The sequence below is a fragment of the Hordeum vulgare genome, chromosome 5H (assembly GCF_904849725.1).
Source record: "Hordeum vulgare subsp. vulgare chromosome 5H, MorexV3_pseudomolecules_assembly, whole genome shotgun sequence".
NCBI classification, from domain to species: Eukaryota; Viridiplantae; Streptophyta; class Magnoliopsida; order Poales; family Poaceae; genus Hordeum; species Hordeum vulgare.
The window spans coordinates 565052588-565124676 of NC_058522.1; the positions used below are offsets into that span (position 1 = coordinate 565052588).

The window sequence follows — 72089 nt, forward strand, 5'->3', positions numbered from 1 at the left end:
GTCTATCACACCCGATCATCACGTGGTGTCTCGAAACGACGAACTGTAGCAACGGTGCACAGTCGGGGAGAACACAATTTCGTCTTGAAATTTTAGTGAGAGATCACCTCATAATGCTACCGTCGTTCTAAGCAAAATAAGGTGCATAAAAGGATTAACATCACATGCAATTCATAAGTGACATGATATGGCCATCATCACGTGCTCCTTGATCTCCATCACCAAAGCACCGGCACGATCTTCTTGTCACCGGCGCCACACCATGATCTCCATCAACGTGTCGCCATCGGGGTTGTCGTGCTACTCATGCTATTACTACTAAAGCTACATCCTAGCAAAATAGTAAACGCATCTGCAAGCACAAACGTTAGTATAAAGACAACCCTATGGCTCCTGCCGGTTGCCGTACCATCGACGTGCAAGTCGATATTATCTATTACAACATTGTCATCTCATACATCCAATATATCACATCACATCGTTGGCCATATCACATCACAAGCATACCCTGCAAAAACAAGTTAGACGTCCTCTAATTGTTGTTGCATGTTTTACGTGGTGACCATGGGTATCTAGTAGGATCGCAACTTACTTACGCAAACACCACAACGGAGATATATGAGTTGCTATTTAACCTCATCCAAGGACCTCCTCGGTCAAATCCGATTCAACTAAAGTTGGAGAAACTGACACTTCCAGTCATCTTTGAGCAACGGGGTTACTCGTAGCGATGAAACCAGTCTCTCGTAAGCGTACGAGTAATGTCGGTCCAAGCCGCTTCAATCCAACAATACCGCGGAATCAAGAAAAGACTAAGGAGGGCAGCAAAACGCACATCACCGCCCACAAAAACTTTTGTGTTCTACTCGAGAAGACATCTACGCATGAACCTAGCTCATGATGCCACTGTTGGGGAACGTCGCATGGGAAACAAAAAATTTCCTACGCGCACGAAGACCTATCATGGTGATGTCCATCTACGACAGGGGATGTGTGATCTACGTACCCTTGTAGACCGTACAGCAGAAGCGTTAGTGAACGCGGTTGATGTAGTGGAACATCCTCACGTCCCTCGATCCGCCCCGCGAACCGTTCCCGCGATCAGTCCCACGATCTAGTGCCGAACGGACGGCACCTCCGCATTCAGCACACGTACAGCTCGATGATGATCTCGGCCTTCTTGATCCAGCAAGAGAGACGGAGAGGTAGAAGAGTTCTCCGGCAGCGTGACGGTGCTCCGGAGGTTGGTGATGATCTTGTCTCAGCAGGGCTCCGCCCGAGCTCCGCAGAAACGCGATCTAGAGGAAAAACCGTGGAGGTATGTGGTCGGGCTGCCGTGGAAAAATCACCTCAAATCAGCCCTAAAACCTCCGTATATATAGGTGGGAGAGGGGGAGCCTTGCCTTGGGGCTCAAAGAGCCCCAAGGGAGTCGGCCGAGCCAAGGGGGGAAGGTCTCCCCCCCCCCCAAACCGAGTCCTACTTGGTTTGGTGGGTGGAGTCCTTCTTTCCTTTCCCACCTCCTCCTTTTTTTCTCTTTGATTTTCTTCCTATGGCGCATAGGGCCTTCTTGGGCTGTCCCACCAGCCCACTAAGGGTTGGTGTGCCACCCCCGAGGCCTATGGGCTTCCCCGGGGTGGGTTGCCCCCCCCCCCCCCCCCGGTGAACACCCGGAACCCATTCGTCATTCCCGGTACATTCCCGGTAACTCCGAAAACCTTCCGGTAATCAAATGAGGTCATCCTATATATCAATATTCGTTTCCGGACCATTCCGGAAACCCTCGTGACGTCTGTGATCTCATCCGGGACTCCGAACAACATTCGGTAACCAACCATATAACTCAAATACGCATAAAACAACGTCGAACCTTAAGTGTGCAGACCTTGCGGGTTCGAGAACTATGTAGACATGACCCGAGAGACTCCTCGGTCAATATCCAATAGCGGGACCTGGATGCCCATATTGGATCCTACATATTCTACGAAGATCTTATCGTTTGAACCTGAGTGCCAAGGATTCATATAATCTCGTATGTCATTCCCTTTGTCCTTTGGTATGTTACTTGCCCGAGATTCGATCGTCAGTATCCGCATACCTATTTCAATATCGTTTACCGGCAAGTCTCTTTACTCGTTCCGTAATACAAGATCCCGCAACTTACACTAAGTTACATTGCTTGCAAGGCTTGTGTGTGATGTTGTATTACCGAGTGGGCCCCGAGATACCTCTCCGTCACACGGAGTGACAAATCCCAGTCTTGATCCATACTAACTCAACGAACACCTTCGGAGATACCTGTAGAGCATCTTTATAGTCACCCAGTTACGTTGCGACGTTTGATACACACAAAGTATTCCTCCGGTGTTAGTGAGTTATATGATCTCATGGTCATAGGAACAAATACTTGACACGCAGAAAAAATTAGTAGCAACAAAATGACACGATCAACATGCTACGTCTATTAGTTTGGGTCTAGTCCATCACGTGATTCTCCTAATGACGTGATCAAGTTATCAAGCAACAACACCTTGTTCATAATCAGAAGACACTGACTATCTTTGATCAACTGGCTAGCCAACTAGAGGCTTGCTAGGGACAGTGTTTTGTCTATGTATCCACACATGTAAATGAGTCTTCATTCAATACAATTATAGCATGGATAATAAACGATTATCTTGATACAGGAATTATAATAATAACTATATTTATTATTGCCTCTAGGGCATAATTCCAACACCAAATCCACTATCTCAAGTCCGATCATCACGTGAGTCGAGAATAGTTTCAGTGGTAAGCATCTCTATGCTAATCATATCAACTATACGATTCATGCTCAACCTTTCGGTCTCATGTGTTCCGAGGCCATGTCTGCACATGCTAGGCTCGTCAAGCTTAACCCGAGTGTTCCGCGTGTGCAACTGTTTTGCACCCATTGTATGTGAACGTTGAGTCTATCACACCCGATCATCACGTGGTGTCTCGAAACGAAGAACTGTCGCAACGGTGCACAGTCGGGGAGAACACAATTTCGTCTTGAAATTTTAGTGAGAGATCACCTCATAATTCTACCGTCGTTCTAAGCAAGATAAGGTGCATAAAGGATTAACATCACATGCAATTCATAAGTGACATGATATGGCCATCATCATGCGCTTCTTGATCTCCATCACCAAAGCACCGGCACGATCTTCTTGTCACCGGCGTCACACCATGATCTTCATCATCATGATCTCCATCAACGTGTCGCCATCGGGGTTGTCGTGCTACTCATGCTATTACTACTAAAGCTACGTCCTAGCAATATAGTAAACGCATTTGCAAGCACAAACGTTAGTTTAAAGACAACCCTATGGCTCCTGCTGGTTGTCGTACCATCGACGTGCAAGTCGATATTAACTATTACAACATGATCATCTCATACATCCAATATATCACATCACATCGTTGGCCATATCACATCACAAGCATACCCTGCAAAAACAAGTTAGACGTCCTCTAATTGTTGTTGCATGTTTTACGTGGTGACCATGGGTATCTAGTAGGATCGCATCTTACTTACGCACACACCACAACGGAGATATATGAATTGCTATTTAACCTCATCCAAGGACCTCCTCGGTCAAATCCGATTCAACTAAAGTTGGAGAAACCGACACTCGCCGGTCATCTTTGAGCAACGGAGTTACTCGTAGCGATGAAACCAGTCTCTCGTAAGCGTACGAGTAATGTCGGTCCGAGCCGCTTCGATCCAACAATACCGCGGAATCAAGAAAAGACTAAGGAGGGCAGAAAAACGCACATCACCGCCCACAAAAACTTTTGTGTTCTACTCGAGAAGACATCTACGCATGAACCTAGCTCATGATGCCACTGTTGGGGAACGTAGCATGGGAAACTAAAAATTTCCTACGCGCACGAAGACCTATCATGGTGATGTCCATCTACGAGAGGGGATTTCCGATCCACGTACCCTTGTAGATCGCACAGCAGAAGCGTTAAGAAACGCGGTTGATGTAGTGGAACGTCCTCACGTCCCTCGATCTGCCCGGCGAACCATCCCACGAACCGTCCCGCGATCCGTCCCACGATCTAGTGCCGAACGGACAGCACCTCCACGTTCAGCACACATACAGCTCGACAATGATCTCGGCCTTCTTGATCCAGCAAGAGAGACGGAGAGGTAGATGAGTTCTCTGGCAGCGTGACGGCGCTCCGGAGGTTGGTGATGATCTAATCTCGGCAGGGCTTCGCCCGAGCTCCGCGGAGAAGCGATCTAGAGGTAAAACCGTGGAGTTATGTGGTCGGGCTGCCTTGAAAAAGTTGTCTCAAATCAGTCCTAAAACCCCACTATATATAGGAGGAGGGAGGGGAGGTTTGCCTTGAGGTTCAAGGAGCCCCAAGGGCTGCGCCACCAAGGGAGGAGGAGTCCTCCTCCAATCCTAGTCCAACTAGGATTGGAAAGTGGAGTCCTTCTCTCCTTTCCCACCTCCTTTTTTTTCTTTCTCTTTGATTTTCTATCCTTGGCGCATAGGACCTTCTTGGGCTGTCCCACCAGCCCACCAAGGGCTGGTGCGCCACCCCCAAGGCCTATGGGCTTCCCCGGGGTGGGTTTCCCCCCCCCCCTCCCCCGGTGAACACCCGGAACCCATTCGTCATTCCCGGTACATTCCCGGTAACTCCGAAAACCTTCCGGTAATCAAATGAGGTCATCCTATATATCAATCTTCGTTTCCGGACTATTTCGGAAACCCTCGTGACGTCCGTGATCTCATCCGGGACTCCGAACAACATTCGGTAACCACCCATATAACTCAAACATTCCGTAATCAAGAGTCGAAACTTGGGTAAACCCCATGTATGTGATCCCTTTTGGTACTTCCAGTCATGCGCACAACCCTATCGGGACTGCTCGTAGTTTTCCGTATCGCGAGCCTCATCTTGTCATTAGGTGGCAACTCAATGTTGACCATGTTCTTGCTTGAACATTATATCCTTCCTATGTACTCCCTCCGTTCCTTTATATAAGGTGTATTCATTTTTTCAAAAGTCAAAAGAGTGCAAGTTTGACTGATTTTTTTAGAAAAATATATCAATATGACCACGAAATTTATATCACTTGATCCATCATGAAACGTAGTTTCACATTCAAATGGTTGACTTGCACAGAGATCAATACAGCTTATATAGTCGAACGAAGGGAGTAGCTCAACACTCTGGAACACTTGTCCCACATGAAACTTAGGACACAGAAGATCCTCATCCCTAAATGCTTTTAAGTTCATCTTAACTCTATCTTCATCAGACTCTGCCGAGCTAATTAAACCCCGTATTTTTGCCATTGGACTTTCCAATCAAATTGGTTGTAAGACTCATAAGGATCCACATTATGAAGATCTGTGTGTAGCTCATCATCTTTGAATCATCTACATGTTCTTCTTCATTTTCTCTTCTTCATCGTCAAAGAACTTCTTGACATACAAATCATCATCTCTTTTTGAGATGGCATAGTCACATCTACAATTTATGTGTTGTATTCAATGTCACTATAATGATCTCATGATTTTATTGCATCCCCACAGTCATTCACATCCCTAATCTCATCACCATACTTAGCACTGTTAGCAACATTGAAAGGATCGATATGGTTGACTAGAGGGGGGGATGAATAGGCAACTACCAATTTTTAGCTTTTCTTAACAAGTTAGGGTTAGCAACATAAAGGTTCTCTAAATTAACAACTAGGTGAGCAACCTATATGATGCTACCTACTATGACAACTAATGCAAGCAAGAAATACTCTACAACAATAACATACACAAACTAAAGGTAAGAGATAACCTCAAGTGGAACCTGTGAAGACGAGGATGTGTTACCAAAGTTTCTTCCCTTTGACAGGAAGTACGTCTCCGTTGGAACGGTGTGGAGGCACAATGCTCCCCAATAAGCCACTAGGGCCACCGTATTCTCCTCACGCCCTCACACAATGCGAGGTGCCGTGATTCCACTATTGGTGCCCTTGAAGGCGGCGACCGAACCTTTACAAACAAGGTTGGGGCTATCTCCACACAAAGCTTGGAGGCTCCCAACAAGACCACGGAGCTTCACCACAGTGGAATGTGGCTCCGAGGTGACTTCAACCGTCTAGGGTGCTCAAACACCCAAGAGTAACAAGATTCGCAAGGGATTAGTGGGGGGAATCAATTTTCTCTTGGTGGAAGTGTACATCTTGGCCTTCTCAACCAATCCCTAGGAAATCAACAAGTTTGATTGGCAAGGGAGAGAGATCGGGCACAAATGAGCTTAGGAGCAACAATGGAGTCTTAGGAGGTCAAAAGGTGGAGTTATTGAAGTAGAAGAACCCTTTATATAGTGGGGGAACAAATCCAACCGTTACCCCCACTAACAACACGCTCAACACGGTACTACCGCTTGGAGGAAGTGGTACTACCGCTGCCCCTAGCCGTACTACCGCTTGGTGGGGAGCGGTACTACCGCACGCCCCAGCTGAAAAGGATCGAGATGGACCTAGAGGGGGGTGAATAGGTACAGTTCCAAATTTTAATAATTACTTAGCAATTTTAGGCAAAGGTGCGGAATATGAGCGTAGGCCTAATAATTGCTATGACAAGGAGTAAGCTATTTAGAGTGAAGTAAGGCAACCGGTAAACAATAATCAAATACAAGTACGTAATAAGGATTAACACAAGTAGAGAGTTAGGGTTAGGAATAACCGAAACTCCAAGAGAGACGAGGATGTATCCCGATGTTCACTTCCTTGGAGGGAAGCTACGTCACCGTTAGAGGGGCGGGTGTTACCACGAAGGCATACCAACGCCACGAAGGCTCACCCTATTCTCCCTTTGAGATAACTCCACGAAGGCGTTTCTCAACCACTAGTGGTAAGCCTTGAGGTGGCTTCCAAACCTTCACAAACTTTCCGGGGGAAATCACAATGGTTTGATTCCTCTCCGAAGACTCCTACCGCCTAGGAGTCTCCAACCTCCAAGAGTAACAAGATCACGGGGATTGCTCAAAACTTGCTCAAATCACAAATCACTTTGGTGGAGAGGAGGAGAAGGAGACGATCTATCTTTTGATTGGAACAACACTCAAAGGGACTCACAAATGCTCTTGGAATCTAAGATTCGGTGTAGACAAGAGTGAGTGAGAAGAAAGGTGTTCTTGTATGTGTTCTAGCTGTGTTGGACACCCTCTCACGAAGTGGGAGGGGGTATATATAGTGGGGAGTGTAAAACAACCGTTGGGGACACTTTAAGTCACACACGGGTCGGACATCCGGCAGTTCACGGATGTCCGGGCGTCCACAAGGAGTCGGACGTCCGACAGGGGTCGGTCGTCCGAGGGCTGTAGATATGTCTGGAATCACTGTGGAGTTGAACAGGGACCGGACGTCCGGAGAAGGCCGGAAGTCCGAGTTATTCGACTCAAACTTCTCTGGTGCAAGATTCCGGATTTCCGAAGGGGACGGACGTCCGGTCCTCGGACGTCCGGAGGGAGCCGGAAGTCCGAGTTATATGGCTCAAGTTCTTCTGGTGCAGAGCTCCGGATTTCCGAAGCTGGTCGGTCGACCGGCCCTCGGACGTCCGGAGGGAGCCGGAAGTCCGAGTTATATGGCTCTGATCTCTCTGGTATACGATTCCGGATTTCCGAAGCAGGTCGGACGTCCGACCCTCGGACGTCCGGAGGAGGCCGGATGTCCGAGGCATTAGTTCTGTTTTGAGATAAGAGCAGAGTAGTGAAGATGTGGTATGAGCAGAAAAGTAGAGATGTAGTATGAGCAAATTCATCGCAAAACCTGTGATCCCCTCTTAATAGTGTGGGATCCCTATACTCAAGAATAGTAAACTTAAAGGATAGTCTACATCATCTTTTCTCAATCCCGAGCCTTCTTGACATATAAGTCCCGATCTTCTCAGACCACCTTGGCACATAATTCTCAATCTACTAAAGTACTTGCCATCCTGAGATACACTCAACAAACAGGATTAGTTTCCTATGTATGTATTTTCATTAACACCAAAAGTCGATTAGGGGCATGACATGCACTTTCACCAGCGGTACTACCGCTAGACCTGGAGCGGTACTACCGCTTGGTAGGCATATAGCCACGATAGTAAAAGTACTACCACCGGGGCTACCACCACTGTAAAAGTACTCGCAAAAATTCCGACGAAGTGCAACCGCTCAGAGAGAGAGGTACTACCGTCCTTAGCGGTACTACCCCTCAACTCGAGCGGTACTACCGCTGGACCTTTTTGCTGAGGCGGGGAGAGAACATGCAGGAGCTCCATTGCTACAAATAAAAGGTGGTGGAAAGAAAACGTGCGCGTGTGTGAGTTGATTCCACCCAAACCTTTCCGACGCGGACCCCCTCTTAATAATACGGCTTTCCTACGACTCAAAACCACCAAAGAGAACCGTAGAAATCACCGTGCTTCAAAACCCCGAGGGGCAATGAATCATCTTGTGCCTTGCCATGTATTATCTGAAATGCTCAATGCACATGATTAGTCCGCAAAGGTGTTGTCATCAATCACCAAAACCACTTAGGACGAAATATGCCCTAACAAACATACATATAATCCCTTTCATGCCTTTCTTCTGTAGTACTGTAGTTGCACACATGAACTCTGCTTTCTCTACTATAGGTCTGACACTTTGATAGATTTGAACTGTGCTTCGACTCCTCCAAGCTTGGAATAGCTAATGACATGAGGTAAATGTACTTCTTCAATACAACATCCAGAGTACATTATCTGCATCAATTAAACATCATAAACAAAAATCCCCAAATTTGCACCATCCCCTAACCGACCAGTCCAAACCCTATCACAACATCAAGATTTTTTCATGCTAAAAGCTCAAAATGAATAGATCATAGAAATGTTGTACTAAAGGACCACAACATCACATGATTTGGAGCTCAATATCCCTATATTTAAACCCTTCCAAAACCCAGTCCAAACCCAAGCGCAGAACCCTGATTTTTGACATGCTACATGCTCGAAATCAATTGAATGTGGCAATGTGACACCAAATATGGATGACATCAACATGACTTCAAGCAGAAAAGGGTGGATCATTGGGCACTTACCATATCTGGGCGACGGTTCGTTCTCCGGGCGACGAACAAGGGCCATCGGTTACTAGTGTCGTTTTCAACCCACCTGCCCTCCGACCAACATGTGTTCCCCGAGCCTTCCTCCATACGAAACATCTTGTCGCCAATCAGCAAGGCCATATGTGGTTCACCAAGTCCGCCATGGCCTCCCTTCCTAACCCCTTGCCTCCTCGCCTCAACCGTGATGGAGATGAGAGAGAGAGAGAGAGAAGCTAGGAAGATCTATAAAGAACTGTACACCGAGGCCGACTGAACTTTTATGCCCCCCCCCCACACACACACACACATTCACTTTTGTCACGTTGTCGGTCAAGCGGTCAAACTCTATGGCAAGTAGGCGGAATAAGGAGCCAAACCGTACACGGTGACCTTCTGTGTTCATCGATTTAACATTCGTGGCCATAACCCATGTATTCATAAGCTCAGTGATCGATGTCAATTCTGTGGACGAGCCGGTCCAGTGCACCCGTACTTGTGGTGCTACCAGTTCACCGACTACCATATAATCTTTTAAGATATCTGAAAAAAAGTCTAGCACGTCAACGCAACATCAATGTATGATGTCACAAAATGTTGTATAAAAACTTGAAATGTTGTTTGAGATACAAATTCGACATTAGTGTGATAATGGGTCAAATCTAAAGCACAAGCTATGTTATGTACTATTCAGTGTTAAATTTGTCATCTTTGTTTTTCGAGTTATGTTTTGAATTTTGGCTTCAAATTTTGTGACAACCTACATTCATGTTGTGTGAGTGTGCTAGTTTATTTTCAGATTTTTTTTGAACATTTGAAAGCACAATGAGAGTTCGGTGCACCGGGTAGCACTACAAGCTCCGGCGCACCAAATATTTTCCCGAGTCCGGTGACCTTAGGTGAACTTCACTCCCAACTAGTGCAATGGAGGCACACTTTCAATCTCCGCTTTTTGATGATCGATGACAAAACCATCAAGTTTAACACGAGATAATTATGAAAAATTGTATCAAAAAGAGACGGTTGACGTAAAAATTGAGCTCCTCCTATATGTGTGCATTGTCTAAGATTTGCTTTCGAAATGCAAATGCACATACCATTACAAGTGTGGGAACATCCAAGTATATAACAACATCAGTAAGTGCACTATGTGAGAACGTATATAAGAATGGCTATCAGTAGAGAATACACAAACACTTGTTCCCACCCTTCAGGTTTCCACTCGAAGTCCAGGTCATCGTCCGAGTCCTGATAGTGATATGCTTCCATCTGTTCAATGATAACCGCTACAAAATGAGAACCGATGCGGTGTCAGCAAAATGAACATTTTTCGATCAGTGGCACTTGTTTGTGTCTGAATAAGCATCTTATCTACCGGCAGATTCAAAGAAGGAAAACTGCAATGTGATCTCAAATCTGCAAGTATTTTCTTGGCAGAAAACTGCAAGGTGATCGCAAATCCCATCTCACTGGCTTGAAGAAAATATATGTAGCTTGTTGGATCAGAAGAGAAGAGAAGAGATGTCAGTACTCAGTACCGAGCCAATCGAACTCCTCTTCTTCCTCGGCGTGCTTGGGCCGGCTCTCGGAGTTCATCAGCGTGTTGTAGGCGTGCTTGATCCTCACAAACTTCTGATGAGCATTCGCCTACAATGAAGCGGAAACTCTGTCAGCAAAGTCTCCATTGGATCGAGTGGCAGCACTGAAGGTACTTCCATGGCCGAATCCTGCTGCTTGGATGGGAAAGAAGAGGGAGGACCTCCTTGTTGACGTCCGGGTGGTACTTGAGCGCCAGGCGCCGGTACGCGCGCTTGATCTCGGCCGGCGACGCCGACGGCGTCACGCCGAGCACCTCGTACGGTGACTCCCTCCTCCGCTCGCCTCCGCCGCCGGCGCCCGCGCGGACCCTCACGCTCGCCCGCCGCGTCCACCGGAGGGAGCTGGAGCCGGAGCGGAGGAGAGGAGGCGCCGGACTCGGATTAAGCCGGCGCGAGGGAGGGAGGAAGAGACGCGGGGCGGCGACGGCGGCGACCTGCGCCGACATCGCCATTGCGTATGGGGTTCGGGGCTCGAGGTGAGCGCGTCCTCCGCCGTTCAGATCGACCGGCGCAGAGGATCCAACGGCTGCGCTACAAGGTGATCGTTGCGCCCAAACCTTCCGTGGCTACACTTTTTACTGCAAACTGTAACATGCCGCGGTTCAGCGATTATGAAATTTAGCTGCCCGTCTTCCTCTAAAACTCATAATTGGACAAGAACTCAAACTTATTTGAGCACACAAGATCCTATTTCAAATATATGCAAGACTCTCATGTGAGTTATCATCATCAACATCTTAATAATTCTTGGTGATTTATCATCAAATCTCTGGATTATTTCCACCATTGACAAGGAAAACAATCTCTTCAGGGAGTTGGGTTATGGTAAAAAAAAAACAGTGAGAATCTTGTACTGGAAACTATGTTCCGCTCACGTTGAGCAAAATGGCAAGATCCAGTTAAAAATTTCGGAAGAAGTTAGTCTTTTGGTTGAACTTTCCAAAAAGAGTCCGTCTTGTCAAAAATCACCCGCAAACACAATGACACCACAACGGCCCGTCTCAACAACTTGCGCAAAACGATCAAGGGATATATTTTTAATACTACTACAGTGAGTTTTTCCACCATTTTGGCAGTTTTTAGGGATAGAAATCAATATAGGTGCTAGAGTTACCCTTACAGAAGTTACATAAGCTCATACCACCCTAGTCTTGACACCAACAGCTACCAGTTAGTACCACCAGTCTAACAAACTAAAGAGCAGCAGCTGAACTCATCATCTATACATCATATCAAACACATCAGCAGAAACGAGAGCGATGCCATCTTTCACCGATCCGAAATCCCAGTCCCTTGGTAGAAAGAATGGCAAAGCCACCACAGCGCAGAGCAGCAGCGCTTTTGATTCAGGTCGATCATGCTGGCAAAAAGAACTGAATGGTCACAGGTAAGCTGGTGCAGCTGCGGCGGCATGTACCAATGGCACAGCCTGAGAGGTCGCTGGGGCGCCCGGGAAGGAGTCGATCGCTGGCGCTGCTCCATAAGCACTGGGTTGTGGGGTAGTTCCTCCGGTTGCACCCTCGCTGCCTGGAGCATACCCGTAGTGCCTGACAAGTTGCAGGTTCGTCGCAGCCGCTTCATGTGGTACACCATAGGCAGCTCTGAAACACAAGAACGTGCAAGGCAAAGGCACGATCCAATCAACTATTTGTGCATGTAGCCAAAAAGAAAAGAAAAAACATGAATAAATGGTGACTTCTCACACGCAGAGTATGTATCTATATCCACATTCTCCTTGCAAGTAATTTCCTTTTAGAACTATCTAGACTAGCTGAACAATGCGGTTTCGAGACATCAACAGGCCGACATTGACCGATGTATAGTATTTGCTTTGCAAAAAAAAAAATGCATAGGAAAGAGGAAAGTACTAGGACCAATTGTGGCTACCATACATACCTCCCAGAAGTAGTTTCCTGGTAATGAGCTTTCACAGCATCAAATCGGTATGGATCATTCTGATTAGCAGCATAGTAGGGATCAGAGGAAGGCACGTAGTGTTGGGCTTGCGCATAGCCATATTGCAAAGGAGGCGCTTGGGCGTAGTGGTAGGTGGCAGGAGGTGGACCATATGCTTGATAACCTGCTTGATACGGATACGCAGTTGTGGTCGCATAGTAAGCAGGTACGGTGTATTGAGCAGTCAGAGGAAGGTGAGAATCTGGGCGTGGGTAAGGGTTATTTGGCACCAGAGGGGCAGCTTGAGGAGGAGCATAAGTGCTTGGTGGATACACATAAGAAGCTGGCTGTGTTGGGTATGAAGCTGAAGGAGGTAGAAAAGCAGCAGATTGGGTGGGATGCCTGTTGTCAACATAATGCGGGGGTGGTGCCTCTGACACTGGCGATAAAGCAATTGGACGAAACAATGCTCTCAGTTTCTCAACCTACAACAGGAATCCAACAGCAATGAAAATGCAATGCAGGTAAATGTGACATAGTCACAACTAAGCACTGATAAAATTAAGACAGAATAGAAAGATGGAGGATGAAGGTGCTATTCCTGCCTATTCCAACAAACCGGTACACTGACATGTAAGATCGATCTATACCAGTATTTCCACCCAAAAAAACTCAAGAGAAGAAGTAATAGAAGAAGAAAAAAACATGTTGCCGTTTTTTTTACGCGTCAACAGCGGCCTTATGCCTACCTGAACTTTATTACCAACCGAAGAGCCAATACACTTGTTCAGAATTACATAGGGGGGGAGGTGGGACTGAAGGGGAAGATTACAATTAAGGTACAAGAAACTTGTTCCCATTACACCCACTTTCCTCATCTCTCTACCGTATTTCTATTTTCCAAGGACAGTTTAACTACAAAACAGCTTAAATACAATCAGAAACCTATGGGTGCTGTCATACTAGAGAATATCCTAGTTCTACAAAATAAATGACTGAGATGCAATGTAAACGCATTAAAATGATAAGTTCCGTTCTCAAAGTTAAACCATAGTGAATAAAGATTAAATAGCCATCCCTCTAAATCTCGACTTGCTTCTACATGTGCCTACACCACAACAGCAAGTACTGAAGTAAGGGTGGAAACTACTGTTCAAAGTTCAAACTAGGCAAAGCAATATGTGAACTGACTAATTTGATACTTTGATCTATACAAAAGATCATACATAAGTGAGAATGAGTGTTCATCTGGCAGCCTGCCTGAAGATAGAACCTCTTTTCTTTGTACAGGAGTTACATATATACAAGACAGATTCAGCACAGTTCGTTTCACCTCTCTTCAAGTACAAAACATCAATAAACACTGGTTCCCACTTACCTGCGTAAAGGTAAGTTCAGGCCAAAATTTCCCACGGGAATAATTCTCGCTTATGGCACTTCTTACGCTACTCTCTGGGATAGGCATGAAATCACCATCAATCACAAATTTGACCTGCACATATAAGAAGAACACTGAACACTCAGTTTACGAATAATAATAATGTATAGTTAATCTATGAGGTTGATTGCTGGATGTCACTGGACACTAAAGAGCAAAATATGAACCAAGATGAACCGAAATTTCAGAAAATTAAAATTGTCAGGACTCCTTTGGTAGATAAGGTACTTAAAAAAGTTGTATCATTCATAGCAGTGGAAATGAGTTCTCACCAAGCTAACTGGCTTTTGCTACAGAAGGAAATCAAACAGAAAACTAAAATAATACTCTCTCCGTCCCAAAATTCTTGTCTTAAGTTGTTTAGAAATGGATGTATCAAAATACTAAAATGTGATTAGATACATTCATATCTAGACACATCTAAGACAAGAATTTTGGGACTGAGGGAGTAATAATTATACATATCAAAGAAAGTACGGCAAAGTTCATCTCCATAGCCAGTAGTAAATTGCAAAATCAGTTTAATTAAGAGGGACGGACAGTGGGCGACCCAAAATGCTTGTATGGCTGGAGCATGGAACACTACTGTTCTAACCAATGTATTTCAGGTTCAGGTTCTCCCTATATGTTACAAGCATCAGTCCTTGAGTTGACTCCCAACTTTTCATCAATCATCATATGTAAACTTGTGATGTCTTGTCTCTTAATTACTTGGTGAAAACTGAAAACTCTTCTCTTTCTTTGATGTCTTGTCTCTTAATTACACTTGTATCGGCACAGTAGGAAAGCCACCATTTATCTTGTTGCAAACCATAAAACTGCGGCTGACAAAGGTAAAAGGTTGGACCTGGTGATTTGCCACTGAAATGTGGCGCCAGGGCCCACATTTCAGTGACACATGGAGCGGCAAATCATCAAGCTCCATTCTTTCTTTGTGGTGGTACTTAAAAGATTGACACACGCACAATCACAATCACACATGATTCCAGACCTGGAACGCGAGGGGGTGAGGGGCGGTACCTGGGCAGGGTAGCGGCCCTGGAAGGCGGCGGGCTCGAGGGCGAGGCCGCCGTCGGAGTCGGCGCGGTAGGGCCCGTAGAGGTACTTGGCGTGGAAGTCGTAGAGGAAGAGCGCGGCGCCGCGCCTGATCCGGGAGACGGCGTCCAGCCTCCCCCGCGGAAGGCCCAGCACCCTGTACCTGAAGCACTCGGGCCTGGTCTCGCCGCTGCAGATGAAGATGTACCCCGCCGGCAGCGGCGGGGCGTCGTCTTCCGGGGGGTCCGACGCCGGCTGAGGCCCCGGGCTCTTGCGCGCCGGAGGGGGGGAGGCGTCCGTCGCCATGGACGCCGAGGCGGAGCGGGGGAGAGCGGCCTAGGGCTTTCCCCCTGCGCAGAGTTTTTCTTTGGTGGAGTTCGGGAGAGCAGGAGTGGACTAGTGGAGTGGGAGTGGTCGACGGCGAATCAAATAAGTGCTTAACGAGCACGGCCCGGGCTAAAAGTGTGCCTGCCCGGCACGGCCCGTGCTAAAAATGTGCCTGGCACGGGCTTGGTTGGCCCGGCCCGTTTGGCCACGTACGTGCTTGACTAGGTTGCAGTGTGTTACTCGAGAGAAATCATCCGGCTGCCCACCCATCGGATCAACACATCTAGGATCGACAAACGTCATGATAGCGGACCAGCTTCAACACAACAGGGTGCCAGCTCTATCGCAGGCGTTGCGCGACCATAGCCCTCCAACGTAGTGTCGACGACATTCGGTGAAGATTCAATGCAACACCAACGACATCGGGTGAAGCTACATTGCAACTCCGGCGACCCCTGCGGCGCTCCATTGCAGCGCTCATGAAGCTTCAACGGTCCCACGACACTTCATTGAAACTCCGGCAAGCTTTGTTGCAACACGCTTTAAATCAACCCTGATGGTGCTTCGTTGCAGCTCCGACGAGTCAGCTCTGCTTCACTGGCTGATGCAGCCCGTCGGCTAGCCTGGAACACCACACCTTTGGCACCCCTTTGCGCTGCTTCATTGCGACGCCGATGAGCCCCTCTCTACTTCACCTGCAGCAGGCAGGTCCGGTCGGGCTGCCGATGAGCCCCTCTCTACTTCACCTGCAGCAGGCAGCTCCGGTCGGGCTGCCGATGAGCCCCTCTCTACTTCACGTGCACCAGGCAGCTCCGGTCGGGCTGCCGATGAGCCCCTCTCTACTTCACGTGCAGCAGGCAGCTCCGGTCGGGCTGCCGATGAGCCCCTCTCTACTTCACGTGCAGCAGGCAGCTCCGGTCGGGCTGCCGATGAGCCCCTCTCTACTTCACGTGCAGCAGGCAGCTCCGGTCGGGCTGCCGATGAGCCCCTCTCTAGTTCACCTGCAGCAGGCAGCTCCGGTCGGGCTGCCGATGAGCCCCTCTCTACTTCACGTGCAGCAGGCAGCTCCGGTCGGGCTGCCGATGAGCCCCTCTCTACTTCACGTGCAGCAGGCAGCTCCGGTCGGGCTGCCGATGAGCCCCTCTCTAGTTCACCTGCAGCAGGCAGCTCCGGTCGGGCTGCCGATGAGCCCCTCTCTACTTCACCTGCAGCAGGCAGCTCCGGTCGGGCTGCCGATGAGCCCCTCTCTACTTCACCTGCAGCAGGCAGCTCCGGTCGGGCTGCCGATGAGCCCCTCTCTACTTCACCTGCAGCAGGCAGCTCCGGTCGGGCTGCCGATGAGCCCCTCTCTACTTCACCTGCAGCAGGCAGCTCCGGTCGGGCTGCCGATGAGCCCCTCTCTACTTCACCTGCAGCAGGCAGCTCCGGTCGGGCTCCCGATGAGCCCCTCTCTACTTCACCTGCAGCAGGCAGCTCCGGTCGGGCTCCCGATGAGCCCCTCTCTACTTCACCTGCAGCAGGCAGCTCCGGTCGGGCTCCCGATGAGCCCCTCTCTACTTCACCTGCAGCAGGCAGCTCCGGTCGGGCTCCCGATGAGCCCCTCTCTACTTCACCTGCAGCAGGCAGCTCCGGTCGGGCTGCCGATGAGCCCCTCTCTACTTCACCTGCAGCAGGCAGCTCCGGTCGGGCTGCCGATGAGCCCCTCTCTACTTCACGTGCAGCAGGCAGCTCCGGTCGGGCTGCCGATGAGCCCCTCTCTAGTTCACCTGCAGCAGGCAGCTCCGGTCGGGCTGCCGATGAGCCCCTCTCTACTTCACCTGCAGCAGGCAGCTCCGGTCGGGCTGCCGATGAGCCCCTCTCTACTTCACCTGCAGCAGGCAGCTCCGGTCGGGCTGCCGATGAGCCCCTCTCTACTTCACCTGCAGCAGGCAGCTCCGGTCGGGCTCCCGATGATTTTAGTCTCTTTACTACTTGGATCCAAGCATGGTTGAGGCTAGCAAGTTTTAGTCTCATTACTTTTAGTTATGGGACTAAAACGTATCCAAGCACTCTCTCGGTCCTCAGTATTGAACCCACTGTTCTCCATACTACTCTAGCAACAAGGCAAAGAAACATCAGGTGTTGGGCAGACTTTAGCTGATCACAAAATGAATACTAGGTTGGATCCCCCTGTCAGTGCCTTTTTTTAAGTTGTCTCTAGTTAGAATGACCTCTTGGCACAATTGCCTACAATAAAGATCATATTGCCGGAATTTTTACAAGCTGGTGGCCGGCCAGCGGCACGACTGGGCTGGCAGCGGCGTGCGGATGGCGTCGAGGCGAGCGACTGGTGGCGCGGGCGCCTGCCACCACCACCATGCCGATTAAGGGATAGACTTTTCCTTAATATTTCCCTTAGGAATCTGAATTTAAATAAAGATACCTGATGAAATATGGACCATGTTACACGTCCTATCGAATTCCTGGACAAGGCAGGGACTAAAATGAGAACTACACAGTTGCCCTGTTTGAGAACAGGCCAGGGATCAAAATTACTGCATTTTTCTCAAAAGGGCAGGGACTAGAAAGAAAACTAAGCAAGGGCACTTCGCTCTGTTTGAGAACATGCCAGGGATCCAAATTTAATTTAAAGGGATTGGCAGGGGCCGCGCGAACGCGTACCCCCTCTATCACAAATTATGACGTCCACTCTCCCACTTGGGGAGATGGTAGGCCAGCGCACCCACCAAGTGCAATGTGGGCCACTGATCTAGGCCACGGGCCTTCTTGATCGCCCGTCGACCCCGTCCAGGTAAGTATGTAAGAACGGAGCACCACGCCCTCCTTATATAGCCAGCTCGGCCGCCCGACGCCGCTCGCTAGGCAAGGTGGGACTAAAACCTGCAAAACGCAGCAGCACGCCAGCACCAGCGGCGGACGGACGTGAGGGGCGCTACGCTATTGATCGGGAGTATTCTGCAAAATGGGCTGGCGTTTGCTCGATCTGGGCCGTAACAGCAGCTTTATTTTGTGCTCGCTCAAATTCTTCTTGTTGTAAAAAAAAGGTCCAGTACTACTACTCAAACTACACTCCAAAGAAAAAGAAAAAATGGTAATACTACTCATACAACATGGAAGTCATTTCCTTCCCGCGAACAAGAAACAGAATCAGAGCAACTCATGCATGTATTGATTGGTAATCCCATTCTAATGATTTTATACAGAAACTGAAGGTACCGGGCTAGGTAAAAATAAAAAATGATGTAGTGGCATGCATGGTATTCTACCACTTAAGTCCATATATTCACAAGAAATATAGACATGTCAGCACAAATGGGCGGTGCACAATTTCTAAAATTGGGGTAGAGGATATGATGACGCGCTTTTGCTCAAGTGATAATGGGCGGCTGGCCTTTGGCGAGCTCGCAGTCTAGAGAACTTCATGGTGGATGTTGTCCAAGTTGATTGGTCCGGACCAACAACATGAGTACCTTCTCCGCTTGCATGTCAGCCGCTAATATTGTGTTGAGATTTGCAAGTATTGGTCTACGGGGATACCTGCTAATACAGCTGGCGGGCAAGGCGGTAAAAAACCACAGTTGGCTCCTATTAATCGATGTTATATGCCCATCATTGCTCTGGCGACAAATTTACTATAAGGCGCAACAAAAAAATTCTACAATGAAAATTCCACCTCGACCACTCGCGACCTCATCATGGGCTATGAATAGCGCAAGGTATGTTAAACTAAATGTCGATGTTACTTCTAATATTGACCAGGGTGAGTGGTCGTGCATTGCACTGGAGCCACATATATTTTGGGGGCACGATCAAAATTAATCATGCGAACAAATATGGCTAAAACAACACAAATGCTATTTTGCCATGTGGATCATTAAAAACTTTTGAGGATGGAAGTATTGTTTTCACGCAAACTCAAGTTACCAAAATATTATTTTTAGAGAGATAGGGACCATACTTATCAAAGGTCAAGCTCGGGCTAATATGTTGATAATCTACTTAAGATGCTACTCGAACAACTCACCATCGATGCTCACTATAAATGAGAAATATAATTGCAAGTTATGGAGTTGCAATCTAAAACTCTTGTAACACATGGCATGCACGTTAATGATCGTTCATGCTCATTTTCACCTGCTTATAAAATTGTAGTACATCTAAAACTAAATGTCGATGTTACTTCTAATATTGACTAGGGTGAGTGGTCGTGCATTGCACTGGAGCCACATATATTTTGGGGGCACGATCAAAATTAATCATGCGAACAAATATGGCTAAAACAAGACGAATGCTATTTTAACATGTGGATCACTAAAAACTTTTGAGGATGGAAGTGTTGTTTTCAGGCAAACTCAAGTTACCAAAAGATTTTTTTTAAAGAGATAGGGACCATACTTATGAAGGTCAAACTCATGCTAATATGTTGATAATGTTGGGGAACGTCGCATGGGAAACAAAAAATTTCCTACGCGCACGAAGACCTATCATGGTGATGTCCATCTACGAGAGGAGATGAGTGATCTACGTACCCTTATAGATCGCACAGCAGAAGCGTTAGAGAACGCGGTTGATGTAGTGGAACGTCCTCACGTCCCTCGATCCGCCCCGCGAACAATCCCGCGATCAGTCCCACGATCTAGTACCGAACGGACGGCACCTCCGCGTTCAGCACACGTACAGCTCGACGATGATCTCGGCCTTCTTGATCCAGCAAGAGAGACGGAGAGGTAGAAGAGTTCTCCGGCAGCGTGACGGCGCTCCGGAGGTTGGTGATGATCTCGTCTCAGCAGGGCTCCGCCCGAGCTCCGCAGAAACGCGATCTAGAGGAAAAACTATGGAGGTATGTGGTCGGGCAGCCGTGAGAAAGTCGTCTCAAATCTGCCCTAAAAGCCCCATATATATAGGAGGAGGGAGGGGGACCTTGCCTTGGGGTCCAAGGGATCCCCAAGGGGTCGGCCGAGCCAGGGGGGAGGACTCTCCCCCCCCCCCAAACCGAGTCCTACTTGGTTTGGTGGGAGGAAGTCCTTCCCCCTTCCCACTTCTTCCCTTTTTTTTCTTTCCTTTGATTTTTCCTTTCTTGGCGCATAGGGGATTGGTGGGCTGTCCCACCAGCCCACTAAGGGCTGGTGTGACCCCCCCAAATGCCTATGGGCTTCCCCGGAGTGGGTTGCCCCCCTCCGGTGAACTCCCGGAACCCATTCGTCATTCCCGGTACATTTCCGGTAACTCCGAAAACCTTCCGGTAATCAAATGAGGTCATCCTATATATCAATCTTCGTTTCCGGACCATTCCGGAAACCCTCGTGACGTCCGTGATCTCATCCGGGACTCCGAACAACATTCGGTAACCAACCATATAACTCAAATACGCATAAAACAACGTCGAACCTTAAGTGTGCAGACCCTGCGGGTTCGAGAACTATGTAGACATGACCCGAGAGACTCCTCGGTCAATATCCAACAGCGGGACCTGGATGCCCATATTGGATCCTACATATTCTACGAAGATCTTATCGTTTGAACCTCAGTGCCAAGGATTCGTATAATCCCGTATGTCATTCCCTTTGTTCTTCGGTATGTTACTTGCCCGAGATTCGATCGTCAGTATCCGCATACCTATTTCAACCTCGTTTACCGGCAAGTCTCTTTACTCGTTCCGTAATACAAGATCCCGTAACTTACACTAAGTTACATTGCTTGCAAGGCTTGTGTGTGATGTTGTATTACCGAGTGGGCCCTGAGACACCTCTCCGTCACACGGAGTGACAAATCCCAGTCTTGATCCATACTAACTCAACTAACACCTTCGGAGATACCTGTAGAGCATCTTTATAGTCACCCAGTTACGTTGCGACGTTTAATACACACAAAGCATTCCTCCGGTGTCAGTGAGTTATATGATCTCATGGTCATAGGAATAAATACTTGACACGCAGAAAACAGTAGCAACAAAATGACACGATCAACATGCTACGTCTATTAGTTTGGGTCTAGTCCATCACGTGATTCTCCCAATGACGTGATCCAGTTATCAAGCAACAACACCTTGTTCATAATCAGAAGACACTGACTATCATCGATCAACTGGCTAGCCAACTAGAGGCATGCTAGGGACAGTGTTTTGTCTATGTATCCACACAAGTATTGTGTTTCCAATCAATACAATTATAGCATGGATAATAAACGATTATCATGAACTAAGAAATATAATAATAACTAATTTATTATTGCCTCTAGGGCATATTTCCAACAGTCTCCCACTTGCACTAGAGTCAATAATCTAGTTCACATCACCATGTGATTCCAACGAATCCAACACCCATATAGTTATGGGGTCTGATCACGTCTTGCTCGTGAGAGAGGTTTTAGTCAACGGTTCTGAAACTTTCAGATCCGTGCGTTCTTTACAAATATTTATGTCATCTTATAGATGCTGCTACTACGTGCTATTCGGAAATGCTCCAAATATCTACTCTACTATACGAATCCGTTTCACTACTCATAGTTATCCGGATTAGTGTCAAAGCTTGCATTGACGTAACCCTTTACGACAAACTCTTTAACCACCTCCATAATCGAGAAAAATTCCTTAGTCCATTAGTTACTAAGGATAAATTTCGACCGCTGCTAGTGATTCAATCATGGATCACTCTCTGTACCTCTCAACAGACTTTGAGTCAAGGCACACATCAGGTGCGGTACACAGCATGGCATACTTTAGATTCTACGGCTAAGGCATAGAAGACGACCTTCGTCTATTCTCTTTATTCTGCCGTGGTCGGGTTTTGAGTCTTACTCAAATTCACACCTTACAATGCAACCAAGAACTCCTTCTTTACTGATCTATTTTGAACTCCTTCAAAAACTTGTCAAGGCATGCATCTTGTTGAAACTTCTATTAAGCGCTTTTGATCTATCTCCATAGATCTTTGATGCTCAACGTTCAAGTAGCGTAATCCAGGTACTCCTTTAAAAACTTCTTTCAAACAACCTTGTATGCTTTACAGAAATTCTACATTACTTCTGATCCACAATATGTCAACCACATATACCTATCAGAAATTCTATAGTGCTCCCACTCACTTCTTTGGAAATACAAGTTTCTCATAAACCTTGTACAAACCCAAAATCTTTGATCATCTCATCAAAGTATATATATTCCAACTCCGAGATGCTTGCACCAGTCCATTGAAGGATCGCTGGAACTTGCATACTTGCTAGTATCTTTAGGATCGACAAAACCTCCTGGTTGTATCACATACAATGTTTGCTCAAGGAAACCGTCGAGGAAACAATGTTTTGACATCCTACGTGCAATATTTCATAAATAATGCATCAACAACTAACATAATTCTAACAGACCTTTAGCATCGCTACGAGTGAGAAAGTCTCATCATAGTCAACCATTTGATCTTGTCGAAAACATCTTTGCGACAAGTCGAGCTTTTCTTAATAGTGACTTATCACCATCATCGTCTGTTTTCCTTTAAAGATCCATCTTTAATCAATAGTCCTATGACCATCAAGTAATTCTTCCAAAGTCTACACTTCGTTTTCATCCATGGATCCTCTCTCGGATTTCATGGCTTCCAGCCATTTGTCGGAATCTGGGCCCACCATCGCTTTCTCCATAACTCGTAGGTTCACTGTTGCTCAACAACATGACCTCCAAGACAGGGTTACCGTACTACTCTGCAGCAGTACGCGACCTTGTCGACCTACGAGGTTTGTAGTAACTTGATTCGAAGCTCAATGATCACCATCATCAGCTTCCACTTCAATTGGTGTAGGCGCCACAGGAACAACTTCTTGCGCCCTGCTACACACTGGTTGAAGTGATGGTTCAATAACCTTATCAAGTTCTACTACCCTCCCACTCAATTCTTTCGAGAGAAACCTTTCCTCGAGAAAGGATCCGTTTCTAGAAACAAACACTTTGCTTTCGGATCTGAGATAGGAGATGTACCCAACTGTTTTGGATACCCTATGAAGAAGCATTTATCCGCTTTGGGTTCGAGCTTATCAGACTGAAACTTTTTCACATAAGTGTCGAAACCCCAAACTTTCAAGAAACGACAGTTTAGATTTCTCTAAACCTCATTCTATACTGTGTCATCTCAACGGAAATACGCGGTGCCCTATTTAAAGTGAGTGTTGTTGTCTCTAATGCATAACCCATAAACGATAGTGGTAATTCGATAAGAGACATCATAGTATGCACCATTCCAAATAGTGCATGGCTATGATGTTCAGACACATCATCACACTATGATGTTCCAGGTGGCATGAACTGCGAAACAATTTCCACATTGTCTTAACTGCGTACCAAAACTCGTAACTCAAATATTCATTTCTATGATCATATCGTAGACAATTTATCCTCTTGTTACGACGAACTTCACTCCGAAACAGAATTGAACTTTTCAATATTTCAGACTTTGTGATTCATTAAGTAAATACTCTAGTATCTACTCAAATCATCATTGAAGTAAGAACACAATGATATCCACTGCGTGCCTCAGCACCTATTGGACTGCATACATCAAAATGTATCACTTCCAACAAGTTACTATCTTGTTTCATCTCAATGAAAACAAGGCCTTGCTCATGTGGTATGATTTGCATGTCACTAGTGATTCGAAATCAGGTGAGTACAAAGATCCATCAGCATGGAGCCTCTTCATGCAATTTATACTAACATGACTTAAGCGGCAGTGCCACAAGTAAGTGGTACTATCATCATTAACTCGTATCTTTTGGCACCAATATTATGAACATGTGTAACACTACGATCGAGATTCAATAAACCATTGAAGGTGAATATTCAAGAAAATAGAGTAACCATTATTCTCTTTAAATGAATAATTGTATTGCAATAAACACGATCCAATCATGTTCATGCTTAACGCAAGCACCAAATAACAATTAGTTAAGTTTAACACCAATCCCGATGGTAGAGGGAGCGTGCGACGTCTGATCATATCAACCTTGGAAACATTTCCAACACGTATCGTCACCTCGCCTTTAGCTAGTCTCCGTTTATGCCGTAGCTTTCATTTCGTGTTACTAATCACTTAGCAACCGAACCGGTATCCAATACCCTCATGCTACTAGGAGTACTAGTAAAGTACACATCAACATCATGTATATAAAATATACTTCTTTCGACTTTTGCCAGCTTTCTTATCTACCAAGTATCTAGAGTTGCTCCGCCTTAGTGACTGTTCTCCTCATTACAGAAGCACTTAGTCTCGGGTTTGGGTTTAATCTTGGGTCTCTTCATTAGTGCAGCAACTGTTTTGCCGTTTCACGAAGTATCCCTTCTAGCCCTTGCCTTTCTTGAAACTTAGTGGTTTTACAAACCATCAACTATTGATGCTCCTTCTTGATTTCTACTTTCGCAGTGTCAAACATCGCGAATCGCTCAAGGATCATTGTATCTATCCTTGATATGTTATAGTTCATCACGAAGCTCTCACAGCTTGGTGGCAGTGACTTTGGAGAACCATCACCATCTCATCTGGAAGATTAACTCCCACTTGATTCAAGTGATTGTCGTACTCAGACAATCTGAGCACACGCTCAACGATTGAGCTTTTCTCCTTTACTTTGTGGACAAAGAATCTTGTTGGAGGTCTCGTACCTCTTAACAAGGGCACAAGCATGAAATCGCAATTTCATCTCTTTGGAACATCACTTATGTTTCATGACGTTTCAAAACGTTTTCGGCGCCTTGCTTCTAAGCCATTAAGTATTTTGCACTGAACTATCGTGTAGTCATCAGAAAAGTGTATGTCTGACGTTCATAGCATCCACAGACGACGCTCGAGGTGCAGCATACCGAGTGGTGCATTAAGGACATAAGCCTTCTGTGCAGCAACGAGGACAATCCTCAGTTTTACAGACCCAGTCTGCAAAGTTTTGCTACTATCAATTTTCAACTAAATTTTCTCTAGGAACATATAAAAACAGTAGAGCTATAGCGCAAGCTACATCGTAATTCGCAAAGATCATTAGACTATGTTCATGACAATTAGTTCAATTAATCATATTACTTAAGAACTCCCACTCAAAAAGTACATCTCTCTAGTCATTTGAGTGGTACATGATCCAAATCCACTATCTCAAGTCCGATCATCACGTGAGTCAAGAATAGTTTCAGTGGTAAGCATCTCTATGCTAATCATATCAACTATACGATTCATGCTCGACCTTTCGGTCTCATGTGTTCCGAGGCCATGTCTGCACATGCTAGGCTCGTCAAGCTTAACCCGAGTGTTCCGCGTGCGCAACTGTTTTGCACCCGTTGTATGTGAACGTTGAGTCTATCACACCCGATCATCACGTGGTGTCTCGAAACGACGAACTGTAGCAACGGTGCACAGTCGGGGAGAACACAATTTCGTCTTGAAATTTTAGTGAGAGATCACCTCATAATGCTACCGTCGTTCTAAGCAAAATAAGGTGCATAAAAGGATTAACATCACATGCAATTCATAAGTGACATGATATGGCCATCATCTCGTGCTTCTTGATCTCCATCGCCAAAGCACCGGCACGATCTTCTTGTCACCGGCGCCACACCATGATCATCCATCAACGTGTTGCCATCGGGGTTGTCGTGCTACTTATGCTATTACTACTAAAGCTACATCCTAGCAAAATAGTAAACGCATCTGCAAGCACATATGTTAGTATAAAGACAACCCTATGGCTCCTGCCGGTTGCCGTACCATCGACGTGCAAGTCGATATTTCTATTACAACATGATCATCTCATACATCCAATATATCACATCACATCATTGGCCATATCACATCACAATCATACCCTGCAAAAACAAGTTAGACGTCCTCTAATTTTGTTGTTGCATGTTTTACGTGGTGACCAAGGGTATCTAGTAGGATCGCATCTTACTTACGCAAACACCACAACGGAGATATATGAGTTGCTATTTAACCTCATCCAAGGACCTCCTCGGTCAAATCCGATTCAACTAAAGTTGGAGAAACCGTCACTTGCCAGTCATCTTTGAGCAAAGGGGGTTACTCGTAACGATGAAACCAGTCTCTCGTAAGCGTACGAGTAATGTCGGTCCAAGCCGCTTCGATCCAACAATACCGCGGAATCAAGAAAAGACTAAGAGGGCAGCAAAACGCACATCACCGCCCACAAAACCTTTTGTGTTCTACTCGAGAAGACATCTACGCATGAACCTAGCTCATGATGCCACTGTTGGGGAACGTCGCATGGGAAACAAAAATTTTCCTACGCGCACGAAGACCTATCATGGTGATGTCCATCTACGAGAGGGGATGAGTGATCTACGTACCCTTGTAGATCGCACAGCAGAAGCGTTAGAGAACGCGGTTGATGTAGTGGAACGTCCTCACGTCCCTCGATCCGCCCCGCGAACAATCCCGCGATCAGTCCCACGATCTAGTACCGAACGGACGGCACCTCGGCGTTCAGCACACGTACAACTCGACGATGATCTCGGCCTTCTTGATCCAGCAAGAGAGACGGAGAGGTAGAAGAGTTCTCCGGCAGCGTGACGGCGCTCCGGAGGTTGGTGATGATCTCGTCTCAGCAGGGCTCCGCCCGAGCTCCGCAGAAACGCGATCTAGAGGAAAAACTATGGAGGTATGTGGTCGGGCAGCCGTGAGAAAGTCGTCTCAAATCTGCCCTAAAAGCCCCATATATATAGGAGGAGGGAGGGGGACCTTGCCTTGGGGTCCAAGGGATCCCCAAGGGGTCGGCCGAGCCAGGGGGGAGGACTCTCCCCCCCCAAACCGAGTCCTACTTGGTTTGGTGGGAGGGAGTCCTTCCCCCTTCCCACTTCTTCCCTTTTTTTTTTCTTTCCTTTGATTTTTCCTTTCTTGGCGCATAGGGGATTGGTGGGCTGTCCCACCAGCCCACTAAGGGCTGGTGTGACCCCCCCAAATGCCTATGGGCTTCCCCGGAGTGGGTTGCCCCCCTCCGGTGAACTCCCGGAACCCATTCGTCATTCCCGGTACATTCCCGGTAACTCCGAAAACCTTCCGGTAATCAAATGAGGTCATCCTATATATCAATCTTTGTTTCCGGACCATTCCGGAAACCCTCGTGACGTCCGTGATCTCATCCGGGACTCCGAACAACATTCGGTAACCAACCATATAACTCAAATACGCATAAAACAACGTCGAACCTTAAGTGTGCAGACCCTGCGGGTTCGAGAACTATGTAGACATGACCCGAGAGACTCCTCGGTCAATATCCAACAGCGGGACCTGGATGCCCATATTGGATCCTACATATTCTACGAAGATCTTATCGTTTGAACCTCAGTGCCAAGGATTCGTATAATCCCGTATGTCATTCCCTTTGTTCTTCGGTATGTTACTTGCCCGAGATTCGATCGTCAGTATCCGCATACCTATTTCAACCTCGTTTACCGGCAAGTCTCTTTACTCGTTCCGTAATACAAGATCCCGTAACTTACACTAAGTTACATTGCTTGCAAGGCTTGTGTGTGATGTTGTATTACCGAGTGGGCCCTGAGATACCTCTCCGTCACACGGAGTGACAAATCCCAGTCTTGATCCATACTAACTCAACTAACACCTTCGGAGATACCTGTAGAGCATCTTTATAGTCACCCAGTTACGTTGCGACGTTTGATACACACAAAGCATTCCTCCGGTGTCAGTGAGTTATATGATCTCATGGTCATAGGAATAAATACTTGACACGCAGAAAACAGTAGCAACAAAATGACACGATCAACATGCTACGTCTATTAGTTTGGGTCTAGTCCATCACGTGATTCTCCCAATGACGTGATCCAGTTATCAAGCAACAACACCTTGTTCATAATCAGAAGACACTGACTATCATCGATCAACTGGCTAGCCAACTAGAGGCATGCTAGGGACAGTGTTTTGTCTATGTATCCACACAAGTATTGTGTTTCCAATCAATACAATTATAGCATGGATAATAAACGATTATCATGAACTAAGAAATATAATAATAACTAATTTATTATTGCCTCTAGGGCATATTTCCAACAGATAATCTACTTAAGATGCTACTCGAACAACTCACCATCGATGCTCACTATAAATGAGAAATATAATTGCAAGTTATGGAGTTGCAATCTAAAACTCTTGTAACACATGGCATGCACGTTAATGATCGTTCATGCTCATTTTCACCTGCTTATAAAATTGTAGTACATCTAAAACTATGATCTCTCGATGAGACTATTGGTTTTAAAGTTAAGCAGAAGAAACAGCTTAGAGCACAATAGATCTATAGTTAGCAATCATTAATCTCGCTATGATAAAGTCATTGCAAATCCCCCCCCCCCCCCTGTATGTACATGTAATGTCCCGTAGGTTAGAGAGAATGGGGATTATTATTTTTATTGATCATTGTATTCATCATCAAAAGCTGAGGATAAATTTCAATCTTTCATTTGAATTAAGAAGTTTGTTTCAGGTCTAAATTTGGGCATGACCTTTGCACATTTTAAGTATTTGGATCACAATTCAAATAATATAGAACATAATGACCAAAGTCCATAAAGTACAATTCAAATAAATGAATTGGAACCAAATCACACGAATTCATATAGATTTATAATTAATAAATAATTTTAGATTACAAATACATCATACAAGAGTTGAGACAAAAATGAATAAAGGAAAAATTATTGATAATAAATATTATTACAAAGTGAGATTACAAACTATGATATGAATGAGAAACAATTCACTTTATTGAGATTAATACAAATTACAAGTATTCAGGAATCATATCCTTGAAATAGAAGTAAGAAGAAAGTAAATAAATCTAAACTAAATAAATCAATAATATGTAATAATGTTGCTACCCTTATCATAATATGTTGTTGTCAAGTTCATCATGATATGCTACTGTTGCATACTGAAATGACCCTATTTTACATGTTTTTTCAAGAGTTGATATTGTTGTTCAATTCATCACAATGTGTTGCTGTTACATACAGTTTTGAGCCTAGTTTTTCAATGTTTTTTTTAACAGTTCATGTTGTTGTCAAATTCATTACAATAAGCTGATGTTACATATAATTGTCAAGTTCATTATAATTATTTATTATTAAATTATAATATATCATGTGTCAGATATATGATATGATGATCAGATTTTATTTTCAATGTGTACAAAAAATTGTATTGTTCATACATCTCATAATGCCCAATTCAACACTTTATACATCGAAACAAGATTTGGCATTGCTCCTTCCCTTGAATTCCAAGTACTCAATACATGAACATCCAAACAACAAGTGTGGCATTGAATCTGAATACCAATATCTTGGAATATTGGGCATTGGAGCCAATGCAATACCCAGGTCTTGAATGTCTACATCCAAACATAGCGGTAGTTGTTCGTGATGGTTCTTGGCAGCTTAATTATGTGCGTTTGTTGGTTCTTTTCTTTATAACTACTCCCTTCAAGTGAAACCATGATATGAATTATGAAACGGAGGAAGTGGCTCAAAATGATTCATTTCGGGACCATATATACACCTTGCTTGGAGCGCGTATTCCCATTTTTCGATGTCGTGAGATATATGTACTCCCTTTGTATGAAAATACTTGTCATAAGAATGAATTCAATTTCAGATACGTCTTTTTTTATTCATTCGTGCGACAAGTAAGATAGGAGGGAATTGCTCAACTGGTTGATGCAAAGTAAAGTAACGTGTGATAGGGGACGCATATCCTCTGGAAATGCGGATCACTAGGTTTGACATGGGCTCTGTGCAGTGCAACATACACCCTAGAGCGCGACGTGGACGTCGATGACGGACCGGCGTCCAGGTTCATCCTCCGGTGGTGTGTGGCGCCAGATGCAAGATCCATATTTGTATTTAGTCCGGCCACCAATAATTAAGAAAACAATTAGCAACAGCTCTCGAGATGCAGAGGACGAGACTCGGAGTCGCTCAAACAAACCCAAGTCCAGATTGTTTATACTCCACTTTACACAAGGAGACATACGTGTTACAGAGTCAAGTCAACAGGACAAGCCGCGCCTAATTAACAAAAAAAAAAGTGGCTGGCTGGCATCTCTGGCCGTGATGCCATCAAGATTCGTCCGTCGCCGGTGGCGGTAGGTGGGGTGGGAGGTTGGTCAGCAGTCAGCTGGCCGGTCAGTGGGCGGCGATGGCGCTGCAGCGCCGCTGGCAGAAGTTGGGGACGCGGTCCATGCACTGGTACACGGGCGGGTGCACGGCGAGGGCGGACTTGACGCAGTCCCGGCACGCCGGGTGGCACCCGCCGGGCGCCGCGTCCATGCACCGGCACTGCGGCGAGTCCGACTTGGTGCAGCCCCCGCAGCTGTCGCAGCACGGCCACGCGCTCCCCCTCGCCTTCGCCGCCGCCGCCGACGTCGATTGCTCTCCCTCTCCTCCGTGCCCTGCAAACCCACAGATAATTTCATTCCCAATCAGTCACAAGCTTATCAACTCGAGCTGCCGCAGTACTGTTCGGTCATGGAAGGAAGCGAAAGGAAGGTCTTGCTTGATTCTGCATGCGTACCTCTGTTTTGGACATGAGAGTGGTGGCCGTGGTGGTGGTGGTGCCTGCTGCCGGATTCGGCGAGGGGAGCAAGAGCTGCGAGGACGACGGCGAGGACGCCGAAGATCAGCAGCAGTTGCAGCGCCGAGCTGCTTCTTCTTCTTCCCATCTCTGTCTCTCTCGCTCTTAATTAGTAGATGTCTTTCCTCTCTTGCAAGAAGTTGGCCGGTGTGGGAGACAACTTGCTCTGGTTGCTGGGTTTCTCCGGCGATGGCCTCTATCTTCTTTCTATCTGTACGCGGCAAACAGAAGCCTCGGGTCATCTTATAGAGAAGGGGCCCGGACAGCGAGAAGCAAAGCTGCGTGCGGCTGCCCACTGAGACGCCGGCAACGGGCAGAGGATTGGATAAACTTTGATGGGAGCGTCGTGCTGGTGATAGGATTGCAGGTTTATCACTACACTAGTGTTCTCCTTTTTGCATGGCAGTCCGTGCGTTTTCATAAAATTACAAATAAGTAAGTACATAAATTGTTACTCCCTTCATCTATATATAGGGCCTAATAAATTTTCCGAGACTGTGTTTGGTTATTGATAAGATTAATATTATATGAGATGTATAATATAAAAATTATATCATTGGAAGCTCTTTTCACATACGAATTTGACGGTATGCTTTGTGTAACCTGCATGATATATATTATTTGCTTTAACATGTCGTTAACGTTAGCCTCGAAAAATGTATTAGGCCATATATATATGGATAGAGAGAGTATGAATAAAATATTTCCTCCGCTCCAAAATAAGTGACTAAAAAATGACTCTACTTTGTATTAAATTAAAACTGAATCATTTTTGAGTCACTTATTTTAGGACGGAGGGAGTACATTCTTTGGTTTCAGGGCAATTTTTTTTGTTATTATAGGTCACTATTCACACTATTTTCACTGTTTTTTAAAGAAGTCAACATATTTTTTCTTCTTTTGTGGAACTTTTTTACAAGTACAATGAAGGTCAAGTTTATTTCAAAAATATTTTCATTATTTGTTGACTTTTTATTTAATTACTAATTTATTTCTCCATTTAGGATGTACTATATACAACCATAGACCAGCTGTTCGTGTCCTAGCTGGGGCTTCTTTTTTTAGCATGGAGCCAAGACTCCAAGTAAAGCCCACCGATGATCCATGAACTTGCCAAGGATGTGAACACTCTTAAATATGAAAAAATGGGCGAAAAATCGATCACGGACTTGGTAGATTGTGCATGCGAGATCGTTTTGTCACAATGTGTGCTAACTTGCATACGAAGCAAGTAGTTTTCTTATGAAATACCCAGAGAAGTATATTTATTTCAGTTTCTTCTCTTGTAAAGTACGAGTGCATGTGCCCAACAATGCTTCATTGTAGCCAAATGAAGTGTGTGTTCTAGATCTTCAACATATGTGTTATAGATGTTGGCGATGGCGAAGCGGTACCTGACGGTGCTCCCCTCCATCCGTCCCATCTTCGTGTTAACATACTCCGTCTTCGTGACCTCGATAACCATGATTATGCATGTCGTGCTCCACCGCAAAGTCTAGCACCACGTGGTAGTCGTACACAGAAAATAACGTTGTGTGGATAGACTTCAGTATTGCTCACCATTTTCAGGTTTAGACGAGGACCATTGGTTAATTATTTGATTGGTTTGATTTGATGTTCTGTAATTTGGTATGTTGAATGTAGTGTGATTCAGAATTTGGATAGTCTCGTCTGGAATGGAACGGGAAACCACGCAAACATGTTGCACATAGAAATAGTCAATCATAAAGATGTTGAAAACGCAGAAGTAATAGCACTCGAACGCGAAATCACCTTTTAAAGACCGTAACATATGGTTCTTCTTTTCTTTTTGCGATGAAGATGTGGTTTCACTTTGATGCTGGATGAAACATTTTTCTTTAATTTTAAAAAACAACACTGGAACCTCGGCTTGTGCATCAATTGATACACACAACCATTTTGTTGTTGGAGGATGACACGTACAACACGTAAATAATAAATAAAAACACAATGTTTGTCTCTGTTAGCATCACTTTTCTTCCCGCGAAAAAGAAAAGAAAAGTTAACATCACTTTTTAACAGTAAAAGAAAAAATAATCTCCGATAAGCTTTTCATATGGTATAATTTTCAGGGCAGTTTTTTCTTTTACAGAGATTCCACAGGCGAGTTTGTTGACATTATTTTCCAAAGGCGTGCTTGGATAACACGAGGTGGTATCAGCAAAACCGTCCCCCCCAAAGAGAAAGAGATAACGAGCGAGTTGGAGACTTGGAGCTGTCGCGTCCATTCCCATGGTGAAATGAGTCACCACGAGATAAGATCGACAATCCCACCACCACATGGCCCACGTGGAATCGCTGTAGCGTGACTCACCAGGATCCTCTGTGCCGTCTTCACACCCATGGGCATGGCCTTGTAGCCGAGGTATTTAAAGTACTCCCTCCGTTTCAAAAAATTTGTCTTAGACTTATTTAGAAATAGATGTATTAAAATACTAAAACATGACTAAGTACATTCGTATTTAGACAAATCTAAGACATAAAATTTAGGACGAAAGTAGTAGCAGCGTCGGGGCTACTCGACCGGGCGGCACGGAAGATCCACGGATGGTGGGCGGCGAAATGGGACCGCGGCGACGCGGGGGTGTTGAAAGACGAAAGGGACGTGGACGTATTCCGGCGACTGGTACTACGCCTCGTTTCGTTCGTGGCTTATCTCTCGACCTTTTCTTGCTTTTCTGGGAGAAGAATAAACCGGCTACTTGACCTGCTAGCCTGCCACTGCCACTGCCACTGCCACGGGCAGGTAAAAATATCAAGCATGTCCGGGAGGATATTCGTGGCACGATACGACGGTACGGGTATTATCATACTGTGGGCCGTGAGTGACCATGCGCCGGCGCACACACATCGACACGTGCGTGACTGGGTGGCTACGTGTCCGCAATGTCCAGACGCGGCCGGATGTTTCAGTGTCACGTGTGGCCCGTAGTCGCATTGTTGATTTGTTCCCGTTTGTAGGTAGCTTTGGTTTTAGCTAAGGGTTGCTTGCTCTCTTCGGCTTCAGGTTATTTATGGCGGGAAGTACTCCCTCCGTTCCAACATATAAGACCTTTTAAGATTTCATTAAAAGATTACATACGAAACAAAATGAGTGAATCTATATTTTAAAATATGTTTATGTGCATCCGTATGTAGTTCATAGTGCAATCTCTAAAAGGTCTTATATTTATGAACGGAGGGAGTATCATATAGTAATATCATGCATATGATACTATGACATGATATTATTTTTATAATATATAGTATAATAAATCGGTATCATAGATGGTCTTATTTATTAACATGCAAGACACATACGAGTAGCATTTAACATGATACGAAATCTACCTATATTACTCTAACCCTCTCTTTTTTCTTTAATTATGTGTCACGGCATCATATTTGCTAGTCTCAAGATTATAATACTAACTATGATACCGTCACTATGGCCAGCCTCAAAGGTTTTGGTCAAGTTGTTTTTTCATACTTTCTTCTGTCATTATTTATCGTAGAAATTATGTATCTAGCCATACTTTAGGTATATATACATTTATTTTTATTTATTTTTTATACGCCAAGTAATTTTAGACTAAGGAAGTATGAAACTTGAATCGACCACGTGTTACGCCGCATTGCTTTTCACCATGGAGTCCTGTTTGTTTTATTTCTTGTTTTTTTCCGGGATAAAGGGAGTTTTATTTCAACGAACAGAGTTACAATCGAAAAGCTACAAGTCCTCAATACAAGGTGGAACTAAACCCATCCACACAGGCGTAGCACGTTCAGAGCGGCTGTATTTAGCCAACCGATCGACAACTCTATTTTGAGAGCGATTAATTTTCAGTGGATAAAAATGCCTATCACCATGGAGAGCCTTGATCTCAAGCACCAGATGACCATAGGATGATCGGACAAGCGCATCATTGGTAAGACTGGAGAGGCTTTGGAGGAATCTGATTGCAGCACCATTGGAGAAGCGAAGTGTTGAATGGCAAATGCCATACCCAGCATGATCGCACGCAGTTCGGCCTCCAGCGGATCGTTGCAATGGAAGAGATAGCGATAGGCCGCCAACATCACTTCCCCCTTCTTGTTTCTGATGATCATGCTCGCAACCGCCGTTCCATCATCTTACGGGAAGGAGCCATCGGCAGACAACTCAAGCAGCCCAGCCGACGGGGCCGGCCATGGAACAGAAGCAGGAGGCAGAGATCGGATTGTTTCCGCAGCAGCCGATGAGGGCATCTTCCCTTTCACGATTTCCTCCGTAGAGAATCACCCATCCAGGACAACCGACTTGTAGTAGATGTCGAGGTATTCCACCGTGGCCAGGGTGGGTGCAGTCTCCTTCCCATGAGCCATATCATTCCGAGTTTGCCAGATACGCCAGAGAGGAGGATCATCATGTCCCGGACCGGCGCAGAGCACTTAGAGAGCAGGGTGACTAGCCACTCAGTCCCATCACAAATGAGAAGATCGTCGCGAGGGAGTGGCCATCGACGCCGCATGTTCACCCATAAGATCCTGGTGTGAGTGCAAACAATCAAGGCATGGAACGGGTCCTCCTCTGCGATACCACAAAGCGAACAAGACGATCTGTTTGATAAGTGTGTAAGTTTTTGCACTGCTGTGTTCCTAGAGTACCTGTGGCATACCGTCAGGGTTCATGCTTGACGCACCAACAACAAGAGCATCATTCTGATTATGTGTGGCAAGTCTGTAAGCACTTCGCACACAGAACCAACCAGACTCCTAAAGGCTCCATGAGATGAAATCATTCCTCAGGCGCGGAGAGGCACGAATCTTCAGAATGTGCTCCACATCCATGGGCCAGAAGAACTCACTCAGACGGTCAGCCCTCCACGCACCATTGTCATCTAAGAAATCGGAGACCCTGTTGAACCGGCAACTGCCTTTAGTAGTAATTGGTCTGTAGGATGAAGGCCGAGGGATCCAAGGATCCCACCAAGTACGAATATCATGGCCATTGCCCACGCGCCAGATGACCCCCTTCCAGACCTCAGAGCCATTGCTGGTGAAGACAGTGTCGAGCAGCTGCCCCAAGGGATAATACCTTGCCTTCAGGAGACGTGCACAAAGACTGCCAGGCATGTCGAGGAGCCGTCAGGCCTGTTTGGCTAACAAGACCTGGTTAAGAGATCTCATGTCCCTAAACCGCATGCCGCCCATGGGTTTGGGGAGTCTCGGTTTATCCCAGACAGATTTAATGAGAACTTCCTTATTACCCGAGGACATGTATTTCTCACTCCAGTCCACAAGCACCTTGCTCAATCGTTCCTGTAACGATTCAAACTTCCCCTTGTGCATTCTGCCTTCAGGAGCCGACAGACCCAAATACTTGGGTTCGAACACCTCCTCTGTAATATCCAAAATGCTCTTAACCTCCCGAACCACGGTGGAGCGGCAGTTGTGTGAGAAGAGGATGGAACACTTCCCCTTATGCAAAAACACGTTTTATTTATTCTTTTTCTTTCATGAGAGGCATAAGTTTGCTTTTTGTGTAGACACGGATTTCTTTTGTGCCTCTTAGGGAAGAAAAGTATATATCCATGAGAGGCATATACTTGCTTCTCGCGGAGGCACGGATTTTCTTTCGTGGGAGGCACGATCATGCTTCTCTAAAAAGGAAAAAAACTTTTATTTTCTTTTTCCTTCCACTCAAGGCACATATTTACGAGAAAGGAAGAACTCCCAAGTCACGACAAGTGATGCACATGCTGTGCATCCCTTGTCGCAACCGGGGACGATGGGAGTGACCTTTGCGGATAGTACTCTTAACTAGTGATTTCGAAGTGTTAGCCTAGTTAACATTTCATATGACCCTCAAAAAAGAAAAAAGAGGTAATATTACCAGTGGTGTTTAAACTTGCCATTGATATTCAATTTAATGCTTGAACTTCAAATATACGTCTAACTAGTTCAGAAACTTGGCACGAGTGTGCAAATATAGTTATAATCCCATCGATAGACATAGAATGTGCTGAAATTAAATCATATATTTATTAGTATGCCCACATGGCATGTGACCGACTTCCATATGGCTTGCTTTATATACGTCTCTATGACCAATGGGTGTGGCATTTGTCGTAATCTGGGATGATGTGACCTTTGCGAAGAGTGCTCCTTAATAACTGAACTCAAAGTGTTGGCCTAACTAACATTTCATATGACCCTTAAAAAATAAGTAATATGACCGGTGGTGCTTAAACTTTTTGTTGATGTTCACTTTAGTATCTGAATTTAAAAAATACATCGAACTGATTCAAACACTTGTCATGAGTGTACAAATCTAACGATAATCCAATCCATAGATGTATAATATACTGATATGGCATCGTATCATGATTAACATGTACACGTGGCATGGGACCGACTTCCAACTTATGGCTTACTTTGTATACGTCTCTATGATCACTCGGTCTCACGTGTCAGAACAAGGAAAACAAACGATAAAACAGACGAGACTGGTACTTGATCTTGCAAAGAGTATGCCCCCTACACCAATGATGTATCCATGTGTACCAAGGATAATGTACCTATTGTAAATAAGCAAGTCTCGGTGGTTTCAATGAAATGCAGTCGCGAGCCAATGTTGCACATAGTTTCTTTTTCCTTTTTTGAAAATTTGTAAGAAATACGTAAATTATAATGATAGTACTAAAATAAAGTTCAAACGTATGTGTGTTATAAATATTACACGTACAAAAAGTTAACTTATTTAGATAAATGATATAATTTTTTAAAAATGTATTGACGTATTATTTTCTAACTTATAAATAAAATAGTATTCATGATTAAAAAAACGTCTGTATAATTTAGAATATTATAAATATTTTTAAATTATAATTCATACGTAGTATTTTAATTATACAAACATAATTATAGCACATTTTAAAATTTTATATTTTTTGTTTAAGTATTTTTTACTACCTCATTTTTAAATATAAGTCTTTTTAGAGGTTTCACTAGGGAACTATATATGAATGTATATAGACATACTTTAGAGTATAGATTAACTCATTGTGCTGCGTATGTAATCACTTAGTGAATTTTTTTAAAGTACTTATATTTAGAAACAGAGGGAGTATAATTTGTAATATTTATAATTATACAGAATTTAAAATACATTTTTATAAATATTTAAATATGACTATATTTAAATTACATAGAAATTATGAATATATGCCACGAGTAAAATTTATCACAAATGAATATTAATAAAAATGTGTGTATTAATAATTTTTTATAATTCATTTAAATATGAGCCACAAAGTATTTTTTTTACATTTACTAAAATGTGAATAATTATCTATTTACTAATTTGTTTAAATGCAATCCACATATAAATAAGTGAATATTTTTAAAGAATAGATGAACATTTTTTCAAGATGGTATTTTGCTTTTATGTATAATATTTATAACAAACTAATAATTGATTTTTTACTGTGATTATAATATACAAACATTTTCCCAAATTTCTAAAAATCCTAACATGTGCAAAATGGTCTGTACTGACTGCAGCCCACTTAAAACCCACAGACATGTTTCTACACAATACATGAAGCTTCTTTATCGTTATTATTGAAGAGAAATGCATTGTCGCAGTGGCTATTGCACGTGTTCTGTTAGCCAACGCCGTGAGGTCGCCCTCTCCGGCTGCAATTTGTATTGTTTATTTTCCCTGCATTTCAAAATAAATAAATGAGTAAATAAAGCCATTTAGTGGAATTGGGTTCCACGCCATGTGTGATGCTAATTAAAATATGATGTCATGTCAGCACATTATATGTTTACCGGTGAGATTATCATCGAGGGGTGATATTACCTCAACAAAAAACTAACATTTCATATTTTTCATTTTTTCCTAATACATTTTGCAATCTTCGTGGAACAGGGATCCTCCTATGCGTGCAACATTCGTCTATTGGGCTCAAGTGGCTTCCGGCCATTATAGTATGTAGGTTGAACTTTTATTTCCCTTATTTCCTCTAGTATCTGATTTGATGGGAACTTTGTTGATCCGGTTATATACATATATATATATATATATATATATATATATATATATATATATATATATATATATATATATATATATATATATATATATATATATATATATATATATATATATATATATATATATGCGTACACAGTCACGGATTCATTTCTATAAAAACACACCTATAAGCATTTTTAATAGACTGAGCCGACATACTCCCTCCGTTTCAGTATATAAGGCTTGCACGTGTATCTAGGTCGTCAATTTGATCAACTTAATAAAAGACATATATTATAAAAAATATATCATTAGAAACTTTAGATGTTCTATTTTTTAATGATATAATTTTTATGTTAAACAATATATTTTATATAAGTCAAATTGATGACCTAGATACACGTGCACGTCTTATAAACTGTGATGGAGGGAGTATCATTTTAAAATTTACGAAGTCATTATAAATGTCTCGTCGTTGATGGAAGCACATCCTTACACTAAACATGCACTGTTAAAAAATCTAAAATAAATATAAAAACAATACGAGCGCCAGCACTTTTGAAACTTAATAGGGTGAAGATAGCACTGTTCCTCACTTTGTTAAAGAGCTCAGTACGTTGCATGGAGTGGACAGAATGACCTCGACGTGACGGCACTGCTGCCTAATGCCACTTTCGTGGTGTGCTGGCTGTTAGGTGCTTGTTCCCTATCAACTCCATGATCCCTAGCTATCGCCCATCGATCTATCGGGTGGTGATGGACCAGGTCGACCACGCGGAAAAACCATTCGGGACAACTTACATATGCCCATTTCTTGTCGACGCATGGATATCATGCATGATGCAAATTGCAATTGTTAATTCAAAAATTGTAGTACATTTTATTCTCCCGTTACATGAGACATAAAACGAAAATTAAACAGCTACGTAGTTTCTTCCACCTTCCACGTACGGTACGTATTTTCCATCACGTGCCCACGGTGCACCCTGTCGGCTGCCCGAACTTGAGCGCCGCGACGGCGCGGCCGGAGGTGCCGTTTGGGCCGCCCCCGAGCGGCATGCCGCCAGGGCCGGCGGCGAGCACGGCGGGGCAGCTGACGAAGAGGTGGTAGCTTCCGGAGACCCAGCTGCCGACCTTCCACCTCACGCGGCCGTCCACCTTGACCTGCAGCGCCACGTACCCGGCGGCGATGTCCTGCCTCATGGCGTCGGCGACGAACCCGGCCACGGGCACGGACTCCCCGGACAGCACGGGGGACCAGATGGTGACGTCCCGGTGACCCTGGTACGCCGGCGGCAGCGAGACCGGAACCGTGACCGGCTCGTCGCGATAGGTGACGAAGACGTCGAGGCGCCGGTAGAGGACGCCGACGCGGTCGTTGGGGTTGCGGGAGGCGAGCGTGACCTGCGCCGTGGCGGACAGGGACGGGTCCCCGAAGCTGACGGAGCGAAGCTGCAGGTCCTGCAGGTAGAAGGAGGGTTTGGCGGGGCGGAGCGCGAGGTAGACGATGAGCGCGGTGAGCGCGACGGCGACGACCAGGAACATGAGGCACGCCGCCAGGCCGCCGCAGCAGCGCCGCAGATGGTGCTCGTGCCTGTGCTGCTGCTCCTTGCTCATGGCTCCGCTCCGCTCTCTACTGTACTGTGCTTGGTACGTCTGTGTGGTGGGTGTGTGGCTAACTAGTGGAGTGGAGTGGAGTGGAGTAGCTCCCTTGAGTGAGTGAGCGAGTGAGTGATCGGCGCTTTGAAACCAAGCAACGGTTGGTACGAGTTAAAGGCTTTGAACATCCGTGGAGATGGTGGCCAACGATTACAGTGCATCTGGGTTGGATCTTGGGGTGGACAGGGAAAGCAACGTCTCAACCGAAGAAGATTCTTCTCCCAACTGGATCGGCGCGTACCTCCGTTGGGTGCTTGGGTTCTTGTCGCATGCGCTTTGAGATTCGTGTTCTTTGTTTGACCGTTTGCCGATGAGCCTTTTACGTTAGGAGACGATTGGATTCACCTAGCGGATTTCTCTGTGAGTGTCAACCGCCTCTGTGGTTCGTTGGATCTATGTTTTTTTTTCTGACCTGCCGTTCGATCTGTTTTTGACCTCTTTCTCTAGGTTTATGACTCGGGCTATGTTGAAATCCCGTCCGCCACCACCATCACAACAACAAAGTCCCCTAAGAAAAAAAAACAACGGGTCTGTTGCAGACCAATTGACACGAGGCACCGACGATCGCGTGTGCGAGGTTAGGACGGCGACGTTTGGATCCTTTCAATAGTGAGGATAGTGACGATGACATCTAAGGAAGCGGAGTCATCGCCGCGACACTTCAACCTTCTTTTTCGTTTCTGTCCTTTTTCGCTTCTTTCCATCTCCCTCCAGCCCCCTGTGTCATGTGGGTTTTGTGCATGTGCAGGACGCCGGGCCTATCGTACTCCAGCTCTAGCTCGGCGTCGGCGTCCATGACAACAATGAAGGAGACAACCCTTGAATCTAGGACACACGTCGTGAGGGTTTGGATCTTGACCTAGGACTAGTGGATTTCTACAATATAAGCTTTGTTGCAAAGATTTCTAGTAGACAAAATTCTTCAACATGTCCTTTATTGGAAAGATTTCTACAACCAACTTGGATACATAGATAAGATCAGATGACTATTGTGCACAACATCCTACGACAGCAGAAGCGGCCGATCCAATCCTATCATCTCCAGGACGACGTGCAGCAAGACCCTCTTTGAGGAGTGTTATTTTTACACTCCGCTAACCTGAGTTTAAACCAAACTATTTCATTAAATTCGAGTATTCACTATGATATTGTCATTAATGACTAATGAATGCAAAGGAATTCAAATATCATATCTTTGTTTTCTTTCCACGAAAAAATCAGTTATTTGTGAACAAAATGAAGTCAATACATCAAAATGAGTAAAGTGAAGATACAAGAGATGGAGTGGGAGGCGCACGAGAAGAAACATAGCAAAAGACGACCTTCCAGGTGCGCCCCTCGCTCGTATGAATGGTCGTATGATGTGGCAACCGAGGCGTCTGATGCACTTGAATAACCTTTATAAAAGGCCCAAATGAGCAACAAAACAAGCCCCACATTGTCATCTTCGCAACAGTCATCTCCATCAACCTTAGCCGCAATCATTTCCCATCCAATCTCCATGGCCGCCACCTTCATCACCATCGTAGTTCTCAGTCATCTAGTCATACTTGTAATCATGGATCACATTTGTTATCCATTTTAAAAATATGATCAATATATCAATCAATCTTCCTGATGTGTTCTTCGATTAGATCTTTATGTGATCTGGTCTTCATGTGTAAGTAGTTCGGTAAATTATGAGTTGAGGCAAGGTCTTGCAACCCGATGTTGGAGGGATCAATGGAAGTACTCAGAATCAGCGTCACATATGTGCAGCATAAATTTGTTCCGTAGTTGTCTCCTGTCTCGTTTGTATTTTTCTTCCCTGCACGGATCCTATCTTCGGGGATTCAAGAGGTAAGGTAATTAAATGGCCAATGCTTTTGACTGATTATTGCTATCTTAATTACGAGAGCAATCCTGCGTGACGAATAGTATCTTTGGTTGGACAACTGACTCTTGATGCAGGACGCATGTCGGTCAAGATGTAATTTGGACATATCCCCCACTTTGATACATAACAATCACATATTGATCGATGACTTCCAGGCCACAAATTAAGGTCATGATGATCCCAACATAACTATATGGTTGTAAGCAATAGACCTCATACCCATGCCTATTTTAATTGTAAGTGTTTTCAGTGTTAGCTTGATTTATGATCCGGTCAAAGTCTAGAATTTAATTCTCTTACAAAAGCTTTTTATGAAACCCTTGCTTAAAGGGTACCATCCTCTCGTGGGTTTCGATAACTCAGGATCACCTCTAGGAGAAAAGGCGATAATCCTTTATGCTCCTTTGCCGGATCACTAAAGGGCTAATCAAACCTTTTTTTAGTGTCATTGCCGAGGAGTATTTGTGTGCCTAGTCTTTGTGTTTATAGTTTTTTAGAGTTTACTTTTTGTTTAAGTTGTTAGTTTGCCTTTTGTTGCAAGTCTTGTTGGTAGAAAACTCAAAATTTTGGAAGATTTGCTACTCCGAGCAATAATTTCATGTGTGAACCAATTGCACAACCTGATGTTGTTTCCATTGAGTATGAGATAAAACTGAAACTAGTCTCTATGGTTCAACAAGATAATTTGGAGGCTCTACTTTTGAGGGTGTCAATATGCAGTTGCATAATATTTCTAAATTGTGTGACATGATACACATTAAGGATTATTATCTTGACGATTTGAAGTTGCATGTATTTCCTTTCTCTTTGAGTGGAAAAGAAAAAGAATGGTTTCTAGATTTTCATATAATTAATAGAACTTAATGGGCTCGTTGTTGTAGTAAGTTTGCAGATAACAAGTTTTAAGTAGGAATCATGTGAGTGACTAGCGCTTGCATGGGATCGCATTAAGGAGGCTATAAGAAATTGTCTTAATCATGGAATGGAAGAATGGTTAATTTTCCATATGTTTTATAATGCTCTAAATCCTATGTCATAAACTATGCTTGATACTGTTGAATGAGGAACTATCATCGGTAAGAACCATAGTTGATGTTAAAATATTGTTTATGAAATGCTATAAAGCCATGCCCAATGGCATGTTGAGAGGGCTACCACCAAGATAATAAATGCTATCGAAGGGAAGAATACAGAGTTTGCCGCTAAGATTGATGAACTCATCTCCATCATGATAGGTAAAGAAGAGGTAAATGTAAATGTTATTACTGAAGAAGATGTTAATGGTGTCAATTTCATTGGTCGTAGGTGTTGGGGAACGTTGCATGGGAAACAAAAATTTCCTACACTCACCAAGATCAGTCTAGGAGATGCACTCTACGAGAGGAGAGATTGTAACTACATACCCTTGTAGAACGCTAAGCGGAAGTGTTCAAGAACGCGGTTAATGTAGTGGTACGTCTTCGCGATCAATCACGATTTGTCCTGCGAACTCCCGATCAAGTGTCGAACGGACGACACCTCCGCGTTCAGCACACGTACATCCCGATGACGTCTCTGCCTCCTCGATCTAGCAAGCGAGGGTGGAGTGGTAGATGAATTCCCCAACAGCGCGACGGCGTGGCGGTGGTGGTGGTGAAGCAGTCCCGACAGGGCTTCACCAAAGCACTACCGGAAAACTAGAGGAGAAATCAATCTAGAGGGAGAGGGAGAGGCTGCGCCATGGCTTGTGTGTTGCACACCTCCCTCTCCTCTCATATATATAGGGGGAGTGTAGAGAGGTGGCCGGTCTAGGGTTTCCCCTAGGAGGGGCGACGACCAAGGGTGGAGTGCCTTGCCACCCAAGGCAAGGGGTGACGTCTCACCTTGGGCTGCCCTAGCCCATTGGCCACATGGGCCTTTAGGTGGGAGGGGCGTCCAGTCCATCAGGGGCTGGTGCGCCACCTCTCACGGCCCATGGGGCCCTCCGGGGCAGGTGGACCCTCCCGATGGACCCCGGAACACTTCTGAAACCTCCATCACAAAATCGGTAAGTCCCGGAACTTTTTCGAAACTCGAACATCAACTTCCCATATATCAGTCTTTACCTCTGGACTATTCCGGAGCTCCTCGTGACATCCGGGACTCATACGGTACTCCGAACAACTTTCGATTACCATCAAACAGAACTCATTAACACCAAATCGTCACCGAACCTTAAGTGTGCAGACCCCGCGGGTTCGAGAACCATGCAGACATGACCGAGACACTCTCTGGTCAATAACCAATAGCGGGACAAGGATGCCGATATTGGTTCCTACATATTCTATGAAGATCTTTATCGGTTGAACCTCGATGTCAAGGATTCAATCAATCTCATATACTGTTCCCTTTGTTCATCGGTATGTTACTTGCCCGAGATTCGATCGTCGATATCTCCATACCTAGTTCAATCTCGCTACCGGCAAGTCTCTTTACTCGTTCCGTAATACAAGATCCCGTGGCTAACACTTTAGTCACATTGCTTGCAAGCTCATTGTGATGTTGTATAACCGAGTGGGCCCTGAGATACCTCTCCATCACACGGAGTGACAAATCCCAGTCCTGATACATGCCAACTCAAAAGACACTCTCCGAGATACCTGTAGAGCACCTTTATATCACCCAGTTATGTTGCGACGTTTGATACACACAAGGTACTCCTCCGGTGTCAGTGAGTTGCATGATCTCATGGGCATAGGAACAGATACTTGACATGCAGAAAACAATAGCAATAAACTGATACGGTCATATGCTACGTTTATAGTTTGGGTCTTGTCCATCACATCATTCTCCTAATGATGTGATCCCGTTATAAATTGACAACTCATGTCTATGATCAGGAAATCTTGACCATCTTTGGTCAACGAGCTAGTCCATTAGAGGCTTACTAGGGACAGTGTGTTGTCTATGTACCCACAATTGTATTTGAGTTTCCAATCAATAGAATTCTAGCATGGATAACAAACGATTATCATGAACAAGGAAATATAATAATAACCACTTTATTATTGCCTCTGGGGCATATTTCCAACAGTAAGAGCTATAATCCCAACTAGAAAAAATAATGGATATGCTCCTAGATTACCTTATCTAGATAAGAATAGAGCACCTAATAATTTTAATGGGATGACAATGGCAATATAAATACTTTAGAGGAAACTATGATTTTTTTTGCTAGTCAAAGTGAGCAAAATGAAACCTTCTTGAAGAATCATGATAACTTACTCGGTCAATTGACCGGTACGATGTGCATGCTCTAGATGGAAGAACTAAGATCATGGAAGCACAAGTGGCTAACATTGTAGAGAACCAAAGTTTGATTCTAGCCAAGTTTGTAGGTAAACCAGAACCTAGCCCAATTGAAGATGTCAAGATGATGCGAAGTAACAAAGAGAATGCAAAAAAGCTTGATAAAAGCCATGTGCCAGAATATACTTATATGTTTGCAAACTTTGTGAAGATGCTAGCAATTAAACACCAACTACGTGTGAGGTATCAAATGATGATGCATTATAATGTCTTTGTTGATCATGTTGCAGCTAAGGTACATGAGTTGGATGACGAAATAAAGAAGTTATTCACTAAGTTACTTGCTAAACAAACCTACTATTGGGATTGAGATTGGATCGAATAAATTAAATGCTTTATGTGACCTAGGTTCTACTGTTTTCGCATAGTCGAGACCGTTGCGGGAGATTTGCGGGTCCGTCTTGGAGATGCTCTAACCGGCATCGCTGTCGGTGCTAGCCCATTATGCATTTTTTAACATAGTATAGACGCAAGCATTTTTATAACTGTACATACACTTATCCCTATAAACGCACACATGCACAACCTATCCCTATGAGCACCACTGAAAGACTAAACTGACATATCATCTTAAGATTTACGAAATCATCGTAGAAGCCGTGTTAGCCATTGAATCACAGTGGATCACTTAGCTAGGCTTCATCTTCCCTATGGCGAGTCATAGCGCCGCCTCACACGCACTCCATTCATAGCCCTCCATTACCCAGAAAACGCGAGTTTCACCTTGAAAAGCCATCTTCGATCATGCACAGATTATTAGCATCCTCCTCTCCGAACCAGCTGCCTCCAGCCCTACACTATGGTGGGTGGATAGCCCCTATTTTCAGTGAGGCGGTCTCGCTCTCAGGTACAATCCGTCCTTGCCGTCTGATGCCCAGGACATGCCACCTACCAATGGGAATTGCTCAGCTTCGTGCAGGTACTACGACGACCTCACCAGGAACCTGACACCACTATCATTGTAATGGGCGATGCATGTTGCACGAGGCAAGACGTACATGCTCACCTCAGCGTGGGGGTGCCCATTCCCTGACGTGTTTCTCATGGCTGTTGTTGGGACAAACTCTTGCTCGGTCTCTGGCTGGAGCTCCCTCTCACACTCTGACTGGTCGCTCGAACGAACGGAGGAATAAGGACACACCATAGAGAGGACACGGTGGTTTCTGTCGCGCGAACGCCCGCCGCAATGAATGGCTTCTTCCTCGAACACGAACTCGACCCGCAACAACTAGAATGACCAGATCGAGGCTTTTATACCTAGGCCTGCGCTCTGGGCACGATCCACACGCCTCCTACCCATTTGGGCGTCCGATCGGACAGCTACGCCCGCACCATTAGATGTGCACGCACACGTACACATGGCCACATGCTCCATGGACCACCACCGCAGGGACATGGCTTATTACCAACAATCAAACCGCAGTCTCTGGTGCTGCCCCGCCGCGCCGCTGTGCCTTCACGGTCGTCAAGTCGAGCCGTCGCGACCTCTGCGCCACCACGCATGTCCTCCGTGACCTCCTCGTCTCTGTAACCGTCATGCTCGTCACACGCACGACATCACAACGCACCTTCGCAGATTCGACGCCAGTTGTCCTTGCCACGCACTCACTGTGCGCCATAACCGATGCCTCCATGTCTGCCACGCTCACCGCGCACATCACGGATGCCACTGCGCGACACGACCCTGGACCTGATAGCTCTGATATCTATTGTTGGGACAAACCCTCTTGCTCGCTCTCTTACCGGAGCTCTCTCTCACTGATCGCTCGAACAAACGCGGGAAGTGTTGGAAATATGCCCTAGAGGCAATAATAAAATAGTTATTATTATATTTTCTGTTTCAAGATAATCGTTTATTATCCGTGCTATAATTGTATTGAATGGAAACATAAATACATGTGTGGATACATAGACAAAATACTGTCCCTAGTAAGCCTCTAGTTGACTGGCTTGTTGATCAAAGATGGTTAAGGTTTCCTAGCCATAGACAAGTATTGTCACCTGATAACGGAATCACGTCATTAGGAGAATGATGTGATGGACAAGACCCAAACTATAAACATAGCATGTGATCGTGTTATTTTGTTGCTATTGTTTTTTGCATGTCAAGTATATATTCCTATGACCATGAGATCATGTAACTCACTGGCACCGGAGTAATGCCTTGTGTGTATCATACGTTGCGACGTTACTGGGTAACTATAAAGGTGCTCTACACGTATCTCCGAAGGTGTCCGTTGAGTTGGCATGGATCAAGACTGGGATTTGTCACTCCGTGTGACGGAGAGGTATCTCGGGGCCCACTCGGTAATACAACATCACAAACAAGCCTTGCAAGCAATGTGACTAAAGAGTTAGCCACGGGATCTTGTATTATGGAACGAGTAAAGATACTTGCCGATAACAAGATTGAAACAGGTATGGCGATCTCGATGATCGAATCTTGAGAAAGTAACATACCGAAGGACAAAGGGAATGATATATGGGATTGTGTGAATCCTTGACATAGATGTTCAACCGATAAGATCTTCGTAGAATATATAGGATCCAATATGGGCATCCAGGTCTCGCTATTGGATATTGTCCGGGGAGTGTCTCAGGTCATGTCTACATGGTTCTCGAACCCGCAAGTTCCGCACACTTAAGGTTCGGTGACGTTTCGATATAGTTGAGTTATAGGTGCTGGTGACCGAAGGTTCTTCAGAGTCACGGATGGGATCCTGGACGTCACGAGGAGCTCCGAAATGGTCTAGAGGTAAATATTGATATATAGGAAGTCATATTTCGGTCACCGGAAAAGTTTGGGGCTCATCGGTAATGTACGAGGAGTGCCGGGAGGGTGTCGGGGGACCACCGGGAGGGGTGTGACGACCCAAGAGCCTTATGGGCTGTGAGACGAGGTGCACTAGCCCCTGGTGGGCTGGATGAAGCCTCTCTCAAAAGCCCATGCGGCTAGGAGTGGAGATAAAAGGCTAAAGTCCTTTAAAAAAAAGGAAGGAGGAGTCCTCCCAAAGTAGTCCGCCTCCCTTGTGGGAAGGTGGACTCTTCTTTGTAGGGTTTGACCGACCCCTTCTCCTTGGAGTAGGGGCCAAGACTGCCTCCTCTCCCCTCCTCCTATATATACTAGAAGTTTTGAGGGTATTGAGACATAGAAATCAGCCACATGCTGCCCTCTCTCTAGATTTGTTTCTCCTCTAGTCTAGTTTCAGCGGTGCTTAGGCGAAGCCCTACTAGAATAGCTCCACCACCACCACCGTCACACCATCACATTGCCGGAGAACTCACCTACCTCTCCACCCCCTCTTGTTGGATCAAGAAGGCGGAGATCGTCGTCGAGCTGTACGTGTGTTGAACGCAGAGGTGCCATCCGCTCGGTGCTAGATGAGGACGGATCGTGGGACGGCTGCGATTTGGATTGCGAAGACATTCCACTACATCAACCGCATTTCTTAACGCTTCCCACTTAGCGATCTACAAGGATACGTGGATCCGATCTCCCCTCTCGTAGATGATCATCACCATGATTGGTCCTTCGTGTGCGTAGGAATGTTTTTGTTTCCCATGCAACGTTCCCCAACAGTGGCATCATGAGCTAGGTTCATGCATAGATGACATCTTGAGTAGAACACAAAAGAGTTTATGGGCGTTGATGTTCAATTTTTTGCCCTCCTTAGTCTTTTCTTGATTTGGTGGTATTGTTGAATTGAAGCGGCCCGGACCAAATTTACTCGTACTCTTACGAGAGACCGGTTTCATCGACTGACATGCAACTTGTTGCATAAAGATGATTGGCGGGTGTTTGTTTCTTCAAATTTAGTTGAATTGGATTTGACCGAGGTGGTCCTGGGAGAAGGTTAAATAGAAATTTGCATATCACCATTGTGGCTTTGCGTAAGTAAGATGCAATCATACTAGATACCCATAGCAGCCACGTAAAATTTGCAACAACAAATTAGAGGACATCTAACTTGTTTTTGCAGGGTATGCTTGTGATATGATATGGCCAATGACATGATATGATATATTTGGATGTATGAGATGATCATGTTGTAATAGTTAAATATCAATTTGCACGTTGATGCTACGACAACCGACAGGAGCCATAGGGTTGTCTTTAAATTCATTTTGCACTTGCAGATGCTCTTGCTATATCGCTAGGCAGTAGCTTTAGTAGTAACATCGCAGATAGCGCGACAACCCCAATGGCAACATGATGATGGAGATCATGGTGTGGTGCCGGTGACGATGGAGATCATACCGGTGCTTTGGTGATGGAGATCAAGAAGCACAAGTTCATGGCCATATCATGTCACTTATGATTTGCATGTGATGTTATTCCTTTTATGCACCTTGCTTAGGACGACGGTAGCATTATAAGGTGATCTCTCACTAAAACTTCAAGATAAAATTGTGTTCTCCCCGACTGTGCACCGTTACAATAGTTCGTCGTTTCGAGACACCACGTGATGATCGGATGTGATAGACTCAACGTTCACATACAACGGGTGCAAAACAGTTGCACACGCGGATCACTCGGGTTAAACTTGACGAGCCTAGCATGTACAGACATGGCCTCAGAACACAAGAGACCGAAAAGGTCGAGCATGAATCATATAGTTGATATGATCAACATGGAGATGTTCACCATTGAAACTAATCTCAACTCACGTGATGATTGGACTTGAGTTAGTGGATTTGCATCATGCGCCACTCGAACGACTAGAGGGATGTCTATTTGAGTGGGAGTTTATTAGTAATATGATTAGCTAAACTTAATTGTCTTGAACATAGTGTAAGTAATCTTTGCAAAATTTTATGTTGCAGATCAATGGCTCGTGCAGTAGCAACCCTGAATTTTAATGCGTTCCTAGAGAAAGCTAAGTTGAAAGATGATGGAAGCACCTTTGTTGACTGGGCCTGTAATCTGAGGCTCATCCTTCAGGCTGCCCAAAAGTCATATGTCCTTGATGAACCTCTAGGTGATGAACCACCCCAACCTGTGTTGCTTGAAGTTATGAATGTCTGGCAGACGCGCAAGGATGGCCACTCGTTAGTTCAATGTGTAGTTTTGTATGTCTTAGAACCGGGACTTCAAAGACGTTTTGAACGTCATGGAGCATATGAGATGTTCTAGGAATTGAAGTTTATTTTTGAGAAGAATGCCTGGATAGAGAGGTATGAGACCTCCGATAGGTTCTATGCTTGCAAAATGGAGGAGAACGGGTCTGTCAGTGAACATGTGCTCAGAGTGTCTGGGTACTCTAACCGTTTGGCTGAGCTGGGAATTTCTCTCCTGCCGGAGGCTATCACTGACAGAGTTCTTCAGTCACTGCCACCAAGCTACAAAGGCTTTGTGTTGAACTATAACATGCAAGCGATGAATAAATCACTCACCGAGCTGTTTGCGATGCTAAAAGTCGCAGAGTCAGAAGTCCAGAAGGAGCATCAAGTGTTGATGGTCCATAAGACCACTAGTTTAAAGAAAAACGATAAGGGGAAGAAGGGCAACTCCAAGAACAGTGGCAAAGATGTTGCCCTCCGACGAAGAAACCCAAGTCTCGACCCAAGCCAAAAACTGAGTGCTACCATTGCAAGGGGACTGGTCATTGGAAGCGGAACTGCCCCAAGTATTTTGCCGATAAGAAGGCGGTCAACGCCAAACAAGGTATATTAGATATACATGTTATTTATGTGTACCTCACCAACACTCGTAGTAGTGCCTGTGTATTTGATACCGGTTCTGTTTCTCACATTTGCAACTCGAAACAGGAACTGCAGGATAAATGAAGGTTAGCGAAAGATGAACTGCGAGAAATGGTTCCAAGGTTGATGCGATCGCCGTCGACATAATCTCACTTTAGTTACCATCGGGATTAGTGATGAAGTTAAATAATTGTTATTTAGTGCCTGCATTGAGCATGAACATTATATCCGCATCTTGTTTATTACGAGGCGGTTACTTATTTAAGCGAGAGAATAATGGTTGTTCTATTTATATGAGTAATATCTTTTATGGTCATGCACTCAATGTGAGGGGTTTGTTCATATTGAATCTCGATAGAGATGACACTCATATCCATAACATTGAGGCCAAAAGATGTAGAGTTAATAATGATAGCGCCACTTTCATGTGGCACTGCCGCTTAGGTCATATTGGTGTAGAACACATGAAGAAACTCCATGTTGATGGATTTTTGGAATCACTTGATTTTGAATCACTTGACACATGTGAACCATGTCTCATGGGCAAGATGACTAAGACTCCGTTCTCCGGAACAATGGAGCGTGCAAGTGACTTGTTGGAGATCATACATACTGATGTGTGCAGACCAATGAGCATAGAGGCACGCGGTGGATATCGTTATTTTCTCACCTTCACTGACGATTTGCCTAGGTATGGTTATATCTACTTGATGAAGCACAAATCTGAAACGTTTGAAAAGTTCAAGCAATTTCAGAGTGAAGTTGAAAATCATCGTAACAAGAAAATCAACTTCCTACGATGTGATCGAGGAGGTGAGTATGTGAGTTACGAGTTTGGTGCTCACTTAAGACAATGTGGAATTTTTTCACAGTTGACACCGTGTGGAACACCAGAGCGCAATGGTGTGTCTGAATGTCGCAATCGTACTTTATTAGATATGGTGCGTTCTATGATGTCTCTTATCGATTTGCCATTATCATTTTGGGGCTATGCATTGGAGACAGCTGCATTCACTTTCAATAGAGCACCATCAAAATCCGTTGAGATGACACCATATGAGTTGTGGTATGGCAAGAAGACAAAGTTGTCGTTTCTTAAAGTTTGGGGATGTGATGCTTATGTTAAAAAGCTTGAGCCTGAAAAGCTGGAACCCAAAGCGGAAAAATGTGTCTTCATAGGCTACCCAAAAGAGACAGTTGGGTATACCTTCTATCTAAAATTCGAGGGCAAAGTGTTTCTCGCTAAGAATGAAGCTTTTCTTTAGAAAGAGTTTCTCTCTAAAGAATTAATTGGGAGGAAGATAGAACTTGATCAGGCTGTAGAACCTCTGCTTCAACAAGATGGTGGCGCAAGGCAGAAAGGAATTTCTGTCGAGCAACACCAGTTAAAGAGGAAGCTAATGATAGTGATCATGAAGCTTCATATCAAGTTGCTATCAAACCTCGCAGGTCAACAAGGGGCACGTACTGCTCCTGAGTGGTATGGAATCCTGTCTTGTCAATCATGTTGTTAGACAACAATTAGCCTACAAATTGTGGAGAAGCAATGGTGGGACCATATTCCAACAGATGGTTAGAAGCCATGAAATCCGAGATGTGATCTATGTATGAAAACAAAGTATGTACTTTGGAAGTATTACCTGAAGGTCGAAAGGCTATTCAGAAAAATGGATCTTTAAGAAGAAGATGGACGCGGACGGTAATTTGACCGTTTATAAAGCTCGACTTGTGGAAAAGGGTTTTTCGCAAGTTCGAGGAGTTGACTACGTTGAGACATTCTCACCCGTAGCGATGCTTAAGTCCGTCCAAATCATGTTAGCAATAGCTGCATTTTTCAATTATGAAATCTGGCAGATGGATGTCAAAAAGGCGTTCCTTAACGGGTTTCTTAAGGAAGAGTTTTATATGATGCAACTCGAAGGTTTTGTTGATCCAAAGAATGCTAACAAAGTATGCGAGCTTCATCGATCCATTTATGTACTGGTGCAAGCATCTCGGAGTTGGAATCAACATTTTAATGAGGTGATCAAAGTGCTGGGTTTATACAAGTTTTTGGAGAAGCTTGTATTTACAAGAAAGTGAGTGGGAGCTTTATAGCGTTTCTAATATTATATGTGGATGACATATTGCTGATTGGAAACAATATATAATTTTTGGGCAGCGTGAAGGATTACTTAAATAAAAGTTTTTCAATGAAGGACCTGGGAGAAGCTGCTTACATATTAGGCATAAATATCTATAGAGATAGATCAAGGTGCTTAATAGGACTTTCACAAAGCACATACCTTGACAAAGTTTTGAAGAAGTTCAAAATGGAACAATCCAAGAAGGGGTTCTTGCCTGTGTTACAAGGTATAAAGTTGAGTAAGACTCAATGCCCAGTAACTGCAGAAGATAGAGAAAAGATGAGTGTCGTCCCCTATGCTTCAGCCATAGGGTCTATCATGTATTCAATGTTGTGCGCCAGACCGGATGTCAGCCTTGCCATAAGTATGGCAGGCAGGTTTCAAAGTGATCCAGGAATCGAGCACTGGACAGCGGTCAAGAATATTCTGAAGTACCTGAAAAAGACTAAGGAAATGTTTCTCATTTATGGAGGTGACGAAGAGCTTGTCGTAAAGGGTTACGTCGATGCAAGCTTCGACACTGATCCAGATGACTCTAAGTCACAAACCAGATACGTGTTTATACTTAATGGGGTGCGGTAAGCTGGTGCACTTCCAAGCAGAGCGTCATAGCTGATTCTACATGCGAAGCAGAGTACATAGCTGCCTCAGACGCGGCTAAGGAGGGTGTATGGATGAAGTAGTTCATGGTAGACCTTGGAGTTGTGCCGAGCACACTGGATCAAATAAATCTGTTCTGTGACAACACTGGTGTAATTGCTCTAGCCAAGAAACCAAGGTTTCACAAGAGGACCAGCCATATAAAACGACGCTTCAATGCATTACTGTCGTGGTAACGATTCCGATAATAGAAAGGGGTAGGACAAAGGAGCATGATCTATCGAGATGTAAATGGGTGACACAGTGATTTTAGCGAGTTCCGGCCTCTCACAGTGGAGATAACAACCCTACATCTCGTGCTCCCGAGAGGCTTTGCTTATTGTCATGAACACGGAGTCACATGGTGTATTTGAGGGAGAGAGGGAAGAACAGATCTTCATGCGTGAGCTAAGTCCTAAGACTAATGGCGCGGAACCCAAGGGGGAAGAATGAGCCCACCCCCGACTATGTGGAGTGAGTAGCTTATATAGAGTGCGCCACCCCCTCACCTCTTACGCTACAAGATGGGGCATTGATGCCATGATGTCATCCCACTACAGAACCTCCTCTATGCTTCAACTGCCTTGAAACAGTTGGTCTTCACATACCCGAGTGAGTCATACGACCGAGTGGCTGACTGTCATCCGAGTGGATAGTATGTATGTATTTGTCTGGACCCACCTCATGTGTGGACCCCATGCTATTATGGTATTTCGACCCTTCATGGGTCTACCCGTTTTGTGTATCCCCAACAATAGCCCGTGAGACTCTGACTGATTGCTGGTAATTGGTTGTTGTCTGTAGAGTCTGTTGAACTTGAATGTTGTTGCTGGACCTGACCAAGCACAATGTTTCTTTTTTTATTTCTCTTCCAGTGGGGGCACGCTCAGTGCATGCACTGGGTATAGTCCCTGAGCCTTTGTCGGACTAGATGAGTCCGGCAGAGGGTTTAAGTCTTCTAGTGCTCGTCATGCTAAATGTTTGCTGGGTCTGCCTTATATGATTTCTGAATCAAGGTCGAGTCCCCGAGTGTACTTAATAACTTAGGCCATATGGGGTCGTAGCTAAGCCCCCGAGTATGGATGATGTCCGTACTCGGAGTTCTTTTTAACTTAGGCGATACAGAGTCGCGGCTAAGTTCCCGAGTGTGGAGCTTGTCCATACCCGGAGTAGTTTTTAACTTAGACGATACAAACTCGCATCTAAGTCCCCGAGTGTGGAGCATGTCCGTACTCAGAGTAGTTTTTAACTTACGCGATACCGAGTTGCATCTAAGTTCCCGAGTGTGGAGCGTCTCCGTACACGGAGTAGTTTTTAACTTAGGCAAAGTCAGGTTCGCAGCTAAGTCCCCGAGTGTGGAGCATGTCCGTACTCGGAGTTATTTTTAACTTAGGCGATACGGAGTCGCAACTAAGCCTCCGAGTGTGGAGCGAGTCCGTACTCGGAGTAGTTTTTAACTTAGGCGAAGTCAGGTTCGTAGCTAAGTCCCCAAGTGTGGAGCATGTCCGTACTCGGAGTTGTTTTTAACTTAGGCGATACAGAGTCGCAACTAAGCCCCCGAGTGTGGAGCATGTCCATACTCAGAGTTGTTTTTAACTCAGGTGATACGGAGTCGCAGCTAAGTTCTCGAGTGTGGAGCATGTCTGTACTCAGAGTTGTTTTTAACTTAGACGATACGGAGTTGCATCTAAGTTCCCGAGTGTAGAGCATGTCCGTAGTCGGAGTAGTTTTTAACTTAAGCGAAGTCAGGTTCGCAGCTAAGTCCATGAGTGTGGAGCATGTCCGTACTCGAAGTTGTTTTTGACTTAGGCGATACAGAGTCGCAGCTAAGTTGGTCACCCATTGGGGGTTGTGGTGTAGATGTGTTCACATGACCTATGGCGCATGGGCCGGTCGAGTGATGAAGATGCGCTGAGCTGAGTGACGGCGCATGAGGCGGCCGGATGATGGAGATGCATCCAGCCGAGTGACGATGCGTTGGGCGACCAAGCGATGCAGGCGCTTCCAGGAGAGTGATGGCGCGCAGGGCGGCCATGTGATGAAGACGCTCTCGACCGAGTGACGGCGTGTGAGGCCGACGGATGATGGAGATGCGTCCAGCCGAGTGGCGACGCACGGGGCAGCCATGTGATGAAGACGCGCCCAGTCGAGTGACGACGCGTGAGGCGGCTGGATGATGGAAATGCTTCAAGCCAAGTCGCGACGCACGGGGCAGCCATGTGATGAAGACACGCTCAACCGAGTGATGGCGCGCGAGGCGTATGAATGATGGAGATGCTTCCAGCGGAGTGGCGACGCGCGGGGCGGCCATGTGCTGAAGACGCGCCCAGCCGAGTGACGGCGTGTGAGGCGGTCGGATGATGGAGATGCTTCCAGCCGAGTGGCGACGCGCAGGGCGGCCATGTGATGAAGATGCGCTCAGCCGAGTGACGGTGCGTGAGGCTGTCGGATGATGGAGATGCTTCCAGTCGAGTGGCGACGCGCGGGGCGGCCATGCCATGATGACGCGCCCAGCCGAGTGACGACGCGTGAGGCGGCCGGATGATGGAGATGCTTCCAGCCGAGCGACGATGCGCGGGGCGGCCATGTGATGAAGACGCGCTCAGGAGAGTGACGATGCATGAGGCGGCCATGTGGCCGTGAAATATATGTACGAATATATCACAAGCCAACGTAAAAATTTCTGAAAGTAAAATGAGTTTGCTGAAATGGTTTGTGTAGATAACACCCGTTTGTACCCGCTGGGTGTGCCACGTGATTGCTAATTGAGAACCAGCAAGAGTTGAAAAGATTGCAGGATCCGACAGAACTTGTCGAAGTGAAGGATCCGACTGAACTCGTTGGAGTACTGGACCCAAATAAAGCCGAAGTGTAGCGTTCCGACATGTAAATAAACAACCGAGTGCAGAAGTACACTCGATGGTGTGGCCTCCGAGTAAACATCATGTGTGACTTACTTAACATTTGGTAATGCAGAAACAATTATTTCATAGAATGTTGTGTCGAAGTGAAGAATGACTTAGTTGAACAACCGAGGGACGGCGCACGAGGCGGCCGATTGATGACGCCGCGTCCGACTGAGTGACGGTGTGCAGGGGGGCCGAGTGATGACGACGCATCCGACTGAGGGACGGCGTGCCGGGCGGCCGAGTACTGACGACGCGTCCGACTAAGGGACGACATGCACGACGACCGAGTGATGACGACGCGTCTGATTGAGGGACGTCGCACGGGGCGGCCAAGTGCCAACAAGGCGTCCGACTGAGCGACGACACGCAGGGCGGTCGAGTGACGACGACGCATCCGACTGAGGGATGACCCGTTTGACTGAGAAACGACATGCAGGGCGGCCGACTGATGACGACGCATCCGACTGAGGGACGCCGCGCGGGGCAGTCGAGTGCTCACGACATGTCTGACTAAGCGACAGTGCGCAGAGCGGCCGAGTGATGACGACACATCCGACTGTGCGATGGCGCGTGGGACAGCCGAGACACTGCATGTTGGTTATCTGTATGCAGAATTCATCTGAAATAATTTCTGTGTGTCATCGTGTTAGTAGCTCGAACGGACAGTCTGTCCAAATAAATTGTTATCCGGAGACGATGACACACGTGTGACTTGCAAGTTACACTAGTAGAAAATGAGGCTTTCGGCCGGAGCCCCAAATCCCATTAGCCTCAGGTCAAAGTAAAACCGAGACCAATGCCACGCATAGGTCCCGGTTCAAGCTGCCAGGGCCTCGCGGGGCAATAGCCCCGGTTTGGTTTGATGCATTAGTCCCGGTTCATGTCAAAACCCGGGACTAAAGATCCAACGACTGATATGTGGCTCGCGGAGCATTAGTCCCGGTTGGTGGCTCGAACCGGGACTAGATGGTAGGCTATTAGACCCGGTTTTAGAAAAAAACCGGGACTAAAGTTTTGCCTATATATATCCACCTCCCCTCCCATTTCCTCTGTTTTTTGGCCGTGGAAGGGTGGACGTGTGTGCTACTCTGTTTTTGCCTACATATGCATATGAGGTGTTCAATGAAATGTTCGAGCCACACTTAAGATTTCTCTTCTCCAAGCTCAACCTCCAAGCTCCATTTTCAACAATATTTGTCTAGGTTTGGCGGTGCACCAACTACACAAGTGTTCTAAAAGGTTAGCTACTTCATCCTTTCATCTCTCACTGCTAGTTTAGCTCATTTCAAATGCTCTAGAAGTAGAGTGGTTTGTGGGTTTTAGTGTAGGAGTGTATGTGAGAGTTTTTTTGATTTAGATGCAAAATTTGAGCTCAAATTAACTTCTTAGAGTCTGCACATGTGTAGGGTGCCGTCCCGTGCCTGCCCTCACCGTCGTCGATCGCCCGTGCCGATCTCGTTGCCAGCACCACCGTGGTGAGCCTCTTGTTCTTATCTTTTTTTTAAAAAAAAATCTGACTTGTATGATTTAGATAGATACTTGTATAAATTACTTACTTTTAATTTTTTTTGTTATTATATAGTGCGATGGTTTTGGTATCCGCCCACGTCGGTCCTCGTCCGGCCTATGATTCGTACGTGGTATATTTTCTTTTATAATTATTTGTTTCATTTAGTGTTTATGACGACAATTATGCCGACCAACGTGACATGGATGTTTTTATCTAGGATGTATGTGAACCGGAAATTCCAACCGACCCTCTTGTGGAGAGGTTAAATTTAGTTGAAAAAGAAAACAATTACTTGAAGAAAAAAATTAAAAATAATTGCGGAGAAGAATATGGAAATGGAGTTGCATGTTGCCGATGTCGTCGATGATCACAAGATCGAAATGGATGCAATGCGGTTGAAGATGGATGCAATGCGCTTAAAGATGGATGCAATGCGCTTGAAGATTAGGAATATTAGAAAATATGTCATTGATAAAGACGCTTGGTATCATTATGTTGTTGGGTCAATTGTTACCTTAGTTGCGATTTTGATCGCATTTGTTGTTGCATTTAAATGTTTTACATAGTTGTATGTTGTTTTATGAGAGAACTTTATGTATTTATTTTTGCAATAATAACATTTGAGGAGTATTGTACTTTGGTTTTAATGTGATGATGAACTTGTATTAATTTGGTCATTTCTTTATTCATAATGTTCTGCTAAGGTTTTTTAATATACTGAATTTCGTAATACAGATGAACCGCTAATGGATGTACGTTGACCGATGCAATTCGGAGTACATTACGAACCAGGACTAGTGCCCCTCCCCTGCCTATAAATAAACCCTCCCCACCCACTTATTTTTTCTGGTTGGATGTGTGGGAGGTGGGTGCTAGAATTTTTTTCCTTTGCTACGCACAAGAGGTGTTTGATGAAATGCCCGAGTCACACATAAGTTCACCCAAAATGGTATCCTCGATCGAGGTTAGCAACCTTATCCTTTAAATCTGTAATTTATACAAAAAATATCGCATGTGTCCATGTACGGTGGTCATTTCACTATTCATGTATGATGCAGATCGATGCACGGAAGCGATTGATGTACGGCGAACGACGCGGTTCCGGATTTATTGCAGGCCTGCATAAATTTATCAATGTGGATGAGGCAAACAAAGTGGATAATGTTATGCCTTGTCCATGTGTTGATCGTTGGAAAGTCAAGGAGTATTCTAACTCGAAAACCATTCTATGCACGTGCTTCAGAGAGGTTTCATGCCCAGATATTATTGTTGGACCATGCATGGAGAAAGATGGGTTAGGATGGAAGAAAATGAAGAAGAAGATGATGATGACAACTATCCTATGTTCACTCAAAAATACGATGATACTGCAGTGGAAGGCAATGAAGAATAAGGAGGTGAAGAACAACCGACATCAGATGAGCCCGCTGATGCTCTTGGTCGGGTCATTTCTGATGCAAAGCGAGAATGCGATACAGACAAGGAGAAGCGGAAGTTGGAGGCCATGCTAGGGGATCATAAAAAGTTGTTGTGTCCAAATTGCAAAGATGGCAGCAGAACGCTCGGTACCACACTGGAACTGTTGAAATGGAAGGCAGAAACTGGTTTATCTGACAAGGGATTTGAGAAGTTACTGAAAATATTGAAGCCGAAGCTTCCAAAGGATAATGAATTGCCGGAGACTACGTATGAAGCAAAGAAGGCTATCTGCCCTCTTGGATTAGATGTGCAGAAGATACATGCATGCATTAATGACTGCATCCTGTACCATGGCGAGAAGTACGACAATATGGATAAATGCCCAGTATGCACTGCATGTCGGTACAAGATTAGTCAAGATGACCCTGGTGATGTTGAGGGCGATGACGAGCCCCCCAGGAAGAAGGTTCCTGCTAAGGTTATGTGGTATGCTCCTATAATACCACGGTTGAAACGTCCGTTCAGAAACAATGTGCATGCCAGGTTGTTACAATGGCACAAAGAAGAGCATAATAATGACGGGAAGTTGAGACACCTCGTCCATGGGTCGCAGTGGAGAAAAATCAAGAGAAAGTACCCAGACTTTGCAGGTGACACGAGGAACTTATGGTTGGGTCTAAGTATAGACGACATGAATCCTTTTGGGGAGCAGAGCTACAGTCACAACACCTGACCCGTGCGACCTCTTGAGCTTCTGTTGGTTTTTCCCTTGAAGAGGAAAGGGTGATGCAGCACGACAGTAGTAAGTATTTCTCTCAGTTTGAGAACCAAGGTATCAATCCAGTAGGAGTATCAAGATGATGCACCAATGTGCCTACGCAAAAACAAACAAACTTGCATCCAACGCTATAAAGGGGTTGTCAATCCCTTCACGATTATTTGCAAGGTGAGATCTGAAGGTGAAAAGTGCAACAAAGTAATTATGTGGAACTGAAAATAGGATGTGAAGTAGACCCGGGGGCCATAGTGTTCACTAGAGGCTTATCTCATGATAGCAAGTATTACGGTGGCCGGACGAATTACTATCGAGCAATTGATAGAATCGCGCAAAGTCATGATGATATCTAAGGCAATGATCAGACATATAGGCATCATGTTCGAGACAAGTAGACCGATACTTTCTGCATCTACTACTATTACTCCACACATCGACCGCTATCTAGCATGCATCTAGTGTATTGAGTTCATAACAAACAGAGTAACGCCTTAAGCAAGATGACATGATGTAGAGGGATAAGTTCATGCAATAGATATAAACCCCATCTTTTTACCCTTGATGGCAACAACATGATGCGTGCCTCACAACCCCTTCTGTCACTGGGTGAGGACACCGCACGGTATGAACCCAAAACCAAACACTTCTCCCATTCAAGAATTATAGATCAAGTTGGCCAAACGAAACCCACAACTCGAAGAGAATTACAAGGATAAGAAATCATGCATATAAGAGATGAGAGGAGACCCAAATAATATTCATAGATAATCTGATCATAAATCATCGGATCTCGACAAACACACCGCAAAAGAAGGTTACATCGGGTAGATCTCCATGAAGATCATGGAGAACTTTGTATTGAAGATCCAAGAGAGAGAAGAAGCCATCTAGCTACTAGCTATGGAACCGAAGGTTTGTGGTAAACTACTTACGCATCATTGGAGAGGAAATGGTGTTTATGAAGAAGCCCACCGTGTCCGAATCCCCCTCCGACGGGGCACCAGAACGGTCCCCAGATGGGATCTTGCGGAGACAGAAGCTTGCGGCGGTGGAAAAGTATTTTTGTGGCTCTCTCTCATGGTTCTGGATTTTTACGGAATTTATAGGCAAAAGAAGTAGGGCAAAGGACCCACGTGGGGCCCGTAAGCCTGGTAGGTGATATGACTCCAATGTATCTATAATTTTTGATGGTTTCATGCTATTATCTTGTCAAACTTTGGATGTTTTGCATGCCTTTTATTTATTTTTTGGGACTAACTTATTAACTCAGTGCCAAGTGCCAGTTCCTGTTTTTTCCATGTTTTTGACCCCTTTCAGAGGAGATTTTGAAACGGAGTCCAAACGGAAGAAAATCCTCGAAAAGATTTTTTCTGGAATGGAAGAAGATCGGGGAGATTGGGAGCCAAGGTAGGGGAGCCCCAGGGGCCCCACAAGCCCCCACCCCGCGGCCAGGGGGGAGGCCGCGCCATCCAGGCTTGTGGGCCCCCTGAGCGTCCCCTGACCTAGGGGTTGCACCTATATATTCCCAAAAATTCCCAAAAAAATCAGGAGATCATCGAAAGTACTTTTCCGCCTCCGCAAGATCCCATCTGGGGCACATTCTGGTGCCTTGCCGGAGGGGGATTCGGACACGGAGGGCTTCTTCATCAACACCATGACCTCTCCAATGATGCATGAGTAGTTCACCATAGACCTACGGGTCCATAGCTAGTAACTAGATGGCTTCTTCTCTCTCTTGGATCTTCAATACAAAGTTCTCCATGATCTTCATGGAGATGTATCCGATGTAATCTTCTTTTGCGGTGTGTTTGTCGAGATCCGATGAATTGTGGATTTATGATTAGATTATCTATGAATCTTATTTGAGTTTCTTCTGATCTCTCTTATGCATGATTTCATATCCTTGTAATTCTCTTCGAGTTGTGGGTTTTGTCTGGCCAACTAGATCTATGATTGTTGAAATGGGAGAAGTGCTTGGTTTTGGGTTCATACCATGCGGTGACCTCACCCAGTGACAGAAGGGGTAGCGAGGCACGCATCATGTTGTTGCCATCAAGGGTAAAAAGATGGGGTTTTCATCATTGGTTTGAGATTATCCCTCTACATCATGTCATCTTGCTTAAAGCGTTACTCTGTTCGTCATGAACTCAATACACTAGATGCATGCTGGATAGCGGTCGATGTGTGGAGTAATAGTAGTAGATGCAGAAAGTATCGGTCTACTTGTCTAGGACGTGATGCCTCTATGTATGATCATTACCTTAGATATCGTCATGACTTTGCGCGGTTCTATCAATTGCTCGACAGTAATTTGTTCACCCACCGTAATACTTGCTATTTTGAGAGAAGCCTCTAGTGAACACTATGGCCCCGAGGGTCTACTCCACACCATATTTTCAGCCTTACACTTTTTACTTCGTTGCTCTTTCCGACTTCAGATCTCACTTTGCAAACAATCTTGAAGGGATTGACAACCCCTTTGAAGTGTTGGGTGCAAGCTTGTTTGTGTTTGCGCAGGTACTTTGGACTTGACGAGGCCCTCCTTCTGGATCGATACCTTGGTTCTCAAACTAAGGTAAATACTTACTACTCCTGTGCTGCATCACCCTTTCCTCTTCAAGGGAAAAACCGACGCAAACTAGAGAAGTAACAAGAAGAATTCCTAAGCGCCAGGGAAGGACTTTTGTTGCCACAGCAGAAGAATTTCTGGTGCCGTTGCCGGGGAGGAAGATCAAGTCAAGAACTCATCCAAGTAGGTGTCGCAAACTCATCTCTTGCATTTACTTTGTTTGCCACTTGCCTCTCGTTTTCCTCTCCCCCACTTCACCAATTGGCCTTTTTCGTTTGCCTTTTTCATTTGCCTTTGTCTTCGCTTGCTTTCGGTTTGCTTCTGTGCTATGTGCCTCCAAAATGCTTGCATCTTCGCTTGCTAAGAATCTAGTGATATGGATCCTCATCCACTTGCTAATCTCTTTAAGAGATCCAATTATGTGGAACCAATTGCTAGTGAGTTGAGTGCACTTGACTTTCTCTATGGAGTTTTGCTTGAGATGCGTGAATCTGAAAATCGTGATGAAGAAATTTATGAAGTGATTCACGAGGTCTCCTTCAATGAAAAGCATGATTGCAATGGTTTCACTATAAATCCTATTAGTGTCAATCATGCTAAAAATATGCAAAACCCTAAGCTTGGGGATGCTAGTTTTGCTATGTCCACTAATTGTTGCAATGATCATGAGTGGGGCGATGATTTTTCTTATGATCTTGAAAATTTGTTTAAGCCTCATGATGAATATGATATTTGCAATATTACTGAAAGTGGGTTTGGAGAAGTCATGACTTTAGTTGATGATAATCCCACTATTTTTAAAGAGCGTCAACTTTGCATGCATGTGGATCATGAAAAGAATATCCTATGTGATAGTTACATTGTTGAATTCGAATATGATCCCACGTGTAATTATTATGAGAGAGGAAAATATGGTGGTAGAAACTTTCATGTTACCAGATTACCTCTCGTTATGTGGAGATTGTTATTGTCTCTTTATTCTTCCTTGCATATGGCAACTATTGGTTGTCTTGATAATCTGTTTCCTATAAAATTCCTATGCATAGGAAGTATGTTAGACTTAGATGTGATTTTCAAATGCTTTATGATGCTCTCGTTGTGCTTCAATTCTTGTCTTTTGTGTGAGCATCATTGAATTATCAATGCCTAGCTAAGGGCGTTAAACAATAGCGCTTGTTGGGAGGCAACCCAATGAATTTATCTTTTTTCTTTCTGTTTTGTTGCGTCCACAATTTCATAATTCTGTTGTGATTGTGTTTTTTGTGTTTCTTTTTGTGTTTGAGCCAAGGAAAGCCTTTATGACTAGTCTTGGTAATGGTTGTTTGATCCTGCTGGAAAAAGATAGAAACTTTTCGCTCACGAGATGATTTTTCATTTTTATTCAGAAAGAGCTTTTGAGTTGATTCTTTTTGCTGCTGATTTATATGCTTTTTTCCCAGGCCATCGTAATTTTTCAGATTTTTTGAGGTACAGAAGTATACGAAGTATACAGATTTCTACATACTAGTCTGTTTTTCACAGATTCTGTTTTTGTGAAACTATGGTTAGTATCGGGGGGTACTAGCCATGGAAAAGTGAGAATACAGTAGCCCATCATCAATATAGATGGAATTCAAGTTTGCTACAGTACCAAAAGAAGTGATAGTTTGTTTTCTTGTACTAATGTTATCACAAGTTTATGTTTAAGTTTTGTGTTGTGAAGTTTTCAAGTTTTGGGTGATGTTCTCATGGACAAAGAGATAAGGAGTGGAAAGAGCTCAAGCTTGGGGATTCCCAAGGCATCCCAAGCCAAATTCAAGGACACCAAAAAGCCTAAGCTTGGGGATGCCCCGGGAAGGCATCCCCTCTTTCGTCTTCAATCCATCGGTAACATTACTTGGAGCTATATTTTTATTCACCACATGATATGTGTTTTGCTTGGAGCGTCTTGTATCATAGGAGTCTTTTCTTTTTGTTGTGTCACAATCATCCTTGCTGCACACCTTTTTGAGAGAGAGAGACATGCACTCATCGTGATCTTGCTAGAATGCTCATAGTGCTTCACTTATATCATTTGAGCTAGATACTTTTGCTCTTGTGCTTCACTTATATCTTTTGAGCTAGATACTTTTGATCTTGTGCTTCACTTATATCTTTTGAGCTAGATACTTTTGATCTTGTGCTTCACTTATATCTTTAGAGCATGGTGGTGCGTGATTTGGTAGTTGGCTTATGCTATGAAAGTAGTCCCAAATGTGCTAGGTACCCAAAGAGGATGCAAAAACCTCCATCTTCATGTGCATTGAGTAGAAAGAGAAGTTTTGATTCCTCTCAATTAGTTTTGAGACATGGATTCGGTAATATTAAGAGTTATATTAGTAGGGTGTTGTGAATCTAGAGATACTTGTGTTGGAGTTAGTGATTCTCGTAGCATGCACGTATGGTGAACCGCTATGTTAGGAAGTCGGAGCATAATTGATCTATTGATTGTCATCCTTTGTGTTGAGGTCGGGATCGCGCGATGGTTTACACCTACCAACCCTTCCCCTAGGAGTATGCGTTTAGCACTTTGTTTCGATTACTAATAAAAACTTTCACAACAAGTATGTGAGTTCTTCATGACTAATGTGAGTCCATGGTATAGATGCACTTTCACCTTCCACCATTGCTAGCCTCTCTAGTGCCGCGCAATTCTCGCCGGTGCACAAACCCACCAAATTCCTTCCTCAAAACAGCCACCATATCTACCTACTATGGCATTTTCATAGCCATTCCGATATATATTGCCATGCAACTACCACCGTTCCGTCTCATGACTTGTGCCGTCACTCTCATATTGCCATTGCATGATCGAAAGATATCTAGCGAGATGTTTCAACGTCATACGCCATGCTAGATCGTTGCACATCCCGGTACATTGCCGGAGGCATTTCCTATAGAGTCATCACCATTTTGAGTTGTGAGTAAATAAAAGTGTGATGATCATCATTTTTAGAGCATTGTCCCATGTGAGGAAAAAAAAGAGGCCAAAGAGCCAAAAAAAAGAGAAAATAAAAAAGAGAGGCCTAAGAGCCCAAATGAAAAAAAAGAAAAGAGAGAAAAAGAGAGAAGGGACAATGCTACTATCTTTTTCCACACTTGTGCTTCATGATAGCATCATGTTCTTCATGATTGAGAGCTTCTTGCTTTGTCACCACCATATGCTAGTGGGAATCTTCACTATATAACTTGGCTTGTATATTCCAATGAGGGGCTTCCTCAAAATTGCCCTAGGTTTTCGTGAGCAAGCAAGTTGGATGCACACCAACTAGTTTTCCTTTTGAGCTTTCACATACTTATAGCTCTAGTGCATCTCTTGTATGGCAATCCCTACTCATTCACATTGATATCTATTAATGGGCATCTCCACAGCCTATTGATACGCCGAGTCAGTGTGACCATCTCCTCCTTTTTTGTCTCACAACCACCACCACACTCTATTCCACCTATAGTGCTATATCCATGGCTCGCGCTCATGTATTGCGTGTTAGTTATAAAAAGTTTGAGAAAGTAAGAGTGCGAAAACAATTACTTGGCCAATTCCGGGGTTGTGCATGATTTACATTAGTTGTGTGAGGATGATGGAGCATAGTCAGACTATATGATTTTGTAGGGATAACTTTCTTTGGTCTTGTTATTTTGAAAGTTCATGATTACTTTGCTAGTTTGCTTGAAGTATTACTGTTTTCATGTCAATAGCAAACTATTGTTTTGAATCGTACGGATCTGAACATTCATGTCACGTGAAAGAAGTTGCAAAGGACAACTATGCTAGGTAGCATTCCACATCAAAAATTCATTCTTTATCACTTCCCTACTCGAGGACGAGTAGGAGTTAAGCTTGGGGATGCTTGATACGTCTCCAACGTATCTATAATTTTTGATGGTTTCATGCTATTATCTTGTCAAACTTTGGATGTTTTGCATGCCTTTTATTTATTTTTTGGGACTAACTTATTAACTCAGTGCCAAGTGCGAGTTCCTGTTTTTCCATGTTTTTGACCCCTTTCAAAGGAGATTTTGAAATGGAGTCCAAACGGAAGAAAATCCCTGAAAAGATATTTCTGGAATGGAAGAAGATCGGGGAGCTTGGGAGCCAAGGCAGGGGAGCCCCAGGGGCCCCACAAGCCCCACCCCGCGGCCAAGGGGGAGGTCGCGCCATCCAGGCTTGTGGGCCCCCTGAGCGTCCCCTGACCTAGGGGTTGCGCCTATATATTCCCAAAAATTTCCAAAAAATCAGGAGATCATCGAAAGTACTTTTCCGCCGCCGCAAGCTTCTGTCTCCGCAAGATCCCATCTCGGGCACGTTCTGGTGCCCTGCCGGAGGGGGGATTCGGACACAGAGGGCTTCTTCATCAACACCATGACCTCTCCGATGATGCGTGAGTAGTTCTCCATAGACCTACGGGTCCATAGCTAGTAACTAGATGGCTTCTTCTCTCTCTTGGTTCTTCAATACAAAGTTCTCCATGATCTTCATGGAGATCTATCCGATGTAATCTTCTTTTGCGGTGTGTTTGTTGAGATCCGATGAATTGTGGATTTATGATCAAATTATCTATGAATCTTATTTGAGTTTTTTCTGATCTCTCTTATGCATGATTTCATATCCTTGTAATTCTCTTCGAGTTGTGGGTTTTGTCTGGCCAACTAGATCTATGATTCTTGCAATGGGAGAAGTACTTGGTTTTGGGTTCATACCGTGCGGTGACCTCACCCAGTGATAGAAGGGGTAGCGAGGCACGCATTGTGTTGTTGCCATCAAGGGTAAAAAGATGGAGTTTTCATCATTGGTTTGAGATTATCCCTCTACATCATGTCATCTTGCTTAAAGCGTTACTCTGTTCGTCATGAACTCAATACACTAGATGCATGCTGGATAGCGGTCGATGTGTGGAGTAATAGTAGTAGATGCAGAAAGTATCGGTCTACTTGTCTCGGACGTGATGCCTATATGTATGATCATTGCCTTAGATATCGTCATGACTTTGCGCGGTCCTATCAATTGCTCGACAATAATTTGTTCACCCACCGTAATACTTGCTATTTTGAGAGAAGCCTCTAGTGAACACTATGGCCCCCAGGGTATACTCCACACCATATTTTCAGCCTTAAACTTTTTACTTCTCTCTCTTTCCGCCTCCAGATCTCACTTTGCAAACAATCTTGAAGGGATTGACAACCCCTTTGAAGCGTTGGGTGCAAGCTTGTTTGTGTTTGCGCAGCTACTTTGGACTTGACGAGGCCCTCCTTCTGGATCGATACCTTGGTTCTCAAACTGAGGGAAATACTTACTGCTCATGTGTTGCATCACCCTTTCCTCTTCAAGGGAAAAACCTACGCAAACCAGAGAAGTAACAAGAAGAATTCCTAAGCGCCAGGGAAGGACTTTTGTTGCTGTAGCAGTAGGCGCGCCCCCCAGGCCGCGGCTAGGGGGCTTGTGACCTCCCCCGGGGTCCTTTGCCTTGGTTCTCAAGTTCCCTGCGTATCTTCTGTTACGGAAAATATCATTCCGCAGATTTTATTCCGTTTGGACTCCATTTAATATTCTTCTCTGAAAAGGGTAAAAAACACGAAAAAAGCAGAAACTGTCACTTGGCATTGATTTAATAGGTTAGTCCCGAAAAAGATATAAAATAGCATAATCATGCATACAAAACATCCAAAGTTGACAAGATAATAGCATGGAACCGTCAAAAGTTATAGATACGTTGGAGACGTATCAACCCGTTACTCTATGTATCTACTATCTTCCTACTTGGTTGTGCATGAAGTGGAAGTTCATTATGATGCCTGTGCTCATACAAGACCCCAAGCAACCCGGCAATGAAATTGATGTGTACCTTAGCCCATTAGTTGATGAACTTTTGCAGTTGTGGGCCAAACCACGTGTACGTGTGTGGGATGAGCACAAACAGCGGGAATTCGACCTACGAGCATTGCTGTTCATAAACATCAATGATTGGCCTGCTCTTAGTAACATTTCAGGACAGTCAAACAAGGGATACAATGCATGCACGCATTGTTTAGATAAGACTAAAGGTACATATTTGGAAAAATCTAAGAAGGTTGTCTACCTGGGGTGTCGTCAATTTCTTCCGACCAATCACCCCATAAGAAAGAAAGGCAAGCATTTCAACGGTGAGGCAGATCACCGGAAGAAGGCTAACCTCCCTACTGGTGATGAGGGTATTGGCTATGGCCAAGGATTTGGATCAAATAGTAATCTTTGGAAAGGGTCCTGGCGGTTAATCTATTCCGAAAGACGTCGTTACCGGACACGTGCCCATGTGGAAAAAGAAATATTTATTTTGGGACCTACCCTATGAGGAACACCTAGAGGTCCGGTCTTCAATCGACGTGATGCACGTGACAAAGAATCTTTGCGTGAACCTGCTAGGCTTCCTGGGCGTGTATGGGAAGACAAAAGATACACAAGAAGCACGGGAGGAGGAGCATTGTATGAAAGACCCATACAACAAGAAGATTGATAAAGGTCGTCAATACTTAAGCAGCTACGCTCTTACCGAAGCAGAGAAGGAAATCTTTTTTGAATGCCTGAGCAGTATGAAGGTCCCTGCTGGCTTCTCGTCTAATATAAAGGTAATAATAAACATGACATTGAAAAAATTCCAGAACCTGAAGTCTCAGGATTGCCACGTGATTATGACGCAGTTGTTTCCGGTTGCATTGAGGGGGCTTCTACCGGAAAATGTTTGATTACCCATTGTGAAGCTATGTGCGTTCCTCCGTGCAATATCTGAGAAGGTAATCGATCGAGAATGTATGTAAAGGCTACAAAGAGATGTGGTCCAATGTCTTGCCAGTTTTGAGTTGGTGTTCCCCCCGTCCTTCTTCAATATTATGACACATCTCCTGGTTCACCTAGTCGACGAGATTTCCATACTCAGTCCTGTATATTTTACACAATATGTTCCCCTTCGAGAGGTTCATGGGAGTCTTAAAGAAATATGTTCATAACCGTGCTAGGCCAGAAGGAAGCATCTCCAAGGGCTATGGAACAGAGGAGGTCATTGGGTTCTGTGTAGACTTTCTTTTTGACCTTAAGCCGATTGGTGTTCCTGAATCGCGGCATGAGGGGAGATTGAGTGGAAAGGGCACACTAGGAAAGAAAGCAGTGATATGTAGGGACGAGCATTCTTTCACTCAAGCACACTACACAGTTCTAAAAAGTTCCACCTTCGTGGCTTCGTATATCGAGGAACACAAGAATTTTGTACGCTTCGAGTTCCCGGGGAAGGCTGACTCTTTGATTGAAGAAAAACACATGGATACTTTCGGCAGTTGGTTGCGAGCACATCTCATGAATGACAACACTGTTGGAGATCAACTCTACTTGTTGGCCGCGTCACCTTCTTCGACTGTATTAATTTTTGAAGGGTACGAGATAAACGGGAATACATTTTACACGTCCGCCCAAGATAAAAAGAGCACCAACCAAAACAGTGGTGTACGCTATGATGCAACAGACGAGAATGAGAAAAAGGACACATACTATGGTTACATAGAGGAGATATGGGAACTTGACTATGGACCTACTATTAGGGTCCCTTTGTTTTGGTGTAGTTGGGTGAACATGAATGGAGAAGGGGTAAAGGTAGACCAGTTGTACGGAATGACAACAGTTGATCTCAAGAATCTTGGTTACAAAGACGAGCCATTCGTCCTAGCCAATGATGTGGCTCTGGTTTTCTACGTGAAAGACATGTCCTCCAGACCGAAAAAAATAAAAAAAATAAGCAAATGAATACATCGAACGTTGAGCCTGTCACATAGTTCTTTTAGGGAAAATAAACATCATGGGAATCAAGGACAAGACAGACATGTCAGCAGATTATAATAAGTTTGATGAAATTCTGCCCTTCACAGTGAGAATTGACCCAAGCAACCCGTTAAATAATGAAGATGCTCCATGGTTATGGCCAAAGCGATCATAGATAAGGGATCGAAATATAAATTTATGTAATGTATTAAACTTTATGTGATGGGTACTAATGTATTAAACTTTATGACGTGTACTAATGTATTAAACTTGGTACCACTTGGTTCTAAAGAAAATGCACTTTTCCTTTTATTAGTGGAAAACGATGTTTTTTGTGAAAGAGGTATCAACCTTTTCAGAGTTCATTTGTAGTGCTTTTCAATTTCATGGTCATTTAGCTCAAAAAAAATCAGCAAATGCATGAAAAATACCAAATGAAGTCAAAAAATGTTGAAAATTGATGACGTGCCTTTGAATGGTGCATTTTGAACACACAAAAAGTCTAGATTTCAAATAAGTTCAAAAAATGAAATGCCTATGCAACACATGAGTTTTCGTCCGAAACCCTAATACTTCGAAAGAGATTGTCCGTTTTGTACACGAAGTGCATCCATTTTTGGTCGTAACCCTCTCAACTTTTTAGCACATGCTATGTGGGTGGAATTATGATACCATGCCAACTTTCAACCTTTTCAGATTTCATTTGTA

The 72089-nt window shown here is 44.7% G+C and overlaps 4 protein-coding genes and 1 non-coding gene across 6 annotated transcripts; all 5 read right to left on the bottom strand.

The window, feature by feature from the left end:
• Positions 1-10142: 10142 nt before the first annotated feature.
• On the bottom strand, positions 10143-11223 carry LOC123399272 (chaperone protein DnaJ-like). 2 transcript variants are annotated; one of them, XM_045093693.1, is made up of 3 exons: positions 10879-11223; positions 10658-10766; positions 10143-10405 (listed from the first exon to the last, which is right to left on the bottom strand). In XM_045093693.1, the coding sequence occupies exons 1-3, from the start codon at positions 11167-11169 to the stop codon at positions 10266-10268; spliced, it is 540 nt and encodes a 179-aa protein (XP_044949628.1). In that variant the 5' UTR covers positions 11170-11223; the 3' UTR covers positions 10143-10265. The 2 variants fall into 2 exon arrangements, with proteins under 2 accessions (XP_044949628.1, XP_044949629.1); XM_045093694.1 differs by having other exon boundaries at positions 10262-10388.
• Positions 11224-11726: 503 nt separating this feature from the next.
• Positions 11727-15482, bottom strand: LOC123453084 (leucine-rich repeat extensin-like protein 1). The gene is made up of 4 exons (XM_045129846.1): positions 15072-15482; positions 13992-14105; positions 12614-13098; positions 11727-12318 (listed from the first exon to the last, which is right to left on the bottom strand). Exons 1-4 carry the CDS (start codon positions 15390-15392, stop codon positions 12099-12101), a joined length of 1140 nt encoding a protein of 379 aa, XP_044985781.1. The 5' UTR covers positions 15393-15482; the 3' UTR covers positions 11727-12098.
• Positions 15483-18051: 2569 nt separating this feature from the next.
• Positions 18052-18212, bottom strand: LOC123400453. Its single transcript, XR_006610725.1, has one exon. It is a non-coding gene; the product is annotated as a U1 spliceosomal RNA (small nuclear RNA).
• Positions 18213-30390: 12178 nt separating this feature from the next.
• On the bottom strand, positions 30391-31381 carry LOC123453085 (Bowman-Birk type proteinase inhibitor PVI-3(2)-like). The gene is made up of 2 exons (XM_045129847.1): positions 30986-31381; positions 30391-30863 (listed from the first exon to the last, which is right to left on the bottom strand). The coding sequence occupies exons 1-2, from the start codon at positions 31131-31133 to the stop codon at positions 30598-30600; spliced, it is 414 nt and encodes a 137-aa protein (XP_044985782.1). The 5' UTR covers positions 31134-31381; the 3' UTR covers positions 30391-30597.
• Positions 31382-39899: 8518 nt separating this feature from the next.
• LOC123453086 (NDR1/HIN1-like protein 1) lies at positions 39900-40881 on the bottom strand. Its single transcript, XM_045129848.1, has one exon. It carries the CDS (start codon positions 40683-40685, stop codon positions 40035-40037), a length of 651 nt encoding a protein of 216 aa, XP_044985783.1. The 5' UTR covers positions 40686-40881; the 3' UTR covers positions 39900-40034.
• Positions 40882-72089: the final 31208 nt, after the last annotated feature.

Bases quoted from the DNA above. Each gene is read 5' to 3' on its own strand.
- LOC123399272 (XM_045093693.1), bottom strand. From the start codon at position 11,169: ATGGCGATGTCGGCGCAGGTCGCCGCCGTCGCCGCCCCGCGTCTCTTC. The intron at 10,767-10,878 runs GTCCTCCCTCTT...GCTTCATTGTAG, and splicing joins ACCCGGACGTCAACAAGGAG to GCGAATGCTCATCAGAAGTT. The intron at 10,406-10,657 runs GTACTGAGTACT...CTCATTTTGTAG, and splicing joins AGAGGAGTTCGATTGGCTCG to CGGTTATCATTGAACAGATG.
- LOC123453084 (XM_045129846.1), bottom strand. From the start codon at position 15,392: ATGGCGACGGACGCCTCCCCCCCTCCGGCGCGCAAGAGCCCGGGGCCT. The intron at 14,106-15,071 runs GTACCGCCCCTC...TTATATGTGCAG, and splicing joins AGGGCCGCTACCCTGCCCAG to GTCAAATTTGTGATTGATGG. The intron at 13,099-13,991 runs GTAAGTGGGAAC...TTCCTGTTGTAG, and splicing joins CTGAACTTACCTTTACGCAG to GTTGAGAAACTGAGAGCATT.
- LOC123453085 (XM_045129847.1), bottom strand. From the start codon at position 31,133: ATGGGAAGAAGAAGAAGCAGCTCGGCGCTGCAACTGCTGCTGATCTTC. The intron at 30,864-30,985 runs GTACGCATGCAG...GTGGGTTTGCAG, and splicing joins CTCTCATGTCCAAAACAGAG to GGCACGGAGGAGAGGGAGAG.
- LOC123453086 (XM_045129848.1), bottom strand. From the start codon at position 40,685: ATGAGCAAGGAGCAGCAGCACAGGCACGAGCACCATCTGCGGCGCTGC.